This window comes from Capra hircus, assembly GCF_001704415.2.
Source record: "Capra hircus breed San Clemente chromosome X unlocalized genomic scaffold, ASM170441v1, whole genome shotgun sequence".
Lineage (NCBI taxonomy): Eukaryota > Metazoa > Chordata > Mammalia > Artiodactyla > Bovidae > Capra > Capra hircus.
This window is the reverse complement of record NW_017189516.1, coordinates 25,027,662-25,099,750: the sequence shown is the minus strand read 5'-3', so window position 1 is coordinate 25,099,750 and position 72,089 is coordinate 25,027,662. Positions and strand designations below refer to the sequence as shown.

Genomic DNA, 72,089 nt, shown 5'->3' with positions numbered 1-72,089 from the left:
GCCAAATTTGCCTGTTACTCCAGGTGTTTCTTTACATCCTACTTTTGCATTCCAGTCCTCTATAATGAAAAGGACATCTTTCTTGGGTGTTAGTTCTAAAAGGTCTTGTAGGTCTTCATAGAACCATTCATCTTCAGCTTCTTCAGTGTTACTGGTTGGAGCATAGACTTAGATTACTGTGATACTGAATAGTTTTCCTGGACAATGAACAGAGTTCATTCTGTCGTTTTTGAGTTGCATCAAAGTACTGCATTTTGGACTGTTTTGTTGACCATGATGGCTACTCCATTTCTTCTAAAGGATTCCTGCCCACAGTAGTAGATATGGTGGTCATCTGAGTTAAATTCACCCATTCTAATCCATTTTAGTTTGCTGGTTCCTAGAATGTTGACGTTCACTCTTGCCATCTCCTCTTTGACCCCTTCTAATTTGCCTTGATTCATGGACCTAACAGTCCACATTGGCAAACATAGATTAGTAGGAGAAGGAAGCTCCTGGTAAATTCCTAGATAGACTGAAAGAAGCCCTTCACAGATTCACTGAGATTGATCCCGGAAGTAAAGCAGGAAAAGTGATCTTAAAAGATAGATTTCTCACTCAGTCGGCTCCAGATATCCACCATAAGCTATTAAAATGGGCGTATGGACCAAATCAGTCTTTAGATAATCTGTTACAACTGGCTCAGACAGTCTATTATGGTAGGGAATATGAGGAAAAGAAAGAAAGGCAGAAAAAGACAAAGGAACAGGTGGAAGCCCTCTCAATTGCTATGAGAACCATTCTTAAAAAGCCTGAGAAAAATGCCCAGAAGGACCCAGGTCGAAAAGGATGGGCTTGCTATTACTCTGGACAGGAGGGGCACCTCAAGTGGGATTGCCCTCAGGCATCTAAGCTGCCCCCGGCTCCATGTCCTGTCTGCAAAGGACCACACTGGAAGAGAGACTTCCCCCAGAGGCGTAGGTTTCAGGGGTCGGACTCTCAAGACAACCAGGACTGAAAGTGCCCAGGGGTCCCCACACAAGCTCCCGTCCTAATTACACCTGAGGAACCCTGGGTATTAATAACTGTTGGAGGCCAATCCGTTGATTTCCTTTTAGACATTGGGGCAACTTACTCTGTGCTTACTGAAGCCCCTGGCCCACTTTCTTCCCAATCTGCTTCTGTAATGGGACTATCTGTATAAGCAAAAAAGGTATCACTTCAGTTCTTCTGTAAGTTGTGACTGGGACTCTGTGCTATTTTCATATGAGTTTCTGATTGTGCCAGAATCTCCATCAGCCCTTTTGGGGAGGGATATACTGAGCAAGGTACATGCCTCTGTTTTCATGAATATGGAGCCTTCCCTTTCTCTCCCTTTAATTGAACAAAATGTAAGTCCTAGAGTATGGGCTGATGGAAAATCTGTGGCTCGACCACAAAATGATATTCCTGTAGCTGTCAAGCTCAAAGACCCGCGCTTATTTCACATAAGCAGTATCCACTGAAATCCGAGGTTAAGAAAGGGTTAAACCCCGTCATTGAGAATTTAAAGCAGCAGGGGCTATTAATTCCCTGTAACAGTTCATGCAACACTTCTATTTTCGGTATAAAGAAATCAAATGGTAAATGGAACTAGTTCAAGATTTACGAATAATAAATAAGGCTGTAGTCCCTTTACAAGAGAAGGCAATGGCAATCCACTCCAGTACTCTTGCCTGGAAAATCCCATGGGTAGAGGAGCCTGTAGGCTGCAGTCCATGTGGTCGCTAAGAGTCTGACACGACTGAGCGACTTCACTTTCACTTTCATGCATTGGAGAAGGAAATGGCAACTCACTCCAGTGTTCTTGCCTGGAGAATCCCAGGGATGGGGGCTTCTGGTGGGCTGCCGTCTATGGCGTTGGATAGAGTCGGACACGACTGAAGTGACCTAGCAGCAGTAGCAGCAGTTCCTTTACACCTCATGGTGCCTAATCCTTATACTCTATTGTCTGAAATTCCGGAAAGAGCCAAATATTTCTCAGTAATTGATTTGAAAGATGTCTTCTATTCAGTGCCTTTGGCGGAGGAAAGTCAATTTCTATTTGCCTCTGAGGACCCTACACAGCCAACTTCTCAGTTAACCTGGATAGTTTTGCCCCAGGGATTTTGTGACAGTCCTCACTTATTTGGACAAAGTTTGTCACAGGATCTACAAAACTTTAATAGCTCTGAAGTGGTGGTGTTACAATATGTAGATGATATTTCGCTCTGTGCTGAGACAGTTCAGTTCAGTTCAGTCGCTCAGTCGTGTCTGACTCTTTGCGGCCCCATGAATTGCAGCATGCCAGGCCTCCCTGTCCATCACCATCTCCCGGAGTTCACTCAGACTCACGTCCATCGAGTCAGTGATGCCATCCAGCCATCTCATCCTCTGTCGTGCCCTTCTCCTCCTGCACCCAATCCCTCCCAGCATCAAAGTCTTTTCCAAAGAGTCAACTCTTTGCATGAGGTGGCCAAAGTACTGGAGTTTCAGCTTTAGCATCATTCCCTCCAAAGAACACCCAGGGCTGATCTTCAGAATGGACTGGTTGGATCTCCTTGCAGTCCAAGGGACTCTCAAGAGTCTTCTCCAACACCACAGTTCAAAACCATCAATTCTTTGGCGCTCAGCCTTCTTCACAGTCCAACTCTCACATCCATACATGACCACAGGAAAAACCATAGCCTTGACTAGACGGACTTTAGTCGGCAAAGTAGTGTCTCTGCTTTTGAATATACTATCTAGGTTGGTCATAACTTTTCGTCCAAGGAGTAAGCATCTTTTAATTTCATGACTGCAGTCACCATCTGCAGTGATTTTGGAGCCTAAAAAAAATAAAGTCTGACACTGTTTCCACTGTTTCCCCATCTATTTCCCATGAAGTGATGGGACCAGATGCCATGATCTTCGTTTTCTGAATATTGAGTTTTAAGCCAACTTTTTCACTCTCCACTTTCACTTTCATCAAGAGGCTTTTTAGCTCCTCTTCACTTTCTGCCATAAGGGTGGTGTCATCTGCATATCTGAGGTTATTGATATTTTTCCCAGCAATCTTGATCCCAGCTTGTGTTTCTTCCAGTCCAGCGTTTCTCATGATGTACTAGGCATAGAAGTTAAATAAGCAGGGTGACAATATACAGCCTTGATGTACTCCTTTTCCTATTTGGAACCAGTCTGTTGTTCCATTTTCCAGTTCTAACTGTTGCTTCCTGACCTGCATACAGATTTCTCAAGAGGCAGGCTAGATGGTCTGGTATTCCCATCTCTTTCAGAATTTTCCACAGTTTATTGTGATCCACACAATCAAAGGCTTTGGCATAGTCAATAAAGCAGAAATAGATGTTTTCTGGAACTCTCTTGCTTTTTGCATGATCCAGCGGATGTTGGCAATTTGATCTCTGAGGAAGCTTTTTCACAAGCCTCAGATTTCTTAAACTTTCTGGCAGGCTGCGGTTACAAGGCATCAAGAGAAAAGGCTCAGCTTTGTCAACAATCTGTTAGATATCTGCACCTAATCATATCAGAAGGAACTAGGGCTATAGGCCCTGAGAGAATTAAACTTATACTAAATCATCTCCTACCTATGAGTTTAAGGCAATTGAGAGGAATTTGGGGAATCACGGGCTACTGTCACATTTGGATTCCAGGTTATGGGGAACTTGCCTGGCCTTTATATAAACTTACAGCTGATGGCAACCCACTCCAGTATTCTTGCCTGGAGAATCCCATGGACGGAGGAGCCTGGTGGGCTACAGTCCATGGGGTTGCAAAGAGTCAGACAAGACTCAGCGGCTTCACTTTCACTTTCAGTTTCATAGCTGAAACTCAGCAGGCCCAAACCGATAAACTGGTTTGGTCTTCAGATACTCAAAAGGCTTTTAAGGTTCTTCAGACTGCTCTCCTGCAAGCTTTGAGCTTGCCCACCGGGTGAGAATTTAATTTGTCACTGAAAGAAAGGGTATGGCCTTAGAAGTTTTGACACAACCCCGAGGGCCTCACCAGCAACCTATTCCTTATCTAAGCAGAGAATTAGATGTAAATTCATGCGCGTGGCCCCACTATCTAAGAGTAATTGGGGCAATGGCTTTATTAACACCTGAAGCTTTAAAAATAATTAATGGATGATACCTCACTGTACTGACCTCTCATGATGTGAGTGGAATCTTAAATTCTAAGGTTAATATTTAGATGACAGACAGTAGGCTTCTTAAATATCAGTCATTGTTGTTAGAAGGACCAGTAACTAAGCTTAAAGTTTGTGGAAATTTGAATCCTGCCACTTTCCTTCCTGAGAAGGAAAATGAAACACCTGATCATGATTGTTCCCGATTTCTAACTTTAAACTATGCAGTTTGGGAAGATCTAATGGATGCCCCATTAGACAACCCTGACATGGAAATATTTACAGATAGCAGTTCTTTTGTTTGGGATGGAAAGTGTAAAGCAGGTTAAACCATGGTGACTGCTGAACAGGTTTTAGAAGCAAAATCTCTCCCCGAGGGAACCAGGGCTCAGTTAGCGGAGCTTATGGCTCTGACCTGAGCTCTAGAGTTAAGCAAAGGGCAGCAAGTAAATATCTACACTGATTTTAAGTATGCTTATTTGACTTTACATGCTCATGCTGCAATATGGAAAGAAAGACAGTTTAAAACAGCAACAGGAGAACCTAATAAACATTTCAGAGAGATCAAGAGTCTTTTAACTGCTATATATTGTCCCAAAGAAGTAGCTGTTATGCATTGCAAAGGGCAGAACAGGAATGGGAGTAAAGTAGCCGAAGGTAATCAGCTGGGTGACTGTCAAGCCAGAAAAGCTGCATCTACAAAACCCCTTCACTACAGATGGCTTTAGTCTAGACAGGTCCTGTGGAACAGGAGAAACCACAATATACTGAGGAAAAATTAGAAAGATATGAGAAAAGAAGAGCAAAAATTACTGGTAAAAATGGTTACAGTTGGAAGATGGACGATTAATAATTTCTGAAAATGCTCAATGGAAAATTCTTAAGGGTTTACACCAGAGTTTTCATTTGGGTGCAGAGAGTACTTACCAGATGGCTTCTCCTTTGTTTGATGGTAAAAATGTAATGAAAACTTTAAAGAATATTATTAAAAGGTGTGAGGTTTGTCAGAAAAATAACCCAAAGACTGGAAAGCTAGCAAAATCTGGGTTACAACGAAGAGGAAAATATCCTGGAGAGGACTGGGAAATTGATTTGACTCATATGCCAAAAGCTAATGGATATTCTTGCTTACAAGTTTGCGTGGATACTTTTATTGTATGGATTGAGGCCTTTCCCTGTCGTAGTGAACAGGCTAAGGAGGTTATAAAGATTTTAATCCATGAAATTATCCATAGGTTTGGGCTGCCACGGAGCCTTCAGAGTGACAATGGCTCCACCTTTAAAGCTGCTGTAACTCACGGGGTATCTAAAGCTCTAGGAATAGAATATCACTTACACTGTTCCTGGAGACCCCAATCCTCAGGAAAGGTTGAAAAGGCTAATGACATTATCAAAAGACACCTGCACAGATTAACTCAAGAGACGCAGGACAACTGGATTAAAGTTCTACACATAGCTTTAATGAGGGCTCAAACTGCCCCCTAAAAGGAGGGACTGTCCCCCTTTGAATGTATTTATGGAAGGCCTTTCTTATGCTTAGACATTGTTATAGACCCTGGAGCCTTGGAATTAACTAGTTATGTAACTCAGCTCTCAGCTTTTCAATAGGCATTAAAAGAAATCTGGGAGATGACTCCTGACACAGCCTCTGAGTCAAGCAAGCCTCTATTTGAGCCAGGAACTGAGGTCCTGATGAAAACATTGGGATCTGGGGGCCAACCCCTCCAGCCCCTCTGGGAGGGCCCTTACCAGGTTATTCTTTCTTCTCCCACAGCTGTCAAAGTGCCAGGAATTGATTTGTGTGCACATCACACTCGAGTTAAAAACTGACCAGAACTAAGTGGTGTCATTTTATGTCTGTACTTTCTATGCTCTGACTTGGTATTTTTCAGATGGGCCTGATAATCTATGTGTGCCTACTACTGCTGAATCCAAAAATCCTGAGTCTGCCGTTTGATCCTCAAGACAATGCCTTCCTGTCCTGGGCTCACTCCTATGCTGCATTCCACAATTGGTCTAACTGCTGGGTCTGCAGAGTGCTCCCCTCTTCATCAGTGGAAGGCTTCCCATGGTGGACATCTCCACTTCAAGGAAAAGACTTTCTCCAAGTCTGCAAATACCTTCAACAACAATTGCAGAGATGCCTCTTCTTAAACTGATGACATCTAACAACCCTATGATGGACTGGTGCAACACTTTGTAAATTAATTATGGACATAATGTGACTTTTAGTTTTGGTTATACATTGTCTCAGTTTAATGACTATTTCACTACACATAAGGTAAATGGGTCTAGATTTAATGGTTTTTTATCTGACGTTTATCAAATATGGGATGGGGTTATATGGTTAACTCCTGAAAAAGGACGTCTAATATCTACTGCCTCTATATGCTGGGAATAGATAGAGCCATCCCCAGAAGTTAGTCAACAACTCAATTATAATATTTGGTAACACTTGGGATTTCTACCTCAGGAAATATACAATCATTCCCATGTTTTCCCACCCCGATGCAGGTCCTCCCTTTGTCTGGCCTGGCACTGATTGGGACTGGATATCTGTCATACTGGTTTGCTCCAGATGGGACCTACTGGATACATGGCTCTTACCTACGGGCATGGCTTCCCCTGGTTGGATAGGGAGATGCACCCTAGGTCTAGCTTTTACTCACGGCTTTATATTTTCAGAGCTTTGGAAAAAAGCCTGCTAATTTACCACACCTTAAAACTCAGTGGGTAAGGTCTGTATTATTTGGCTCCAGTATTTGTTTCCTCTCTGGGAACTACAGATGTTATGCTACAAGTGGATGGTTTGACTAATTTTACTCAACAGGCATTACAAGATTCTCAAAACCTATTGCAGCTCTTAATGCCGAACAAGCACAAATTAGAAAGGTGGTCTTACAAAACAGATTGGCTTTAGATATTCTGATAGCTGCACAAGGAGGAACTTGTGCCATTATTCATACCCAATGCTGTACATATATACCTGATATGAGCACTGAAAGTGAAAGTGAAGTCGCTCAGTCATGTCCGACTCTCTGTGACCCCGTGGACTGCAGCCTGCCAGGCTCCTCTGTCCATGGGATTTTCCAGGCAAGAATACTGGAGTGGGCTGCCAATTCCTTCTCCAGAGGATCTTCCAAACCCACTAATGCTACTCATTTTACTAAACATATGAACAAGATGATTGAGGCTATGGATATTCCTGAAGCCTCAATTGCCTCACTTTGGGAGACGTCAACTAGTTCCCCATGGTGGAAAACTATCTTAATTACAATAATTCTGATTGTTCTGTTTTTGCTGTTTGCTCCCAGCATCCATAACTTTGTGATTGGATTTGTTTCTAGTCTCATGAAGACTTTTAAGTTACAAGTGGTTGTCCAAGCTCCTCCATGAGTGCCACAGCCTCCTCCAACTATTACTTGGGTCCCCTGGATCAGAGACCCTCAGTATGAGGGTTAGGAGAATATGTTGCCTCAACAATTTAGGGACCATGCCCCTCAACAGCAGGAAGTAGTTATGGAATGAAAATGACGTCCCTTTCCCCTGGCAACATAATTCTCCTGAAAGAAAAGGGGGAATAAGAGAGTCATTTCCTAGGCAGATTGATAAGAAGTCCAGGTGTCCCCAAGGAGAGAGGGGTCTGGAATTCTCAAGGAGGAAGAAAGGACAAACTTTTTTTTCCCCTCTACATTCCTTAGGATTATATAACAATAATGTATCCTGCTTGAGGACAGTCTCTGGAAAAAACCTTCTGGCTACTCCTGTTATCTTAAAATGTAAATGATGGGAGTAGGTCTAGTGAGGTCTTTACAACCTCCAGACATTATTTTGATTCATTGTAATAACTAATTGGAGAGTGTATAACTCCATTGCTAACACTAGCAAGGGGGTACTCTTTCTGCCACCTTCTGATGTCTATGTCAGAAGCTTTCTGAATCCCTTTTGTACTTTAATATAACTCTATTGCACAAAAGCTCTGAGCGATCAAGCCTGGTCTCTGGCCCCAGATGGAATTCTTCTCCTCCAGAGGCCAAGAATCCCACAGTCTTTTCATGTTTCAGCAACAAACTTTCAGAAGGAAATAGCCACCCAAGTTCAAGAAGTCAAGAGAGTCCCATTTTTTATAAACCCAAGGAGGAAATACCCAAGACACATATTAATCAAACTAAACACACACACACACACACACACACACACACACACACACACAACAAATATTAAAACCAGCAAGGGAAAAGCAACAAATAACATACAAGTTGATCACCATAGGGATAAGAAAAAGCTGGTCTTTCAACAGAAACTTTTCAGGCCAGAAAGGAATGTCAGGATATATTTAAAGTGATGAAAGGGAAAAACCTACAACCAAGATTACTTTACCCAAAAAGGATCTCATTCAGATTTGAAGGAAAAATCGAAAGATTTACAGACAAGCAAAAGCTGATAGAATTCAGCACCACCAAACCAGTTCTTCAATAAATGCTAAAGAATTTTCTTTAGACAGGAAACAGAAAACGTTTATAAAAACCAACCCCAAACAATAAGTAAATGGTAATGGAATTACAGTTATCAATAATTACCCTAAATATAAATGGGTTAAATGATTCAACCAAAAGACAAAGAGTGGACAGTTCAGTTCAGTCGGTCAGTCATGTCTGACTCTGGGCAACCCCATGGACTGCAGCATGCCAGGCCTCCCTGTCCATCACCAACTCAACTCAAATCATGAGTTTACATAAACCCATGTCATTGAGTAGGTGATGCCATCCAACCATCTCATCCTCTGTTGTCCCCTTCTCCTCCCGCCTTCAGTCTTTCTCAGCATCAGGTTATTTTCCAATGAGTCAGTTTTTCACATCAAGCGGCCAAAGTATTGGACTTTCAGCTTCAGCATCAGTTCTTCCAATGAACGTTCAGGGCTGATTTCCTTTAGGATGGACTAGTTGGATCTTCTTCCAGTCCAAGGGACTCTCAAGAGTCTTCTCCAACACCACAGTTCAAAAGTATCAATTCTTTGGCACTCAGCTTTCTTAACAGTCCCACTCTCACATTCATACATGACTACTGGAAAAACCATAGCCTCGACTAGACGGACCTTTGTTGGCAAAGTAATGTCTCTACTTTTTAACATGCTGTCTAGGTTGGTCATAACGTTCCTTCCAAGGAGTAAGCGTCTTTTAATTTCATGGCTGCAGTCACCATCTGCAGTGATTGTAGAGACCCAAAAGATAAAATCTGACACTGTTTCCACTGTTTACCCATCTATTTGTCATGAAGTGATGGGACCAGATGCCATGTTTTTAGTTTTCTGAATGTTGAGCTTTAAGCCAAATTTTCACTGTCCTCTTTCATTTTAATCAAGAGCCTCTTTAGTTCTTCTTTGCTTTCTGCCATAAGGGTGGTATCATCTGCATATCTGAGGTTATTGACATTTCTCCCAGCAATCTTGAGTCTAGCTTGTGCTTCATCCAGCCCAACGATTCTCATGATGTACTCTGCATATAAGTTAAATAAGTAGGGTGACAATATACAAACGATGTATTCCTTTCCCTATTCGGAACCAGTCTGTCATTCCATGTCCAGTTCTAACTGTTGCTTCCTGACTTGCCTACAGATTTCTCAAGAGGCAGGTCAGATGGTCTGGTAGTCCCATCTCTTTAAAGATTTCCCACACTTTGTGGTGATCCACACAGTCAAAGGATTTGGCATAGTCAATAAAGCAGAAATAGATGTGTTTCTGGGACTCTCTTGCTTTTTTGATAATCCAACGGATGTTGGCAATTTGATCTTTGGTTCCTCTGCCTTTTCTAAAACCAGCTTGAACATCTGGAAGTTCATGGTTCACGTACTGTTGAAGTCTGACTTCGAGAACTTTGAGCATTACTTTACTAGTGTGTCAGAAAGAATGGACAAATTGATTAAAAAAAAAAAAAACAAACAAGACCCTTATAAATGTTGTGTACAAGAGATCTACCTTGAACCTAGGGCCACATACAGACTGAAAGTGAGAGTCTGGAAAAAGATATTTCATGCAAATAGAGACCAAAAGAAAGTGGGAGTAGCAATAATCATATCAGATAAAACAGGCTTTCAGATAAAGACCATTAAAAGAGACAAAGAAAGATCTACCTAATGATCAAGGGATCAATCCTAGAAGAAGACATAACAGTTATAAATGTATATGCACCTAACATAGGAGCACCTCAATACATAAGGCAAATGCTAACAACTATTTTAAAACTGTATTTATTTTTAATTGAAGGATAATTTCTTTACAGTATTGTGTTGGTTTCTAACAAACATCAGCATAAATCATTCATAGGTTTATCCATGTCCCCTCCCACTTGAATATCTCTTCCATCTCTCTCCCATCCCATCCCTCTTGGTGGTTACTGAGCCCTAGTTTTGGTTTCCAGATTCATAAAGCAAAATTCGACTGAGTATTTTACATATTGTAATGTATGCTTTCATGTTACTCACTCAATAACTCCAACCCTTTCCTTTCTCTCCCCAGTCGTGTCCATAAGCCCATTCTTGATGTCTATGTCTCTACTGCTGCTCTGATGTAGATAGGTTCATCAGTATCATCTTTCTTCATATATATGTGTTAGTATATGATATTTGTTTTTCTCTTTCTGACTTACTTCACTCTGTATAATAGGCTCTAGGTTCATCCACCTCATTAGGTCTGACCCAAATGTGCTTCTTTTCATGGCTGAGAAATATTCCATTGTATCTTTGTAACACAGCTTCTATATCTATTCATCTATTGATGAACATCGAGGTTGGTTCCATGTTCTAGCTACTGTAAATAGAGCTGCAATGACATTGGGATACATTTGTCACTTTCAGTTTTGGTTTCCTCAGGGTATATGCCTAGTACAGGAAATGTTGCAACATAAAGTGGTTTTATTCCTATTTTTTAAAGGAATCTCCATACTGTTCTGCAAAGTGGCTGTATCAATTTACAATTCCACCAACAGTGTAAGAAGGTTCCCTTTTCTCCATACCCTCTCCAGCATTTATTGTTTGTAAATTTTTTTATAGATGGTCATTCTGAGCAGCATGAGGTGATATCTCATTGTAGTTTTGATTCACATTTTTTTTTCTAATAAACTGATGTTGAGCATCTTTTCATGTGTTTATTAACCATCTATATGTCTTTGGAGAAATGTCTGCTTAGGTCTATTGCCCACTTATTGATTGGGTTCTCTGTTTTTTTTTGTTTTTTTTTTTTTTTTGGTATTGATTTGTATGAGCTGCTTTAATATTTTGAAATTAAATCTTTGTCAGTTGTTTCATTTGCTATTACTTTCTCCCATCCTGAGGGTTGTTTTTTCACCTTGTTTAGAGAAGAGCTAATCCATATCCTCCTATAACTCTTCCAAAAACTTGCAGATGAAGGAACACTTCCAAATTCATTCTATGAGGCCAATGTCACCCTAATACCAAAACCAGAACAAAACATAAAAAAGAAGATTACAGGCCAATACCACTGATGGACATAGATGCAAAAATCTTAAACAAAATTCTAACAAACAGATTTCAACAACACTTTAAAAAGATTGTATGCCATGATTAAGTCAGGTTTATAACAGGGATGCAAGAAATCTTCAATATACACAAATAAGTCAATGTGATACACCATATTAACAAGTGATAGATAAAATGCATATGATAATCTCAATTGAAGAAGAAAAAGATTTTTCCAACATTCAACACCCATTTATGATAACAACTCTTCAAAAATGGACACAGAAAGAAACTACCTAAACATAATAAAGGCCATATATGATAAACCCACAGCAAATGTTATTCTCAATTGTGAAAAACTGAAAGCATTCCATCTAAGATCAGGAATAAGACAAGAGTACTCACTCTCACTAATATTATTCAACATAATTTTGGAAGTCTAGCCATGGCAATCAGAGAAGAAAAAGACATAAAGGGAATCCAGATCGGGAAAAAAGAATTAAAAGTCTCACTGCTTGTAGACAACATGATACTATACTTAGAAAACCCTAAAGGTACTCTTAGAAAATTACTAGAGTTAATCAGTGAATTTAGCAAAGTAGCAGTATAAAAAATCAATACACAGAAATAACTTGCATTACTATAGACTAACAATGAAATGCCAGAAAGAGAAATTAAGAAATCAATCCCGTTTTGCAACAAAAAGAACAAAATACCTAGGAATAAACCTACCTAAGGAGACAAAAGAGCTATATACAGACAACTGTAAGACACTGATAAAAGAAATCAAATACAATATAAACAGACAAAGAGATATTCCATGTTCTTGTGTTGGAAAAATCAATATTATGAATATGACTACACTACCAAATGAAATCAACAGATTCAATGCAACCTGTATTGAATTGCTAATGGTATTTTTCACAGAACTAGAACAAGAAATCTCACAATTCATATAGAAACACAAAACACCCCAAATAGCCAAAGCAATATTGAGAAAGAAGAATGGAGCTGGAGGAAACAACCTTCCTGACTTCAGGCTATATAAGAAAGTTACAGTCCTCAAAACAGTATGGTATTGGAACAAAAACAGAAATATAGACCAATGGAACAACGTAGTAAGTCCAGAGACAAACCCACGCACAGGTATATAACTTATTTATGATAAAGGAGGCAAAAATATACAACAGTACAAAGATAGTCTCTTCAATTAGTTCTGCTGGGGAAACTGGACAGGTAACAACTATTAGGGGAAACGTGACAGTAACACAATAATAGTGGGGGACGTTAATACTTTATCACATTAATGGACAGATCATCCAAACAGAAAACCACCAAGGAAAAACAAGCTTCAAATGATACATTAGACCGGTTGGACATAGTTGATATCTACAGGGCATTGCACTCCAAAACAATGGATTTCACCATTTTCTCAAGTGCACATGGAACATTCTCCAGGATATATCACATTCTGGACCACAAATGAAGCCTAGGTAAATTGAAAAAAAAATATTGATATCATTTCAAGTATCTGTTCTGATCACAATGCTATAAGATTAGATATCAACTACAGGAAAGAAATTATTAAAAAAAACCACAAACACATGCAGGCTAAACAACAGGCTTCTGAATAACCAACAGATCACTGAAGAAATCAAAACAGAAATCAAAATATGCCTAGAAACAAATGATAATGAAAACATGACAACCCAAAACCTCTGGGATTCATTAAAATCAGTGCTAAGATGAAAGTTCATAGCAATATAAGCCTACCTGAAGAAATAAGAGAAACATCAAATAAACAAACTAATCTTACACTTGAAGCAACTAGAAAAAGAACCCCCCAAAAACCTCCAAAGTTCATAGAAGGAAAGAAATCATTTAAAAAAATAGCAGAAATAAATGAAAAAGAAATAGAGGAGACTATAGCAAAGATCAATAAAACTAAAAGTAGGTTTTTTGAGAAGATAAATAGACAAATCATTAGACAGACTCATCAAGAAAAAAAGAAGACTCAAATTAATAAAGTTAGAAATGGAAATGGAGAAATTACAACAAACAACATAGAAATACAAATGATCATTAGAGACTACTATGATCAACTATATGCCAATAAAATGGCCAACTTGGAAGAAAAGGACACATTCAGAGAAAGGTATAACCTTCCATAAATGGACCAGGAAGAAATAGAAAATACGAAGAGACCAATCACAAGCATGGAAATCAAAACTATAAAAAAGATCTAACAAACAAAAGCCCAGGCCCAGATGGCTTCACTGGTGAATTCTACCAAAAATTTGAAGAACTAACATGTTTCCTGCTGAAACTTGTTTTCCTTCCAGAAAATTGCAAAGGAAGGAAAACTTCTGAACTATGAGGCCACCATCACTCTGATACCAAAACCAGACAACGATATTACAAAAAAGACAGTTACAAGCCAATATCACTGATGTACATAGATGCACAAATCCTCAACAAAATTCTAGCAAACAGAATCCAACAACATATTAAAAAGAGGATACATCATGATCCAAGTGGGCTTTATTCCAGGCATTCAAGGATTCTTCAGTAAACACAAATCAATGTGATATACCGTATAACAAATTGAAAGATAAAAAGCATATGATTATTCCAATAGACACAGAGGAAGTCTTTGACCAAATTAAACACCCATTTATGATGAAAACTCTCCAGAAAGTAGGCACAGAAGGAACACATCTCAACAGATTAAAAGTCATATTTGACAACCCCCCCCAAAACAAGCAACAACAACAACAACAAAAAATGTTATTTTCAATGGCAAAAGCTTGAAAGCATTTCCTCTAAAATCAGGAACAAGACAAGGGTGCCCACTCTCACCACTATTATTCAACATAGCTTTGGAAGTCCTAGCCAGAACAAACAGAGATGAAAAAGAAATAAAAGGAAACCAGATTGGAAACAAAGAAGTAAGACACTCACCATTTGTAGATGACATGATCCTCTACATAGAAGAAAGAGGCCACCAGAAAATTTCTAGAGCTAATCAATGAATATAGTAAAGTCACAGAATATAAAATTAATACACAGAAACCCCTTGCATTTCTATTTACTAACAATGGAAAATCAGAAAGAGATTATTATGGAAAATATTTCATTCACCATGGCAATGAAAAGAATAAAATACTTATGAATAAATTTACCTAAGGAAACAAAACACCTATAGATAGAAAACCATAAAACATTGATGAAAGAAATAAAAGATGACAGAAGTATATGGGGAAATATACTATGTTTGTGGATTGGAAGAATAAATACAGTGAAAATGAGTGTGCTACATAAAGTAATCTATAGATTCAATGCAATCCCTATCAAACTACCAATGGTATTTTTCACAGAACTGGAACAAATAATTTCACAATTTGTATGGAAATACAGAAGACCTTGCATAGCCAAAACAATCTTCTGAAAAAAGAATGGAAGTGGAGAAATCAACCTTCCTGACTTCAGAATATACTACAAAGCTACAGTCATCAGGAGAGTATGGTACTAGCACAAAGACAAAAATATAGAATAAATGGAATAAAATAGAACGTCTAGTGATAAATCCACGAACCTATGCATATGTTACCTTTTTTTTTGGATATCTTATCTTTGACAAAGGAGGCAAAAATATACAATGGAGAAAATACCATCATCAAGTGGTGCTGGGAAAATTGGTCAAATACGTGTAAAAGAATGAAATTAGAACACTTTCTGATACCATACAGAAAAATAAACTCAAAATGGATTAAATATCTAAATGTAAGACCAGAAACTATAAATATCTTAGAGGAAAATATAGGCAGAACACTCTCTGACATAAATCACAGCAAGATCCTCTATGACCCAACTCCCAGAGAAATGGAAATTTTTAAAAATAGTAAAAAATGGGACCTAATCAAACTTAAAAGCTTTTGCACAATGAAGGAAACTATATGCATGGTGAAAAGACTACCCTCAGAATGGGAGAAAATAATAGCAAATGAAACAACTGACAAAAAAATAATCTCTAAAATATAAAAGCAGCTCATGCAGCTCAATACCAGAAAAACAAACAATTCAATCAAAAAATGGGGAAAAGACCTAAACAGACCTTTATCCAAAGGAGACATACAGATGGCTAATAAACACATGAAAAGATACTCAACATCACTCATTATTAGAGAAATGCAAATCAAAACCACAATGAGTATTATTTGATGCCAGTCAGAAGGGCCATCATCAAAAAAATTAAGTTAAAAAGAGTCTATGAAAAATAAATGCTGAAGAGGGTGTGGGGAAAAGAGAACCCACTTACGCTGTTGGTGGGAATGCAAACTGGTACAACCACTATGGAGAACAGTGTGGAGATTCCTTAAAAAAACTGAGACTAGAACTGCCGTATGAACCAGCAATCCCACTGAGGAAACCAGAATTGAAAGAGACACATGTGCCCCAATGTTCATTACAGCACTATTTACAATTGCTAAGACATGGAAGCAACTTAGATATCCATAGGCAGATGAATGGATAAGGAATCTGGTACATATACACAATTGAATGTTAATATAAAAAGTAATGCATTTGAGTCAGTTCTAATGAGGTGGATGAAGCTGAAGCTTATTAAATTTAGAAAGACAGTTTTATATATATATATATATATATATATATATATATATATATATATATATATAATTTAGAAAGACAATACAAATGATCCTACATGCAGGACAGGAAAGGAGACACAGATGAAAAGTACAGGTTTTTGGATTCAGTGGGAGAAGTTGAGGGTGGGATGATTTGAGACAATAAATAGCATTGAAACATTTATATTACTTTATGTAAAACAGATGGCTAGTACAAGTTCAATGCATGAAGCAGGGCACCTAAAGCTAGTGTTCTAGGGCAACCCAGAGGGACAGGGTGGGGAGGGAGGTGGGAAGAAAGTTTAGGATAGGGGGGACATATGCATAACTATGGCCAATTCATGTTGATGTATGGCAAAACCCATCAAAATATTATAAAATAATTTTCCTCCAATTACATAATTTAAAAAAAAAGAATGTACAATGGGTTAAAGATAGTCTCTTCAATAGGTGGTGCTGGGAAAACTGGACAGTTACATGGAAAAGAATGAAATTAGAATACTTCCTAACACCATATACAAAGATAAACTCAAAATGGATTAAAGACCTAAATGTAAGACCAGAAACTGTAAATCTCTTGGAGGAAAACATAGGCAGAACATTGTATTTCATAAATCACAAGAAGATCCTCTATGACCCACCTCCTAGAGTAATGGAAATAAAAACAAAAATAAACACGTGTGACTTAATTAAACTTAAAAGCTTTTTCACAGTAAAGGAAACTATAAACAAAGTGAAAAGGCAGCCCTCAGAATGGGAGAAAATAATAGCAAATGAGCAGTTCATACTATTAAATACCAGAAAAACAAACTGCTTAGTCAAATAGTGGGTAAAAGACCTAAATGGACATTCCTCCAAAGAAGATATACAGATAGCTAATAAACACATGAAAAGATGCTCAACATCACTCATTATTAGAGAAATGCAAATCAAAACTACAATGAGATATCACCTCACACCAGTCAGAATGGTTATCATCAAAAAAATCTACAAACAATAAATGTTGGAGGCAGATGGATTAAAGGACAACCTCTCACACTGTTGGTGAGAATAAAACTGATACAGCTACTGTGGAGAACAATATTGAGATTCCTTTATAAACTAGGAATAAAACTACCATATAACCCTAAAAACACACTACTGGGCTTATATCCTGAGAAAACCATAACTGAAAAAGAGATATGTACCCCAGTGCTCATTGCAGCACTATTTACAATAACCAGGACATGTACAAAACCTAGATGTCCATTGACAGATGAATAGATGAAGAAGCTGTGGTACATATATATATGATGGAATGTTACTCAGCCATAAAAAGAATACATTTGAGTCAGTGCTAATGAGGTTGATGAACCTCAAGCCTATTACACAGAGTGAAGCAAGTCAGAAAAACAAATATCATATATTAATACATATATATTGAATCTGGAAACATGATACTGATAAACCTATTTGCAGGGTAGCAGTGGAGATGCAGACCTAGAGAACAGACTTATGGACACAGGGAGGGGTACAAAGGAGAGGGTGGGATGAATAGAGAGAGTAGCATGGAAACATATATACTACCATATATGAAATAGATAGCCAGTGGGAATTTGCTTTATGACCTAGGGAACTCAAACCAGGGCTCTGTGCCAACCTAGAGGACCAGGATGGGGTGGGAGACGTAAAGGAGTCTCAAGAGGGAGGGAACATATATATACCTATGGCTGATCCATGCTGATATATGGCAGAAACCAACACAATATTGTAATTATCCTTCAATTAAAAATAAATAATTTAAGAAAACCTGGGACTTAACTGTATATTTAATGGAAATTGTTGTATCTATATTTCTTGCTTTGTATGACTATAAGCTTGGAGGAGATGAAGGGCTGCACTGAATACTAGAGATCTGGATAAATAAGAGCCTTATGGCTCTCTGCTGAGAATATCTACCAGAGACGAGTAGATATCTGGAACTCCTTGCAATGAAGTCCAGTCTCTGGAGGGCAATAAATAAGGCATTTCTTCAGCTGCCTCTTCCAAAGAACTTGTGGAATATCAGCAACAGAAAAAAAATATATATATACCCAGGTTGCCTACCGAGGTTGGGTTCCAGAGGGCTTTTCCTACTTACTAAATATGTTATTTTGGCAAACTTTCTATTCTTATAAATATCCAGTAATCCAAAACAGAAATCTGAGAGTCATTAGCGTCCCCTCACTCATCAACGTACTTCCTTGTCTCCATATTTACTCCTAACATTCTAGTCAGGCTCTCATTTTGCCTGCATCACTACAGTAGCCTTCCTTAAGTGGTCTTTCCCTTTCTACTCTTGTCCTTCCCCGCTAACTACTACCCCCAATATGCCTAGCTATGCTGGATATCTGTCAGTTATTAGAACAAGGCAAGCTTATTTCTATCTCAGAGTTTTTGTTTTCTAATCAAGAAGACTCTTTACTTAAGCGTAGCTGGCTCCTCATATTGATTATGCTAGTCAACATATGAGCCTTGTTTAGATCAAAATCGGAACAAACTTAAAAAAAAATACTTATTAGACAATTGTGGAAATTTGATATTAAGGAAATTTTCTGTGTGCTAGTAATGTCGTGCTTATTTTTAAACATCTTTGCCTTTTAAAGATATATTCTGAAGTATTTATGATTCAGATAATATGATGTCTGAAATTTTAGAGTGGGAAGTAGGTAGGGGTGAAAAAAACAAATTTGGCTATATACTAGAACAATTGTTGATGTTAGGAGTCCAGTAAACTATTAACATCTACTTTTACATGTTGAAAATTCAAATACTTACACATAATATACATATTCAATAGAATCAGCCTTCATCTGAGGTAGAGGAGAAGCAAATAAAACATCAACAAATAAGAGTGTTATAGAAATATTGGGACAATTAGTCACCTATTAATAGCCTTAGGGCACATCAACTAAGGCTAGGCTCTCCTATACAAACTGTAATACAGTATATGTTTACAAGAAAAGAGGGTCCCTTTCTTGTCCAGAGTGTCCAAGTCTCACTTCTGAGCTTGAGATGATTAGGGATGAGGAGTTTTCAAGAAGAGGATACAAACTGATGACTGAAAAGCTACTTCTGGCCCACAGGCAGGTTTCTTTGAATGTATGGTATTATAAAATTCATTTAATTAGAAGACAAAATTGAAATCTAGGATGTTACACATAAAAAATCTTAAATTTTTAATTTGGGAGATTTGGTAATACTTATTTAGAGTTGAGTGATAGTTCTTCAAATGGGACCATTTGCTCACTCCCTTAGCCTCAACTCTCAGCCCCCAAGGTCTGTTTTACTTATTCTGCACCTTTTTTCCAATGAGAACAAAGGTATGTTATAGGTTGGTGGATGGTACTGAGCTCAAAAAGCCTGCTTTAATTTCACTGTGCTTTTCACTACTCAGTAAAACTTGTGGGGATGGTCACAAGGGAGGGAATCTTATCTGCCTTTATCTTTGCATAAACGTTAAGACTTCCCGATAGAAAGACCTACAAGGGCTCAATGCGGATCTTAACTATTCAGAAGACATCAGGTTTATGTTTTCTTAGGCTGGTTTCATGACAGCTACTGTAGAGTAGAAACAAGACATAGGGGTAAAAGCCATGAATGGAACCTGCGCCCATAAATATAAATAGATCAAACTTTGCTTCAGGACTTTCTTCTCTTCCTTTCTCTCAGAGATTTGGTGTGCATGTGGCAGGGGGTAGTTAGGGTAGAGGTGGGCAGACCTGTATGGATTCTGCGGTGGGCTTTCAGGTGAGAGCTTTTGGTGTACACTTTGCTGCATCCTGCAAAGTCACATTGGTGAATCCGTCTTCTCTTCAAGTCAAGGGACTCTTCTTGCATTTGTGTCATTGCTGCTGGTCTGAGCAAAGAAAGAGAGATAGGGCCAAATAATGATTTTAAAGTGGAGGCTAATAAATGAACTTAGTATAATGGGATCCCCTCTTACATGCATTTAATTTATGCAAATTTAATATCAGTCCTGCCTCCCAGAAGGAATAATTGAAATAGTTCAAGCAATTCCCTCAACTAGGCCATTATGCTGAGTAAATATAGGTCCCAGGAGGTGGTGATATTTCTTTGGGTGGTTTCTGTTCCCAAGCTGTGAGCATTTCATTCTAATAAGCCTCATTCCTAGGTTTAAAGAAATGTATTTTTCATCCGACATGGTTGCTAAAATGCAAGCCAATGATAAGGTTCCTTTAAACTTACAGAAAGAAACAGAATGCAATTGTACTTCATAGGAAATTTGTAGATTTTTCAAGGGTAAAAATCAATGATCTACAATTAGAACATTACTGTGACATAACATCCATGTCCATGCACATGTGTGCATACAAGCTCATACCTTCACTGACAAGGCAATTTATCTATATTTTGTTGTCCTCAAATTCTTACTACTGTGTCTAAGAATTTGTTCCACTTCTATCACAGACACACACATATATACAGAGAACCTGAACTAGAGATAAAAGTACTTACTCTTGCTGTAGTCCTTGAATACCCTGTAAGGATCCACTCTCAATTGCATTCTCTTCATTGTCACTTGGGATCTCCAGTGGAGATATAGGGGTGGGCTCAACTTTCACTAAAAGCAAATAAAAAGAGCACTGTGGGCTACAAATATATGAGTCTCTAATCATTTTCAGGACTCCCAGTTTGGCCAATATTAGAAGTAGCAGTAAGATAGAGAAATAAATAAAAGCAAAGATGAAAGAAGTATATTTGTATGAAAGGAAGAGAAAAACATTTAAAATTTTAGCATAGCAGGATACAGAAATTCCTTTGAGGGGAGTGTAGAAAGGAGCTTTCTGGAGCATTTTCACTAGAATGAGCTTCTCTAAGACAGTGAGATGGTGAGTTTCTCTAGGATATGATCTGAGTATGATTCAACTCTATCTCCAGCTCCCAAGACAGGGTCTCCTGAAAAGTGAGGTTCAATGTGTGTTTGTTTAATCAAACTCTAAATAGTTCTCTAGCTGTCCTCAGATCAATGTCTAGGTTCATGTCAGAGGTGAGAACATCTCCTTTGGCTTTTGTGTTCCTAAATGAAAATGAGTCATTGAGATGAGACACATAATGGGTGTTGAGTAGGTGCTTGATACATATTACCACCCTTCCCTTTCACCTATGTTGGCAGAAGCCCTCAAGTATTTATTGTCAAACACTGGTGTTTCTGATCCCTACCAAAACTCAATCAGGTGATCAGCCATCTTTCAGATCTAGTGAAATGTTCAAAATTTCTATACAGAAGAAACTTAAGGATGGCAACATAGTTGAGGGTGGGGAGTACCTGGTTAGCACAGTCATCTCCATACATTGTATATAATTCACTAAAACATTTTAAGCGTGCACCTGTGTCTGTGTCTCTGCATGTGTATGTGTGTTTATGATCTAAATGTACCTACATCCTAAACTTTTGTGTAGATTGTAGAAAATAAATAAAATAACATGTAAAGGATAAGAAAATACAAATAAAAATTTTGATGCTTTCTTCTTATGCTCCAAATATTTTATGCAACACCCCTTTATGCCTCAATCAAAGTGTAAGCATAGCATTTTGGAGACCACAGTGCTAATGGTCTTAGTTTGAAACTGCAACACTTTTAAAATTCATTCTTTTTAAAATGGTTCTGATGGTTATTATGGGGCAATTCCAAACTCATGAAAACCATCCAAACTGGCTTGATATCATCATATTCTCACACAAAAAATTTTATTTTACCATTTTTATTTGGCTCTCTGTCTACATGAGAATTGATAATCATATTTTCCCCCATTAATTAATGCCCTTAAGAGATATCAGAAACAAGATTGTTATGAACACTTATCATTACCACAATTAACCACTAGTCAATGCTGCTGCTGTTGCTGCTAAGTTGCTTCAGTCGTGTCTGACTCTGTGCGACCCCAGAGACAGCAGCCCACCAGGCTCCCCCGTCCCTGGGATTCTCCAGGCAAGAACACTGGAGTGGGTTGCCATTTCCTCCTCCAATACATGAAAGTGAAAAGTGAAAGTGAAGTCGCTCAGTCGTGTCCGACTCTGCGACCCCATGGACTGCAGCCCACCAGGCTCCTCCGTCCATGGGATTTTCCAGGCAAGAGTACTGGAGCGGGGTGCCATCACCTTCTCTGAACCACTAGTCGATAATAGCATTTTTATTCAAAAGAACATGAAAAAGTCCCAGAAATTTGATGCTTGGTATGTTCTTCATTACATACATTTAGTGATGGAGTGATAATAGGGTATTGAATCTCAAAGGTAGAAAACTCTGAGAAAGTTTTTTTTTCTTTTTTTTTTACATTGAGCTGAAATCTGGTTCCTAGTCATTTCTACCCAAATATCTCTCCTTTGGTCTTATTAATTCATGCTAAACATTTATCAGCTCCTCTGACATGAGTTTGAGGCCTCTCACCATCTTAATCTTTCTCCTCGGACTATAATCCAATTTCTCAAAATCATTCTTAAAGCTGAACATCCAAAACTGATTGTAATTCTATAGATGTGGTGAAGCTAAATATCTTGAATCACTTCAAAAGGCTATATAATTTTCTTCCATTGTGTCCCATTACAAATTTGATATTCCTCTAGGAAGGGAACTGGGTGGCTGGCGGATAGTGGTGAAAGGGAGATAAACATATCTTTCTGAATTCTAAACTTATTTTAAAAATTAGGTAAAAGGTAACATTATAGCATATGAACTCTCTCCTGGACAAAATTTCAAGTTTGTTCATTAGATGATTTGTTATAACTTCTATCTACCACTGTGCTTTCTGGAGATGCACAAAGTCACATAAGATAGTCTTGCCCTCCAGCAATTTACAATTTAGTCGGGAAGAATGCCCATATACTTGTGATACAGGCATGTAAAAAATAATAGGAAAGATAATAGATGCAAAATGAGGTGGAACACAGGAGAGATGGCAAAATTTCAAAGAAGACTATTTTACCTGGAAGGAGGAGAAAAGCTAAAGTGTTGGGAGAGGCAAGGAGGTAAGGCTGGCTATGTATGTAAGGCAAGAAACTTGCTCAACTTTTCTACCAAAACATTCCCAATGGCGTAAGAGACTAAACATATCCTCTGCCTAAGGGTGGCCGTCTTAGTAAGCTTAAAAGTGTTTTTGAAGTTCCTGTCTTATCTTAAAATATTATTCAAATATTATATTTTTCTTTTTAATAAAATATTTTAAATTACTATCAAATAATATAGAGGTTCTAGTAAGATATATAGTATTTCACTCAAAGATATGCATACCACAGTTTGAGAAACATGGGCTAAAAGAGTCATTGTACATTTTTAAGCATCAAAGAAACATGATGAGAACAGTATTTATGAAAAATTGCTCTTAAAGCTGTATACAAGAATAATTGGAAAATAAATAGGAGCTACAATATTCAAAAAGGGAATAGATGGAGGTAGGTAAGTCTCAGCAAAGGGGCACATTGATGCTCACCTGAGCCAACATTTTTGCCATCTCCTCCAATGAGTGGGACTGTAATGGCTGCAGGGTTCCCATCTGCAGGCAAAGTAGTATACACCATGGGCAGCGACTGCACCACCACTGGGATGGCCTTCAGGCTACCCATCTTATTTGACAGATTGACTGAGGGGATGGTGTGAATCACATGTAAGATCTGATGGCCACCAGTGCCCTGAGATGAGGCCAGGATAGAGCTTGGAGTCAGAACAGTACGGATGCTTGCTGAACTGCCTGTGTCTGATGTTGAAGTGGACACTACAAGAGTCTGGGAAGCAGGCTGTGGCTTGGGAGAACGTATTGGAGATTGCAGCATACTGGCAGGCTGGAGAGGAGCCTTTGGCTTGTGAAAGGAGAGGTCAACTGGTTCCACCTGGGGCAGGTTGAAATCATTAGCCAGAAGTTCTTCTGGGGGCTCAATCTTGATGTCATTTAACAATGCCGGGTTCTTCATGGAGTTGGCATCCAGGAGTGGTGGAGATGTCATATTACCTCTGTCTGCTCTCTTAAGGGAATCTCTAATTTGAACAGGGCCAGTGACCTAAAATAAATACATAAACAAATGAGAGGTACAAAGTCTTAGTACCCTGAAGAAGAGACATGTAAGCAATGAAAGAAAGAAATCTCTATTATTTTGTTATGGGCAGAATATACAGGGAATTGAGAAAAATGAAGCAAAAGAAAAAAGAGGAAAAAGTAAAAGAAGAGGAAAGAGGAGGGAAACTTTATTGAGTACCAGCACCAGGCACCGTTTAAGGCAGTTATATTATTTCGTTTAATCTTTACAGTAATTCTGCAAGATTAATTAGAATCAACACATCTGAGTATCTACTATAATAAGTACTGTTTTAAGCCCAGTGAGGGGACAAATGAATATGGAATAGCCATGAAGTACATACTAACATACCAACTATGATAGAATAATATGAATAACTTAAAAGTCATACCATAATAAGTGATGCAGCCCACATTTAAGCAAGGCATTTTAGAAAAAGAAAAGGGAATGATTCATTCTGTCTAGAAGATTAGGGAAGGTTTCAAAGAAGAAGTGATATTTTAGATGGGTCTTAGCAAATTAATAGAAGTTCTGTTGGCAGAGAAATGGTAAGAGAGATTTACGTCTACAGAGATATAACAACAGATGATATGCTTAGGGAATAATGATGCAGTATGGTCAATTGTATCATATACAGAATCTTACTGTGCAACTATTAAATTTGAAAATAATTAAGGGACTTCCCTGGCAATCCAGTGGTTACGACTTCATGCTTCCAATGTAGGGTGCATGGGTTCAATCCCTGGTCAGGGAACTGAGATCCTGCATGCCATGTGGCATGGCTTAAAAAAAATACTAATTAAATGATCACTTTATGCGTGGCTGTGTGCTAACTCACTTTAGTTGCGTCAAAATCTTTCAGACCCTATGGACTGTAGCCCACTTGCTCCTCTGTCCATGGGGATTCTCCAGGCAAGAATTTGGAATGGGTTGCCATGCCCTCCTCCAAGGGATCTTCCTGACTCAGTGATCGAATCCACGACTTTTATGTCTCCTGCATTTGCAGGTGGGTTCTTTACCACTAGTGCCATGTGGGAAGCTCCACTGCTTTATAAGTAATAAAATAAAATAAATAAAATAACGTTAAACCTCTAATTACAATTTTTCTAAGAGTTCCATGAATTTAAAGGTCAAAGATATGCTCAATTTAAAAATATGTAGAAGACTTGAAGAGACATTTTTCAAAGAAGACATACAGATGGCCAATAGTCACATGAAAAGATGTTCAACATTTTTAATTATTAGAGAAATGCAAATATAAACAAGTTATCACATCACATCTGTCAGGATGGATAACATAAAAAAGTCTACAAAGAAAAAATGTTGGAGAGGATGTGAATAAAAGGGAAAACTTCTACACTGTTGATGGGAACATAAATTGGTACAGCTACTATGGAAAACAGTATGGAGATTCCTCAAAAAATTAACAATAGAGCTATCATATGATCTAGCAATTCCACTCCTGGGTATATATCTAGAAAAAGCAATAAAAAGAAAACACTGACTTGAAGAGATATTTGCACCCCAATGTTCACAGCAGCACTATTTATAGTAGCAAAAATATGGAAGTAACCCAAGTGTCCACCAATAGACAGATAAAGAAGATGTAGTATACACACACACACACACACACAATGGAAGAGTATTCAGTCATAAAAAATGAAATTCTGTCATTTGCAGCAACTTGGAGGGTCCTAGAGTGAAACAAGTGCAAAAGGATACTATATGAGGGAGACTTTCAAGATGGTGGAGAAATAAGATGGGAAGATTGCCTTCACCTCCCCCAAATACCTCAAAAATTCATCTGCATGTGGAACAACTCCTACAGAACACCTGCTGAAAGCTGGCAGAAGAACGCAGACTTAAAAGGCAAGCCAATCTCCAAGGAATGAAATAGGGCAAAAGGTAAAAAAAAGAGACAAAGGATTTCGGGATGGGGATCTGTGCCTTTGGGAGGGAGTCATGAAGGAGCAAAAGTTTCTGCACACCTGGAAACAACTTTATGGGTAGGATCAGGGGGAACTTTACAACCTCAGAGAGGAACATAGCAACAGGTGCTCAGAAGGCAAAATGGAAAAAAATTCACCACGGAGATCATTGCTGAACAGCATTTCCCAGCCAAGAAGCTGCTCACACACCCACACCTGCAGAGAGTGAGGGCTAGGTGCTGAGGCTCAGGCTTCTGGGATTGGACCGCAGGGAGAGGATGGGGGTAGACTGCCATGAAGATACTCAGAGGCGGCTAGTGTGACACAGCTGAGGGAGTCCAGGGAAAAGCCTGGGCCTCACAGAGAGGCAAGAGGTCATTGCTGCAAGAATATTCTAACTCCTACATTTGTGACAGGACCCTACATTTGTGAATTCATTAGGGGGATGAGCTGGCTGAGGTCTGAGAATCCAAAGGTAGAAGAGCTGGCACAAGTGCCAAAGGTGGAAGACAGAGGCCACTACGGTCTTGACTCCAGCTATGAGCAGGCATGGGTCGCTGCCCACATCTTCCTAGGGCCTGAGCTGCTTGGCTCTGCTGAGGGACCCACAATGCAAGGCAAACTCCTCTGGGGAAGTACATGATCTGCCTCAGACTGTGGTGACGTCCTGCGGGTCTTGGCCACAGCAGGCACTGCCCACACTTTGTCTGCTGTACCCCATCCTCTCCCCAGCCCAACTGAGGAAGTAAGCCCTAATAAGCTTCCACTTTCACCCCTTCTGTCTGGGCAGAGAACAGACACCAGAGGGCAGCCTACAAGCAGAGGTTGGCCTAAAACAAAGGCAAAGTACCAGGGGCCACTCGGGCAAAGGAGAGAAGGGGAAATTGCTCTGGCAGCCACAGGTACAGCAGATTAAATCTCCCAATTAGCCTGATACTGTGGCCTTTAGGGGCTTCTCCCATGCTCAGCAGTAAAGAATCTGTCTGCAACGCAGGAGCCACAGATTTAATCCCTGGGTTGGAAGATCCCCTGAAGGAGGGCATGGTAACCCACTCCAGTATTCTTACCTGGAGAATCCCATAGACACAGGAGCCTGGAGGGCTACAGTCCACAGGGTCACAAAGAGTTGGATACGACTAAAGCAACTTAGCACACATGCTTGTAGGCTTTGGGGGCAACTGTGGATTTTGGGAACAAGTGAAAGCTTGAATAGGGCAAGATCTGAGTCTGAGTTGACCCTACACTGACCACCACAGGTGCAGAGACATTTCTAGAAATATCGGGAGGATTTTCTCAGTAGGCAAATTGACTGGAGTACACTGTGTAGAGAAGAAAACAGAGGAATCATAAGGATATTTTTCTTACTACCATTCTCTATATGTTTTTCTCTTTTTTCTCTCTTTCTAATTGTTCTAATGTTTTTTCTTTATTATTAATTTGATTTTTATTTTTACAATCTAATATTTTCTTTTTCAAAGCATCTAATTTTTTAAATAAATTCACATTATTTTTTTTCTGTTTTTACAGTACTCAAGTTATTTTGCACTTTTTCCATGCTTTTTATTTTGTATATTTGCTAGTCTAGTTTTAGTATTCATTTTCATTTAGATGTTTGTTTATTGGTTTGATTGATCTCTTCTTTTTTGATCATTTTTATCCTTTTTTTCCCTCTTTTTCCTCATTCACTTCTCTTTGTATGTATTTGAGTTTCTTTGGGTGTTTTTGGATGTTGAGTGTTGCTTTGCACATCAGACTTGGGGTTTTGTCTTCTATACTGTGTGGCCTGTAATGTCTTGGTGCTAAAGTAAGCAGTCAGCCCTGAACCAGTGAGATGGGATAACCAAGTCCAGAACTTTAGACCACCAGGAAATCTTGATCCCATGAAACATTAATGGGTGAGAGTTCTCCCCAAAGCCTGTCTCAATGCTAAGATCAAGTCCCACTCAAAAGCCAGCAGGTTCCAGTACCAGATGCCTCACATCAAATTTTAGCAAAACAGAAACACAAACCTGCTTATTAGCAGAAAAGCTACCCAAAGTCATACCAAGCCAATAGACACAGCAAAACACACTGCTGGACATAACACTGCCCTTCAGAGAGGCAAGATCCAGCTACATCCACCAGAATACAGTACAAGTCCCTCCAACCAGGGAACTTTCACAAGGCACTAGTCCAATCCAACTCAAAGGGGGCAGACCCCATTAAGAGGAAGTAAGACTTTCTACCCTGCAGAAAGGAGACTCCCAACACAGTAAACTGGAAAACATGAAAGACAGAGAAACATGCAGCAGATGAATAAACATGGTAAAAAGCCACATTACCAAACAAATGAAGAGGAAATAGGCAGTTTACCTGGAAAATAATTCAGAGTAATGACAGTAAAGATGATGTGAAATGTTAGAAATAAAATGGAGGCACAGATAAACATACTGGAGGCATAGATTGACAAGATAAAAAGAAATGTTTAACAAGGACCTAGAAGAATTAAAGAATAGAGAATCAGCAATGAACAACACAACCCATGCTTGCATACTAGGTCACTTCAGTCATGTCTGAAATTTTTGTGACCCTATTGACTGTAGCCTGCCAGGCCCCATCTGTTCATGGGATTCTCCAGGCAAAAGTATTGCAGTTGGTTGTCATGCCCTCCTCCAGGGGATCTTCCTGACTCAGGGATCAAACCCATGTATCTTACCTCTCTTGCATTGGCAAGCGGGTTCTTTACCATTAGTGCCACCCAGGAAGCCCGAATAACACAGTAACTGAGATTAAAAATACACTAGAGGGAGCCAATAGCAGAAAAACTGAGGCAGAAGAACAGATAAGTGAGCTGGAAGGTACAAGGGTGGAAATAACTGAAACAGAGCATAATAAAGAAAACATAATAAAAAGAAATAGATACAGTCTCAGAGACTGTTGGGACAACATTAAGTGCACCAACCTTTGGATTATAGGGGTCTCAGAAGACATAGACAAAAAGAAAGGGTGTGAGAAAATATTTGAGGAGATTATAGTCAAAAGCATCCCTAACATGGTAGAGGAAATAGCCACCCAAGTCCAGTAACCCAAGAGAGTCCCATACAGGATAAACCCAGGAGAAATACACCAAGACACATATTAACCAAACTAACAAAAATTAAGCACAAAGAACAAATATTAAAAGCAGCAAGGGAAAACCAACAAATAGCACACAAAGGGATCCCTATAAGGCTAACAGCTGATCTTTCAACACAAACTCTGCAGGCGAGAAGGGAGTGGCAGGATATACTTAAAGTGATGAAAATTTTAAAAAATCCACAACCAAAATTACTCTATGAATCAAGGATATCATCCAGATTTGAAGGAGAAATCAAAAGCATTACAGACATGTAAAAGTTAAGAGAATTCAGCACCACCAAATCAGCATTGCAACAAATGCTAAACAAATGTCTCTAGATAGGAAACAAAAGAGAAAGTAAAGGCCCATGAAAACAAACCCAAAACAATAAAGTAAATGGTAATGAGATCATATTGGCTTCCCCGATAGCTCACTTTGTAAAGAATCCTCCTGCAATGCAGGAGACCCTGATTTGATTCTTGGGCCAGGAAGCTATGCTGGAGAAGGAATAAGCTACCCACTCCAGTATTCTTGGGCTTCCCTTGTGGTTCAGCTAGTAAAGAATCCACATGCAGTGCGGGAGAACTGAGTTTGATCCCTGGGTTGGGAAGATCCCCTAGAGAAGGGAAAGGCTACCCACTCCAGCACTCTGGTCTGGAGAATTCCATGGACTGTATAGCACATGGGGTCGCAAAGAGTTGGACATGACTGAGTGACTTTTACTTCACTTTCAATGAGATCATATATATCAATAATTACCTTAAATGTAAATGAACTAAATGCTCTAACCAAAAGACCCAGATTGACTGAATGGATACAGAAACAAGACCTCTATATATACTGTCTACAAGAGACTGACCTCAGAACTAGGGACACATACAGACTGAAAGTGAGCAACAGGAAAATGTTATTCCCTGCAAATAGAAATTTAAAAAGAAAAATGCGAGTAGCAATAATCAGATAAAATATATTTTAAAATAAAGGCTGCTACAAGAGACAATGAACGACATCACATAATGATCAATCAAAGAAGAAGATAAAACAATAATATAATAATTATGAATATATATGCACCCAAGATAGGAACACCTCAATACATAAGGCAAATGATAACAACTATTAAAGGGGAAATCGACAGTAACACAATGATAGTGGTGGACTTTAGTACCCCACACACCAATGGACAGATCATCCAGACAGATAATTAATAAGGAATACAATCTTTAATGATACATTAGACCAGTTGGACCTAACTGATATCTACAGAGCATTTCATCCAAAACCATTCGATTTCACCTTTTCTTCAAGTGCACATGGAACATTCTCTAGGATAGATCATATACTGGGTCACAAATTAAGCCTTAGTGATTTTTTTTTTTAAATTGAAATCACTTTAAGTGTCCTTTCTGATCACAATGCTGCAAGATTAGATATTAACTATAGGAAAAAAAAATAAAAAACACAAACACATGGAAACTAAACAACATGCGTCTGAATAACCAACACATCACTGAAGATATCAAAAATAAAATAAAAGCATACTTTCATGTGTTTATTCGCCATCTGAATTGTTTTAATAGCAACTACCTCAAAGTATGTCATCACATATTTCCTTCTATACATATCCCTTTCAAGTGTACCTGTTATGCTTAAGTGACTCCAACCCATAGCAATGATTCTCTGGCTTGTGACTGCTGTATTCTTCATTATACTTCCTTAAGAAAATAGACTATGCTTGAAAGCAGCTCTCAAGGTTTACCTTACTGTTTCTTGCTTTACAACCTGAAAACTTTATAGGATAAGCATTCCATATCTACATATTACAATAGCAGATGCTTTTTGTGTACACTGAGAATTCTTTTAACATAGTCAAAATAATTTTAATAAGAATTTCAATATGCAGTCTGAATTCTTTCATATTTTGAATACAGTTATCATATGGTTTTAAAAAAAAACACAACTATCTGCCATATCTTCTCCTTATGCACATCATACTATACTTAAAGGTTCTGAGAAAGATTTAACATAAGAAGTGAATTTGTTTCCAGTCTCAGATTTTCAGAGCTTTTTAAGACTTATCAGTAAGATGACTCCCCATTCTACTTTTCACTGAATACAATGACCACAGCTTTGAAAGCTCATCTGAGAATTGATCTAAAGCTGTGTTTTCAGATTTTTCCCTTTAAATCACCTTTTTTAATCTTCAATATTATGTGATGACCAGCTTTTAAATATTTTGTAGTCAGTATCATATGAGGGAAGTGGGCTTCTCTCATAGCTCAGTCAGTAAAGAATCTGCCTGCAATGCAGGAGACCTGGGTTCGATTCCTGGGTTGAGAACATCCCCTGGAGAAGGAAATGACAATCCTTTCCAGTATTCTTGCCTGGAAAACCCCATGGATGGAGGAGCCTGGTGGGCTATAGTCCATGGGGTCTCAAGAGTTGGACATGACTTAGTGACTAAACCACCACCACCAGTCAATATCACTTTTCAAAGAGAGAAAATACTTTACCCATTTACTACTTTAACACTTCAGGCTGCTGCTTTCTAATATTTCTGAATACATGAAAAAGGTTGTGTGTGTGTATACTGAGTCATTTCAGTCATGTCTGACTCTGCGACCTCATGGACTGTAGCCCGCCAGGCTCTGCTATCCATGGGATTATCCCAACAAGAATATTGGAGTGGATTGCCATTTCCTACTCCAGGGGATCTTCCTGACCCAAGAATCAAACCTGCATCTCCTGCATTGGCAGGCAGATTCTTTACCATTTGAGCCACTTGGGAAGCCCAATGAAGAAAGTAAGGTATGAAAAAAAGTACAGACACTTGGGGATAATTTTCAGAGCAGTTTTAATTTTCAGTCATTTCCCTCAAATGTTTAGAATTGTAATCAGACTTTAAGCCAATTTAAGTCAATAAAAAATAGTTATTTATTGATGTATCACCAAAGAGGATGGATAAAGACACCTAGCACCTTCAATTCTAGAAAGAAACCCAAAAAACGGTGGTCAATTTCACAAATATTTAAGCTCTTGAGCATTTGATGAGGATAGACAGGCCTTGGGAAGTGGAGGGTCAGATAAATCAATTGCTTAAAACAGCTCTGAGTTACAGTTTCTAAGAGGGAAGGCATGGCTAGAAAGAGATTGAAAGAACAAAATACTCCAGGCAACACAGCAGGTAGAAAGGAGAGAAAAGAGTATTGTCACAGTAATGAAATAAAACTCAGGCTGCTCCCAAACAGAAAGAAGAAAGCTGCTTTTGTACACAAGTCCCTTCTAGCTTTGTTCTGGTTTTAGACTAACCATTTTCATGCCAAGGTACACATGTATGCACATATACACATACATGTGCACATTCACTGCTTAAATAAAAAGTCATTTTAACCCTCTGAATCTCCAAACATTTTCCAATAAGGACATCAGGTATTTGGGTATTAGAGAAAGGAGAGGTGGATGGAGTTGGATATTATTAGACAGTTAGACCTAATCTAAACTTAGAGGGATCTCAAATTTTAATTCCCACCATCATAATAGCACCAGAAAATGAAGCACTATAAGAAAAGGAATTCATCAATTTGTGCAAACTAATAAAATAGGTAATCATAAGGGACTGAGAGAAAGTACCAAGCATAGTAGCAGCTACATCCAGGCAAAATGAGGTCAGAAATGTATACATGTAGGTATGTACATATGTATACATGCATGTGTATGTATATGTGTATTAGGTATTTGATAATAAAATGAAACATTTTTTCTTTCTCAAAGCATCAGATATTGTTTTCAGATAGAAAATTATTTTATTTAAATAACTATGTATTTATTACATATTAGAAAAATAAATACATAATGCATTCCAGTGGGCTGAATGATGTTTCCCTCAAAAGATATGTTCATGTCCTAATACTCAGGTTAGGAGATTCTCCTAGATTATTTGGGTAGGCCTTAAATTCAATAACAAATATTTTTATAAAAGGCACACAGAGAAGACACACACAGAAACACACAGAAGAAATCAATATGAAGAAGCATACGGACATTGGAGTGCTGAGGCCACAAGTCAAAGAACACCTGCATCCGCCAGAAGGTGGAAAAGACAAGGAACAGATTCTATCTGTTCAAGGACTTACAACACCTTGATTTTGAAACTATGGCCTCTAGAACTATAAATTTCTGTTGTTTTAAGCTACCCAATTTGCAGTAATTTGTTGTGGAAACCCTACGAAATTAACACCCCACATCAAACCCAAAATTATCCATATTGTTTAGGACAAAACTAATATAAGTATTTATTTTTAACTGATCTAATTTTTAATGTATGTAAGTAATATTATTGATAAGGATATGGCAGAAATTGTGAAGGTGGCACATAAATAATTGAAGTTTGGGAGACAATATCACTGTCTAAATAAGAGATACTTACATGAAGCACCTTACAATTGGAAAACAAGTGATAGAGCCACATGAGTGATTGATACAGATAAATTGGTACTCCAGGAGCTCAGGACAGTAGAGATTAGTGAGAGTTGGGGTTATCAGTGAAAGTTTCATGGAAGAGATGAAAATGGAATTTGGGCCCTACAGAAAGTGTGAGATTTGGTAAATTAAACAAGCCAATTGAAGCACATTTCAAGGCAGAAATAAAAGGCATCACTGAGAACGACTGAAAAATATATTATGCAATTGGATAATATTATATAAATATTGTTAATTCTCTCAAATGTATTACTGTGGGTGTAATCATATAGGAGAATGTCATTATTTGTAAATGATGCATGCTGAATTATTTAGGCTTGAAGTTTCTTGATGTTACTTTCAAAGAAAGAAATGAGAAAAAGAGAGAGAGGGAGAGAAACACATAGAGGCTGAGAAAGAGAGAGAATATATGCAACTATGTGAGAATATTAACTATATTAAGAGAGAATGTTATGTGAGAATGTTAACTATATTAAGTTGGAAGGGGAAGATATGTATGATACCATATGAACCTGTTCATATTGTCTAAGAAATCCTACTTCTGGGGAATAATCAGAAACTTTCAACAAAGGGCACGTGACAAGCAAGTGTTCATTCATTATATGGCACAGTGATGTATGAATTCAATTGAAAGCAAGTTGTGTGTACTAAGAGAGACATCCACCAGCCAATCCTACCTCATTACATAAACAAATCATGATTAAGCAAACTAGGAGGCTTCTGCTGACTAGGATGCTGCCAGAATTGCAGTTATAGAACACATGCTCTGGGCCTGGGACGTGGTTAGTATTCTGTGGTCAAGTACCACAAATACTCTAACTTCACTAAAAGCAAGATATCTTGGAAATGGCAAGAAAGAAACAAACAAAAAAATGCTTAGATTACCTACTATTCAGAATTTTCTATAAAAGCTGAATTGCATCAGCTTCAAAGTGACCTCAAATTCTGGAACCTTAGTATACTTAATGCATGGAAAAATATTTTTGGAATTGTGCTTAGGTGTACTGAGATTTCAAAATGAGGGAGCTATGTTTGCTTGACAATATTTCATTGAGTATAATATTTTTATTATGAGTTTAATAATTTTTATCTAACACTTATACTCAGCTTCCTGTTAGTAATTACTATGACAAAGCACCAGCAGCCAGCAGATGTTTTGTAACAATTAGCAACTTTTGATTTGCTAATAGTTTCTAAATGGCAACAGCTACAAGTAAGGTAAATAGGACACTATATTGGGCTTGTGTGTGTGTGCTCAGTTGTGTATGGCTCTTTGCAACCCAGGAACTGTAGCCCACCAGGCTCCTCTGTCCATAGAATTTTCCAGCCAACCATTTCCTACTCCTGGGAATCTTCTGGACCCAGGATCAAACCCTTGCATCTCTTGCTTTGGCAGGCAGATTCTTTACCACTAGCTCCACCTGGGAACTCAGGAACATTGAGTTTAATGTCATTAAAATAGTACAAGGAAGTCTCATCCATATGCACCATATAACAAACAAATTCAATTGTACACCAAAAACAAAGCATTTAATGTAAAAAGCAATTTTTTTTCTAAAATATGACTTCTAAATGTCAGCCAGATAATTTATCTTGTGACTTAATTAAAGAAACAGATCAGTTCTGGTTACACAAAACTGTATACTCAATTTTATAGGCAATTTAAGGGATTTTCAAGGATAATTGGACTGTATTTGGTTTTCACATATGCAATGACTTTAGAACTCAACCCTGAGCAAAATGGAACTTCCACATCTAACACAGAATGTTTATCTGTAAGAACCAGATAATCTATTTTGAATCATTGTTCTGGGAGTGCCCAAGGTCACAAGTTTCTTATTTGTAAAATAGGAACATTAAGAATACCTATCTGTGATGGTTCATTTTATGTGTCAACTTGGCTGGGCCAGGTGTCCAGATATTTGGTCAAACATTATTCTGAATGCTTCCATGAAGGTTTTTTTTTTTTTTTTTTTTCGGGGGAGTGTGAGATTAAGGCAGGAAAAGAAGGGGACAACAGAGGATGAGATGGTTGGATGGCATCACTGATTCAATGGACATGAGTTTGAGCAAGCTCTGGGAACTGGTAAAGGACAGGAAGGCCTGGCATGCTGCAGACCTTGGGGTCGCAGAGTTGGACACGACTGAGGGACTGTACTGAACTGAGATTAGTATTAAAATCATTGAACTTTGAACAAAAGAGATTACCCTCCATAGTGTTGTTTGGCCTCATCCAATCACTTGAAGGCTTTAATAAACAATGATCTCCTCCAAGGGAGAACAAATTTTTTCAGCAGTCTGCCTTTGGATTAGAACTATAATATAACACTTCTATGGCTCTCCAGCTTGCCAGTCTACCCCATCAAATTTTGGATTCACTAGAATTCCATAATCATGTTAGCCAGTTCCTTAAAGTTTTTCTCTCTCTGGGGTATGGATGAAAGGAAACCCTTCTAAACTGATTTTAGAAGTGTAAATTGATGCAGTTGCTATAGAAAACAGTATGGAGGTTCTTAAAAAAACTAAAATTACAGTTACCATCAATCAGTTCAGTCGCTCAGTCATGGCCGACTCTTTGCGACCCCATGAATGGCAGCATGCCAGGCCTCTCTGTCCATCACCAACTCCCGGAGTTCACTCAGACTCACGTCCATCGAGTCAGTGATGCCATCCAGCCATCTCATCCTCTGTCGTCCCCTTCTCCTCCTGCCCTCAATCTTTCCGAGAACCAGGGTCTTTTCAAATGAGTCAGCTCTTCTCATCGGGTGGCCATAGTATTGGAGTTTCAGCTTCAATATCAATCCTTAAAATGGACACACAGGACTAATCTCCTTAAGGGTGGACTGGCTGGATCTCCTTGCTGTCCAAGGGACTCTCAAGAGTCTTCTCCAACACCACAGTTCAAAAGCATCAATTGTTCTGCAGTCAGCTTTCTTTATAGTCCAACTCTCACATCCATACATGACTACTCGAAAAACCTTTGTTGACAATGTCTCTGCTTTTGAATATGCTGTCTAAGTTGCTCATATCGTTCCTTCCAAGGAGTAAGCGTCTTTTAATTTCATGGCTGCAGTCACCATCTGCAGTGATTTTGGAGCCCAAAAAATAAAGTCAGACACTGTTTCCATTGTTTCCCCATCTATTTGCCATGAAGTCATGGGACTAGATGCCATGATCTTAGTTTTCTGAATGTTGAGCTTTAAGCCAATTTTTTCTCTCTCCCCTTTCTCTTTCATCAAGAAGCTCTTTAGTTCTTCTTCACTTTCTGCCATAAGGGTGGTGTCATCTGTATATCTGAGGTTATTGATATTTCTCCTGGCAATCTTGATTCCAGCTTGTGCTTCTTCCAGCCCAGGGTTTCTCATGATGTACTCTGCGTATAAGTTAAATAAGCAGGATGACAATATACAGCCTTGAAATACTCCTTTTCCTATTTGGAACCAGTTTGTTGTTCCATGTCCAGTTCTAACTGTTGCTTCCTGACCTGCACACAGGTTTCTCAAGAGGCAGGTTAGGTGGTTTGGTATTCCCATCTCTTTCAGAGTTTTCCACAGTTTATTATGATCCACACAGTACAAGGCTTTGGCATAATCAATAAAGCAGAAATAGATGTTTTTATTGAACTCTCATGCTTTTATAATGATCCAGCAGATGTTGGCAATATGATCTCTGGTTCCTCTGCCTTTTCTAAAACCAGCTTGAACATCTGGAAGTTCATGGTTCATGTATTGCTGAAGCCTGGCTTGGAGAATTTTGAGGATTACTTCACTAGTGTGTGAGATGAGTGCAATTGTGTGGTAGTTTGAGCATTCCTTGGCATTGCCTTTCTTTGGGATTGGAATGAAAACTGACCTTTTCTGGTCCTGTGGCCACTGCTGAGTTTTCCAAATTTGCTGGCATATTTTATACAGCACTTTCACAGAATTACCTTTGAGGATTTGAAATAGCTCAACTAGAATTTCACCACCTACACTACCTTTTATCTTAATGATGCTTCCTAAGGCCCACTTGACTTCACATTCCAGGATGTCTGGAACTAGGGAAGTGTGATCACACCATCATAATTATCTGGGTTGTGAAGATCTTTTTTGTATAGTTCTTCTGTGTGTTCTTGCCACCTCTTCTTAATATCTTCTGTTTCTGTTAGGTCCATACCATTTCTGTCCGTTATTGAGCCCATCTTTCTATGAAATATTCCCTTGGTATTGAGAAAGTCAATTCCTAGGTAGGTTGATAAGAAGTCCGGGGGTCCCCAATGAGAGAGGGGTCTGGAATTCTCAAGGAGGAGGAAAGAACAGACTTTCTTCCCACTACATTCCTTAGTCTTAATCATATAAAACTTTTTTTTTCCATTTCTGTGTCAATGGACATTTGGATTACATATTTTTGTTTTAATATAAATTTATTTATTTTAATTGAAGGCTAATTACTTTACAATATTGTATTGGTTTTGCCATACATCAACATGAATACACCACAGGTGTACACGTGTTACCCATCCTGAACCCCTCCCCACCTCCCTCCCCATCCCATCCCTCTGGGTCATCCCAGTGCACCAGCTCCGAGCATCTTGTATAATGCATCGAAATGGGAATGATGATTCATTTCACATATGATATTATACATATTTCAATGCCATTCTCCCACATAATCCCACCCTCTCCCTCTCCCACAGAGTCCAAAAGACTGGTCTATACATCTGTGTCTCTTTTGCTGTCTCGCATACAGGGTTATTATTGCCATCTCTCTAAATTCCATATATATGCATTCAGTTCAGTTCATTTCAGTTCAGTTCAGTCGCTCAGTTGTGTCCAACTCTTTGGGACCCCATGAATCGCAGCACGACAGGCTTTCCTGCTCATCACCATCTCCCAGAGTACACTCAGACTCACGTCCATCAAGTCCGTGATGTCATTCAGCCTTCTCATCCTGGGCCATCGCCTTCTCCTCCTGCCCCCAATCCCTCGCAGCATCAGAGTCTTCTCCGATGAGTCAACTCTTCTCATGAGATGGCCAAAGTACTGGAGTTTCAGCTTTAGCATCATTCCTTCCAAAGAAATCCCAGGGTTGATCTCCTTCAGAATGGACTGGTTGGATCTCCTTGCAGTCCAAGGGACTCTCAAGACTCTTCTCCAAAACCACAGTTCAAAAGGATCAATTCTTCAGTGCTCAGCCTTCTTCACAGTCCAACTCTCACCTCCATACATGACCACAGGAAAAAACATAGCCTTGACTAGACGGACCTTAGTTGGCAAGTAGTGTCTCTGCTTTGGAATATACTATCTAGGTTGGTCATAACTTTTCTTCCAAGGAGTAAGCGTCTTTTAATTTCATGGCTGCAGTCACCATCTGCAGTGAATTTGCGCCCCAAAAAATAAAGTCTGACACTGTTTCCACTGTTTCCCCATCTATTTCCCATGAAGTGATGGGACCGGATGCCATGATCTTCGTTTTCTGAATGTTGAGGTTTGAGCAAACTTTTCCGCTCTCCTCTTTCACTTTCACCAAGAGGCTGTTTAGCTCCTCTTCACTTTCTGCCATAAGGTTGGTGTCATCTGCATATCTGAGGTTATTGATATTTCTCCCGACAATCTTGATTCCAGCTTGTGTTTCTTCCAGTCTAGCGTTTCTTGTGATGTACTCTGCATATAAGTTAAATAAGCAGGGTGACAATATACAGCCTTGATGTACTCCTTTTCCTATTTAGAACCAGTTTGTTGTTCCATGTCCAGTTCTAACTGTTGCTTCCTGACCTGCACACAGATTTCTCAAGAGGCAGGTCAAGTGGTCTGGTATTCCCATCTCTCTCAGAATTTTCCACAGTTTATGGTGATCCACACAGTCAAAGGCTTTGGCATAGTCAATAAAGCAGAAATAGATGTTTTTCTGGAATTCTCTTGCTTTTTCCATGATCCAGCAGATGTTGGCAATTTGATCTCTGGTTCCTCTGCCTTTTCTAAAACCAGCTTGAACATCAGGAAGGTCACAGTTCACGTATTGCTGAAGCCTGGCTTGGAGAATTTTGAGCATTAGTTTACTAGCATGTGAGATGAGTGCAATTGTGCTGTAGTTTGAGCATTCTTTGGCATTTACTTTCTTTGGAACTGGAATGAAAACTGACCTTTTCTAGTCCTGTGGCCACTGCTGAGTTTTCCAAATTTGCTGGCATATTGAGTGCAGCACTTTCACAGCATCATCTTTTAGGATTTGAAACAGCTCAACTGGAATTTCATCACCTCCACTAGCTTCGTAGTGATGCTTTCTAAGGCCCGCTTGACTTCACATTCCAGGATGTCTGGCTCTAGAATAGTGAGCACATCATCATGATTATGTGGGTCATGAAGATCTTTTTGTACAGTTCTTCCGTGTATTCTTGCCACCTCTTCTTAATATCTTCTGCTTCTGTTAGGTCCATCCCTTTTCTGTCCTTTATCAAGCCCAACTTTGCATGAAATGTTCCCTTGGTATCTCTAATTTTCTTGAAGAGATCTCTAGTCTTTCCCATTTTGTTGTTTTTCTCTATTTCTTTGCATTGATTGCTGAAGAAGGCTTTCTTATCTCTTTTTGTTATTCTTTGGAACTCTGCATTCAGATGCTTATATCTTTCCTTTTCTCTTTTGCTTTTCGCCTCTCTTCTCTTCACAGCTATTTGTAAGGCCTCCCCAGACAGCCATTTTGCTTTTTTGCATTTCTTTTCCATGGGGATGGTCTTGATCCCTGTCTCCTGCACAATGTCACGAACCTCATTCCATAGTTCATCAGGCACTCTATCAGATCTAGGCACTTAAATCTATTTCTCACTTCCACTGTATAATCATAAAGGATTTGATTGAAGTCAGACCTGAATGGTCTAGCGGTTTTCCCTGTTTTCTTCTATTTAAGTCTGAATTTGGCAATAAGGAGTTCATGATCTGAGCCACAGTCAGCTCCTGGTCTTGTTTTTGTTGACTGTATAGAGCTTCTCCATCTTTGGCTGCAAAGAATATAATGAATCTGATTTCGGTGTTGACCATCTGGTGATGTCGATGTGTAGATTCTTCTCTTGAGTTGTTGGAAGAGGGTGTTTGCTATGACCAGTGCATTTTCTTGGCAAAACTCTATTAGTCTTTGCCCTGCTTCATTATGCATTCCAAGGCCAAATTTGCCTGTTACTGCTGTATTGGTGTTTTTCTTTCTGGCTTACTTCACTCTGTATATAGGCTCCAGTTTCATCCACCCCATTAGAACTGATTCAAATGTATTCTTTTTAATGGCTGAGTAATACTCCATTGTGTATATGTAACACAGCTTTCTTATTCATTCATCTGCTGATGGACATCTAGGTTGGTTCCATGTCTTGGCTATTATAAACAGTGCTGCGATGAACATTGGGGTACACGTGTCTCTTTCAGTTATGGTTTCCTCAGTGTTTATGCCCAGAAGTGGGATTGCTGGGTTGTATGACAATTCTATTTCCAGTTTTTAAAGGAATTCTGACTGGCCTGAGATGGTACCTCACTGTGGTTTTGATTCGCATTTCTCTGATAATGAGTGATGTTGAGCATCTTTTCATGTGTTTGTTAGTCATCTGTATGTCTTCTTTGGATAAATGTCTGTTTAGTTCTGTGGCCCATTTTTTGATTGGGTCATTTATTTTTCTGGAATTGAGCTGCAGGAGTTGCTTGTATATTTTTTAGATTAATTTTTTGTCAGTTGCTTCATTTGCTATTATTTTCTCTCATTCCGAAGGCTGTCTTTTCAGCTTGCTTAGAGTTTCCTTTGTAGTGCAGAAGCTTTTAATTTTAATTAGGTCCTAATGTTTATTTTTGCTTATATTTCCAGTCTTCTGGGAGGTCGGTCATAGAGGATCTTGCTGTGATTTCTGTCGGATAGTGTTTTGCCTACGTTCTCCTCTAGGAGTTCTATAGTTTCTGGTCTTATGTTTAGATCTTTAATTCATTTTGAGTTTATTTTTGAGTATGGTGTTAGAAACTGTTCTGGCTTCATTCTTTTACAAGTGGTTGTCCAGTTTTCACAGCACCACTTGTTAAAAAGATTGTCTTTTCTCCATTGTATATTCTTGCCTCCTTTGTCAAAGATAAGGGGTCCATAGGTGTGTGGATTTATCTCTGGGCTTTCTATTTCATTCCATTGATCTATATTTCTGTCTTTGTGCCAGTACCATACTGTCTTGATGACTGTGGCTTTGTAGTAGAGCCTGAAGTCAGGCAGGTCGATTCCTCCAGTTCCATTCTTCTTTCTCAAGATTGCTTTGGCTATTCGAGGTTTGTTGTATTTCCGTACAAATTGTGAAATTATTTGTTCTAGCTCTGTGAAAAATACCATTGGTAGCTTGATAGGGATTGTGTTGAATCTGTAGATTGCTTTGGGTAGTATACTCATTTTCACTATATTGATTCTTCCAATCCATGCACATGGTATATTTCTCCATCTATCAGTAACCTCTTTGATTTCTTTCACCAGTGTTTTATAGTTTTCTCTATATAGGTCTTTTGTTTCCTTCCGTTCAATTCAGTTTAGTAGCTCAGTCGTGTCCAACTCTTTGCGACCCCATGAATTGCAGCACGCCAGGCCTCCCTGTCTATCACCAACTCCCGGAATTCACTCAAATTCACGTCCATCGAGTTGGTGATGCCATCCAGCCATCTCATCCTTTCTTGTCACCTTCTCCTCCTGCCCCCAATCCCTGCCAGCATCAAAGTCTTTTCCAATGAGTCAACTCTTCCCATGAGGTGGCCAAAGTACTGGAGTTTCACCTTCAGCATCATTCCCTCCAAAGAAATCCCAGGGCTGATCTCCCTCAGAATGGACTGGTTGGATCTCCTTGCAGTCCAAGGGACTCTCAAGAGTCTTCTCCAACACCACAGTTCAAAAGTATCAATTCTTCGGTGCTCAGCCTTCTTCACAGTCCAACTCTCGCATCCATATATGACCACTGGAAAGACCATAGCCTTGACTAGATGGACCTTTGTTGGCAAAGTAATGTCTCTGCTTTTGAATATACTATCTAGGTTGGTCATAACTTTCCTTCCAAGGAGTAAGCATCTTTTAATTTCATGGCTGTAATCACCATCTGCAGTGATTTTGGAGCCTCCAAAAATAAAGTCTGACACTGTTTCCACTGTTTCCCCATCTATTTCCCATGAAGTGATGGGACCAGATGCCATGATCTTCCTTTTCTGAATGTTGAGCTTTAAGCGAACTTTTTCACTCTCCTCTTTCACTTTCATCAAGAGGCTCTTTAGTTCCTCTTCACTTTCTGCCATAAGGGTGGTATCATCTGCATATCTGAGGTTATTGATATTTCTCCTGGCAATCTTGATTCCACCTTGTGCTTCTTGCAGCCCAGCATTTCTCATGATGTACTCTGCATAGAAGTTAAATAAGCAGGGTGACAATATACAGCCTTGAGACACTCCTTTTCCTATTTGGAACCAGTCTGTCGTTTCATGTCCAATTCTAACTGTTGCTTCCTGACCTGCATATAGGTTTCTCAAGAAGCAGGTCATATTCCTAAGTATTTTATTCTGTTCGTTGCAATGTTGAATGGAATTGTTTCCTTTAGTAGTATATCTATATTAAGAAAACGTTTTTGTCTTTAAGTCTGAAGCTGATGATTACACAACAAAGGGCTCGGTTTGTACTCTGTACTAAGGATGATACAGGGATATACCCAGCTTGAGGACAGTTTCTCCTCCATGAAAACTTTCTGGCTATTCCTGTTATCTTGAAATGTGGATAGTGGGAATGGGTCTAGTAAGATCTTTGCAACCTGTGGACATTCTTTTGATTTATTTTAGTAACTAATTGGAGAGTATATAACTCCATTGCTAAAAGACTAGCAGGGGGCACTCTCCATCTGCCTTCTGATGTCTGTCTCAGAAGCTTTCTCTATCTCTTTTATACTTTAATAAAACTTTATTACACAAAAGCGCTGAGGAATCAAGCCTCGTTTCTGGCCCCAGATTGAATTCTTCTCCTCCAGAGGCCAAGAATCCCAGCATCTTTCATGGTTCAGCAACAACATTTCAGTATGTCTAATTTTCTTGAAGAGATCTCTAGTCATTTCTAATTCTATTGGTTCCCTCTATTTCTTTGCATTGATCACTGAGGAAGGCTGCCTTATCTCTCCTTTCTATTATTTGGAACTCTTGATTCAAATGGGTATATCTTTACTTTTCTCCTTTGCTTTTTGTTTCTCTTCTTTTCACAGCTATTTGTAAGGCCTCCTCAGGCAGCCTTTTTTTTTTCCCCCTACATTTCTTTTTGGGGGGATAGTTTTGATCCCTGTCTCCTGTACAATGTTACAAACCTCTGTCCATAGTTCATCAGGCACTCTGTCTATCAGACCTAGCCTCTTAAATTTATTTCTCACTTCCACTGTATAATCATAAGAGATTTGATTTAGGTCATACCTGAATGGTCTAGTGATTTTCCCCACTTTCTTCAATTTAAGTCTGAATTTGACAATAAGGAGTTCATGATCTGAGCCACAGTCAGCTCCTGGTCTTGTTTTTGCTGACTGTATAGAGCTTCTCTGTCTTTGGCTGCCTAGAATATAAGCCATATGGTCTTGTAATCCCACTCCTAGGCATACATCTGAGACATAGAGAACTGACTTGTGGTTGCTAATGGAGGTAGGGTGGGGGAGGGGGTCGGGGAGGGATGGATTAGGAGTTTGGGATTAGCAGATGCAAAATATTATATATATAATGGATAAACAGCAAAGTCTTATTGTATAGCACAGGAAATGCTATTCAATATCCGTGATAAACTATAATGGAAAAGAATATGAAAAAGTATATATATATACACATATGTATAACTGAATCACTTTGCTGTACAGTAGAAATTAACACAACATTGTAAATCAACTATACTTCAATAAAACAAAGTTTTATAAACTCTTTCTCTATAGATTCCTTAAAAAGCTAGGGACAAATCTACAATATGACCCAGCAATCCCACTACTGTGGAATATACCCCAAGACAAGCACAATTCTAAGACACGTGTACTCCAGTGTTCATTGCAGCACTATTTACAATAGCTAGAACATGAAAGCAACCTAGATGTCTATTGACAGATGAATGGATAAAGAAGATATGGTACATATATACAATGGACTATTAGCCACAAAAAGAACGAATTTAAGTCAGTTCCAGTGAGGTGGATGAACCTAGAGTCTTTTACACAAAATGAAGTAAGTCAGAAAGAGGAAAACAAATATTGTATATTAATATATATATATGGAGTCTATAAAAATTGTATTGATGAACCTATTTGGAGGGAAGGAATGGAGACATAGATGTAGAGAATGGACTTGACACAGTAAGGGAAGGAGCGAATGGGATGAATGGAGAAAGCAGCATCAACATACATGTACTAGCATATGTAAAATAGATAGCAGTGAGAAGTTGCTATATAACACAGGAAGCCCAGTCTGGTGCTCTGTGGTGACCTAGAGTGGTAGGATGAGGATAGGGGAGGGAGGTTCAAGAGGGAGGGGATATGTGAATAATTACAACTGATTTGCCTTACGGTATGGCAGAAATCAACACAACACTATAAAGCAATTTTCCTCCAATTGAAAAATAAGTAAGTACACACAAAAATTATTTCTCTATAGATAGGTAGTTAGATAAAGATATGTATATTTGGATATGTATATTTGGATAGCTATATATAGATAGAGATGTAATTTTATATATACATATATATATAGCTATATATAGATAGAGATGTAATTTTATTTTAGGTGTAAAGATATACCTTTATATATATATATAAATATATATATATATATATATATATAAATATATATATATATATATATATATATATATATATATATATAACTTGTGTCTACAGACGTGGAGTAGATAGATATAGATAGATACAAATTTTATGTATATTTTTAGATATAAGGATAGAGAGAGATTGAAAAATATACATTCTGGTATTTCTGTCTATCTGTAGAATACTGACTAACACGCTATCCAAAAGTTATTGTGAAGATCAAATAAGACATTGAATTTAGTCTTCAGAGTGCTTGAAATATGGAACAGTGCAAGATAAGTGATTTTTGTTTTTTACCAAGTGTCTAATCTCGTCCATATAGCCTTGATCCCAAAGGATATACTTCTTTTATGCCAGATTTACTCCCTATTTGAACCAGAAACCCAGGCATCCAAGTATTTTCTGGAAACCTCCCTTCTTTCACTCCTCTCAGTCCCCAACATGTTGTTAGAAAGAAAAATGAGCTTCAGCTCTATGATACCATGTATACTGAACACTATTATGGCTCAATATGAATATTCATTTTCTTGATAACCGACCTGTTTGAACATATGCATTGAGCCACCTTCTGAATTAAGTTGGACCTCCCAGTTGTTTATGAGTTCATCCATATCTGGAAAAGAATCAAGGGAAAGACAATTTAAAAATAAAATCTAACTCACTGTATGGATACAGTATGCCACTAACCCTTGGTTACACCTGTTTGTATTCTAGAAATATTATTTTTCAGGACTTACTAGATACTAAGAAGTCAGAATTTGGACAACATTCTAATTTGCATATTCTGCTTACCAAGATAGCCCTGACTGGTCCCCAGCAGTATTAGCTGCCTCTTTCCCTCATGTCTTCTATGCACACGAATTTGTTTCTTCCAACCTGTCCAACTAGCACTACCTTCAAAAGAATATCATTATAGCTATATAGTTTCTTGAATCCTCCCCTTTCTGGTCTAATTCTCATTCCATACAGGAGAGTTCCACCCTCCTGTACGGATATTTACTCTAATAAACTTGCTTACACATCAATGCCAAATCTCTCTAAAGAAGCATTTTATCTTTCTACTTCTCTTAAACATACAAGCCAAGAGTGGTTAATATAAGCATTTTTCTATTTCTCTTTTAGATAATTTTTCCTCTTTTTTAAAAAATCAAAGTATATTTGATCTACAATGTCATATTAGTTGCAGGTGTACAGCACAGTGATTCAGATATATATTCAATTAAAAAAATTCACAACCTAAAAGTTGAGTTATGTACTATTTGGCAGGACTTTTTAGGACTTTAAGCCTGGCAGGCAGCATCTCGAGTAAACTCTGAGAGAACTGCTTTGAGGAAGTAAGGGGTGGGGGAGATAGGATATATAGGAGTTTTGCAACACAGGGCAGGTAATCAGAATATCAAAATATTACCGTTAAAGAAATGACTGTGATGATGTAGAGTAGCTGAATGAAGCCACCAAGTGTTTCTTTTTTCCTCTTAATGAAAGTAAACACTAGGTGGCTTCATTCAGCTGCCCTATACCATCATAATAATTTCCATCACTAGTACCTACCAGCACCTCATCAACCAGATTTCCTTTCATTTAGCTACATTCTAATGTCACTAGAGGTGAAAAAATAGGGCAAGAAAGATGAAGTCACAGCTTGCTTTTGACTTAACTGATCAGATTTCAGATCACACTAAGTTTCACCAAGTCAATTACAATTAGTTTCATTTATGACCTGGTTGCATTTCAAAAGATAGTCTATAAAACAGTTAATTGTTTTGGATGTCAACTACATTTACCCACAGAAATGTTCATTTTATGGGTCACAATAGCTGTTTAAGACCTAATGTAGTTAAATAAACAATCAGCAAGAATACAAATTATAATACAGAAACACAAAAGAGTAAAAGATAAACTTATAAATAATTCCTTTGTTTATTGACTGTTAGGAATTGAAGAAAATAGTCTTAATTAGATAATTAGATAGGCAATAATACACAAAGAATCTTCTACTGAGATTATGAGGAAAATTTCTGGGTCATTTTCAAAGAGTTTGGAGAATTCTGACACTCTAAAATATCTCCAGTTTTATCTCAAAACACATTTTATTTTCTTTGATCCATATATGAGTAGAGCTGTTCATGTATATATTCAACATTTACAAAATATTTATGCATAACTACTATGTGTCAGAGGTTACTCTGGGCTTCTCTGATGGCACAGATAGTAAAAAATCTGCCTGCAATGCAGGAGACCCAGGTTCAATCCCTGGGTCAGGAAGATCCCCTGAAGAAGGGAATGGCTACTCATGCCAGTATTCTTGTCTGGAGAATTCCATGGATAGAGAAGTCTGGCAGGCCGCAAAGAGTGGGATACAACTGAGGGACTAATACTTTCACTTTCAGAGTTTATACTAGGCACCTTGTTATCAGTTTTAGATCTGGGTCAACCAGACATGGAGAGTCAGCAAGTATAGCAGAGAGCACTGAACTGGGAGTTAGATGCCCAGGAATTACATCCTATAATCTTTGTCAAGGCATTTTTCTGTCTAATCCTCAACTTCCCCATGTAAAATTAAAAGATTTTAAATTGTTCTCTGCTGAGTCCCAAGGCTTCTATGAAGCCTCTTTAGGAGTAGGAGTTAGGGTTAATGGAGGAAGAAATCTAGTAATGAATAAGTACTTCAGAAGTCAGATGCAGAAAACTCAACTCTAATTTCCATTAAATTGTAAAATTTTGAAAGCAGAGATTTTCTTCACCTTTGATGTTTTCTTCAGTAACGTATTTAAAAGGCTTAGAGTAGTGTCTGGCACACGGTAGTCTTCAATACATTTATAAAAGTTTTTGATGAGTGACAGAAAAAGATAATGAAGTGTGTCTTCTCATTGTAGGAACTGGACAAAAGTAGAGAAGAATAAAAGAAAGTTAAAGAGGTTAAAGTATAAGAGATGTTTGAGGTGTAATTAACTGTGAAGTATAAAAGGCCAGAGAGGGCAGCCATTTCTGATTTTAAGAAGGACGGGGAAAAAGAGGTGCGATTGTAGAAAAAGAATGTCTGGTCAGATAATTTTCATACTGCACAGGCAGGCCATAATGAAAGCCAAGAGAGCTTGCTTGGTTGCTGTCAGAAAAATGTGTAGGAGAGAGGGGAGAGAATTTGGTGCTTCCTCTCCATTTATCCAGGACTTCCCTGGTGGCTCAGACGGTAAAGCGTCTGACTACAATGCAGGAGACCCGGGTTCAATGCCTCGTTGGGAAGATCTCCTGGAGAAGGAAATGGCAACCCACTCCAGTATTTTTGCCTGGAAAATCCCATGGACGGAGAAGCCTAGTAGGCTACAGTGCATGGCATCGCAAAGAGTTGGACACAACTGAGCAACTTCACTTTCACTTTCTTCATTCATCCACCCCTCGACTAAGCTTTGTTAATTCTAGCCAAGAGAATTTCAAGAGCCCTCTCTTATCTGGTCTTCCTCAATTCCTATGGATCATGAAACAACAGAGTTGAGGAAGCAGAGTGACTTTGATAAGCTATTTAACACCTGTGAACCTCACTTCCTTTACCTGACAAGAGGTAGGGGGAAATGACATATCTATAGGGTTAATGTGAGGATTCAATGGATTAGTACAGGTAAACACACTTAAAATAGCTCTTAGCATATAAAAAATTCTCAACATAATTAGCTATTGTTATCATCACTACCATTATTATTATTAAGAATAAGAATCTTTCTCTCTGGACCAGAAGAATATCCCCTAGGCATCAGACAAGTTGTTTATACTCAGTGTGCTTGCAAACTTTCTCCACCTCCTATATTTACAATCTAAATTGTTTAGCATTACTATTAATCCATTCTCAGTCTCAGTGATTGAAGGTCAGTCACCTTTGACTCTTCTCTCTCCATCTCCAGCCAACTGTTTATCAGATGCAATAAACTGTACTGCAGAAATATGTCTTAAACTTAATTTATCATCTCCCAGTCACTTCCCCTTCTTGTCCATACATCATATTGCCTAGGTTAATATCCTGGTTCTGCAACTTTATAACATTAAGACTTCAGGCAATTTTTTCCATCACCGTTTGTCTATTTCCTCAACTATAAAATAAGGATAATAATAGTACCAGTCCATAGGATTTATCAATTTAATACGTGTTTAAAAGTTTAAAATAGTATCTTGCACAAAGGCATTGTCTGTTTCCCTTACCATAAAGCGAGCCCCACAATAGCTACTTGATCTTGTTCTTCTCTGTATCCCTTTCTTTTAGCAGAGTACTTCCTCTATACAGTGTGCTAACGTCCAGTGAATGGTCATGGGAATAAGAAAGGTTAATGGCAATAATACTATAATGCAAAGATGGGCTCAATAAAGGACAGAAATGGTATGGACCTAACAGAAGCAGAAGATATTAAGAAGAGGTGGCAAGAATACACAGAAGAACTGTACAAAAAAGGTGTTCACGACCCAGATAATCACGATGGTGTGATCACTCACCTAAAGCCAGACATCCTGGAATGTGAATTCAAGTGGGCCTTAGGAAGCAACACTACAAACAAAGCTAGTGGAGGTGATGAAATTCCAGTTGAGCTCTTTCAAATCCTGGAAGATGATACTGTGAAGGTGCTACACTCAATATGCCAGCAAATTTGGAAATCTCAGCAGTGGCCACAGGACTAGAAAAGGTCAGTTTTCATTTCAATCCCAAAGAAAGGCAATGCCAAAGAATGCTCAAACTACCACACAATTGCACTCATCTCACACGCTGGTGAAGTAATGCTTAAAATTCTCTAATCCAGGCTTCAGCAATACGTGAACTGTGAAATTCCAGATGTTCAAGCTGGTTTTAGAAAAGGCAGAGGAACCAGAGATTAAATTGCCAACATCTGCTGGATCATAAAAAAAAAGCAAGAGAGTTCCAGAAAAATATCTATTTCTGCTTTATTGACTATGCCAAAGCCTTTGACTGTGTGGATCACCATAAACTGTGGAAAATTCTGAAAGAGATGGGGATACCAGACCACCTGACCTGCCTCTTGAAAAACCTATATGCAGGTCAGGAAGCAACAGTTAGAACTGGACATGGAACAACAGACTGGCTCCAAATAGGAAAAGGAGTACGTCAAGGCTGTATATTGTCACCCTGCTTATTTAACTTCTATGCAGAGTACATCATGAGAAACGCTGGACTGGAAGAAGCACAAGCTGGAGTCAAGATTGATGGGAGAAATATCAGTAACCTCTGATATGCAGATGACACCACCCTTACAGCAGAAAGTGAATAAGAACTAAAGAGCCTCTTGATGAAAGTGAAAGAGGAGAGTGAAAAAGTTAGCTTAAAGCTCAACATTCAGAAAACTAAGATCATGGCATCTGGTCCCATCACTTCATCACAAATAGATGGGAAAACAGTGGAAAGAGTGTCTGACTTTATTTGGGGGGGCCTCCAAAATCACTGCAGATGGTGATTTCCATCATGAAATTAAAAGACGCTTACTCCTTGGAAGGAAAGTTATGACCAACCTAGATAGCATATTCAAAAGCAGAGACATTACTTTGCCAAGAAAGGTCCGTCTAGTTAAGGCTATGATTTTTCCAGTGGTCATGTATGGATGTGAGAGTTGGACTGTGAAGAAGGCTGAGCGCCAAAGAATTGATGCTTTTGAACTGTGGTGTTGGAGAAGACTCTTGAGAGTCCCTTTGGACTGCAAGGAGATCCAACCAGTCCACCCTAAAGGAAATCAGTCCTGGGTGGTCATTGGTAGAACTGATGTTGAAGTAGAAACTCCAATACTTTGGCCACCTGATGCGAAGAGTTGACTCATCTGAAAAGACCCTGATGCTGGGAAAGATTGAGGTTAGGAGGAGAAGGGGACAACAGAGGATGATATGGTTGGATGGCATCACAGACTCGATGGACATGGGTTTGGGTGGACTCCGGTAGTTGGTGATGGACAGGGAGTCCTGGCGTCCTGCAGTTCATGGGGTCGTGAACAGTCGGACATGACTGAGTGACTGAACTGACCTGAAATAAATGGCAATAATCAAGGAGTCTGAAAAAAAAAAACAAAACAAAACTTTTTGTCTCATCTATATCACAACTATTTAGTCAAATGGCAATATTTAGTCAAATATTTTAGCTATACTCTTTAGTCAAAAGTGTATAGCTGACAGGAATGTCTCAGCCATTTCTGGTTAGTGTCCTCTCACTTAAAGAACAGCCAATTGGAATAGCCACTAGAAAACCCTGGACAACATTCTAAATGTTGTTAATAATGAGTAAACGGAAAGCTATTAGAAAGGTATATATGCTTCTCTAAAAAAAAAAAAAAAAAAAGTTTTAATATATAGCAGACCAAATCTAAAACAAGGAAATTAGGATTTACAGAACAATCTTAAAGAAAATTCAGGGTTTTTTCAAAGGCTTTATAAACTTTGCTTTTCTCTAGAGTTGGCACCACCCTTCAAAGTGTCTGTGACTAAGAGGCTGCTCAGAAATTGTTTAAGAATTGGTCAGGAAATAACCAAAGAGGGGTTGGTTAAGTCCTGGGTTATTGAGATGTGAACCATATGAGCAGGAGGGCTTCAGAAATGCAAATTACCTACTTACGATAATAACCATTATTCTGCTTGAATTGGCTCTACAAGCCTTTGTATCTAGAAGCTGTACTTTCTTGGATTTCCCTGGCAGCCCTGTGGTTAAGACTCAGTGCTTCCATTACATGGGTGTTGGAGGGTGGAGGGAGAGTGGGGATACCTGTTCCATCCCTGATTCCCTTAAGGGGGAACTAAGATCCTGAATGCTAAGCGCCATGGCCAAAAAAAAAAAAAGAAAGAAAGAAAGAAACATTCTAGAAGCTGGACTTTCTGGTTCTTCTCTTTTTTTTTTTTTTGTTTTTCCTTTTTAAAAATTTTATTTATTTATATTTATTTATTAATTGGAGGCTAATTACAATATTGTATTGGTTTTGCCATAGATTGACATGAATCTGCCACAGGTGTACATGTGTTCCCCATCCTGAACCCCCCTCCTACCTCCCTCCCCATCCCAACCCCTCTGGGTTCTTTTCTTAAGGAAGGGAGTACTGGAGGAAAAAAAGGAGAGAGAGAGGAAGATTGAGTCCCATCCATAGCAAGTCAATGTCTCATATATACAAAACATCACAAACCATGCATCTGGGACTATGACCATAGAAATTTCATAAGATTATTAGTATAATCTTTTGTCATGTTCCAAGTTTATTTTGTTACCCACTGTATTCCACAGTGATCTGCTTGCTTTATGAATGTGAACAGTGCCTTCAAAGGACAGGAGCAGGTACTGTTGTTCGTTGTTCAGTAACTAAGTTGTGTCCGACTCTTTGCAACCCAAACAGACTGCAGCATATCAGGCTTCCTTTTCCTTTGCTATCTCCTGCAGTTTGCTCAAATTCATGTCCATTGAGTCAGGGATGCTATCTAACCATCTCATCCTCTGCCACTCTCTTCTTTTGCCTTCAATTTTTCTTAGCATCAGGAGCAGGTAACTGACAAGTAAAAACACACCTCACTGTTTGTCCAGAATTGAGGAGGAAAAAGTGTCTAGGGGTGAAATGAGAAGTTAAATCTTTAAGGAGGAAAGCAAAGAAGAGTCACTAGAGTCTACAACTACAAAAGAAAGCAAAGAATTGGGGATCCTGACACTGACCTATGAAGTTCCTTTGTATCTTAACAAGATAGACCATTTGCAATACAAATAATAATCCCTCATGTGCATCTATATAATTTTACAGTAGGGAAATAGAGAGATTTCATGTATCATTTCCATTTCACAGGAAAGTAATTTGGAGGCCCAAGGTCATATAGTTTAAAAGTGATGGAGTCAGAACCAGAACTCTTATTCTCTAACTCAAATTACAGTACTTATAGTACCCCCTCACTACTTGCTAATATCCCAAATCTGGTGAGTATCTTCTTTCTAAAAAAGTTTCTGCTACAAGAAAAAACAACTTTAAGGACAACAAATCAGTCATTTCAGAAGATCTTGACCAGGTACCACTCACTTTCTGCCTCTGACATGTAAGAAATTCTGAAACTGCTTGAAAAATGAAAAATCAATGTTTTAGGGTTTTGAAATTATAGGTATTTTTAAGAAGCATTTCTTATGTCTCTTATGTTAGAAAAAGATAACTATAGACCAACTAGATACACATATATTTTCAGACAGTTTAATTGTATATCTTCCAGGGGAATAGAAAGTACCATTTGGGGGAATGGCACTGAAACATGTATAATATCATATAAGAAACGAATCGCCAGTCCAGGTTTGATACAGGATGCTTGGGGCTGGTGCACTGGGATGACTCGGAGGGATGGTACAGGGGGTGGGAGGGGGGTTCAGGATAGGGAACACACGTACGCCTGTGGCAGATTCATGTTGATGTGTGGCAGAAACAATACAATATTGTAAAGTAAAAAAAGAAAAGAAAAGAAAAGAAAAAACAGAAAAAGCATAACATAATAGATTTTAACCACCATGGCTTTGAAGAAACTGTATAAATAATTTTATTTAATTTTTCCTTGGTAAAACAATGGGCAAGAAACTGCTGCCTATGTTACTCCCAAACATCCTGTTAGGCACAGTATGCAATAAACTACAATAATAATAAAAGCCAAAAAAATTTCTTATAAGATGTAAATGTGAAATTTCCATATAAGATTTTAGGAATACCTTTGTCAGAAAATCCAAAACTAAATTACACAAAAGTATGTTTCTCTGGTGGCTCAGATGGTAAAGAGTCTTCCTGCAGTGAGGGAGACTGGGTTCAATCCTTGGGTTGGGATGAATCCCTGGGAAGGAAATAACAACCCACTCCAGTATTCTTGCCTGGAAAAGCCCATGGATAGAGGAGCCTGGCAGGCTAGTCCATGGGGTTGCAAAGAGTCAGACATAACTGAGCAACTTCACTTATGTACAATATGTACAGTCACACTTTAAAGATCCAAGCCACTCACAATAACAATAACAATACCTAATTTTACGATTTTTGTATTCCCACGTGAGTTTATGTTCCAACAAAATCACCTGAAATGTGTTCAGTGTTTTAGGCCACTTTCATTCCCCCCAGAGGCTGATGTAAAACTCCATTTTCTTTTTCACAGAAAACCCAAATATGCATGAAAGAAAAATCACCCTAGAATGTGCTAGAGATTAAGATTCTTGATTCTGGAAAGTTAAAGGGAATTATTACAAATGTTTAAAACTAGCAATGAAAGTGGATTTCAGGTTCAATGACCTCCAGAGCCAAGTTTTAGTTCTAGTTCAATTACCAAATTGTTGAATAAATTTGGACATGTCCTATCACTTAACATAGAAAGTGGAAATAACTCTTGCTAACAAGATCATTGTGAACTTCATAGGATCATTGCCAGGATCAACTGAAACAGTAGATTTAAAAGGATTGTATAAATTAACCTCAGATTTCTCAAATTAGTCCCCTTGTTCTCTATCAAATAGGTAAATTTATTTAAAAAAATCTTACATGCAAGAAATTGATGGAACTTATGTTAAAAAGTGCTATAGTTAAAGAAGTCAGCATGAACAATGGGAAAATCTTTTACTTAGGAGCTGAAGACCTATGTTGTATTCTATTGTTATCTAGGAGTGTCATTTTGAGTAAACTACTTAGCCCTTTTCAGCTCTCCTCCAGTTATAACACTATGATATATGGTAGAGGACATAGATGAAAGTTTGACCTATGGTTTTCCAAGTTTCCGCTTAATCTGTTAAATTGATATCAAGGAAAATAGTTTCTCTATAAACCATTAGACAAACTTGAATTCACTCTTACAGCATTTAAAAAACCACACAATTTTTTTTATTTTGAATAATTGCAAATGCATACAAAAGTAAAGATGAATTCCATGTGCCTCAGTTTAGTTCAGTCGCTCAGTCATGTCCAACTCTTTGTGACCCCATGAATCACAGCAAGCCAGGCCTCCCTGTCCATCACCAACTCCCGGAGTTCACTCAGACTCACGTTCATCAAGTCAGTGATGCCATCCAGCCATCTCATCCTGGGCCGTCCCCTTCTCCTCCTGCCCCCAATCCCTCCCAGCATCAGAGTCTTTTCCAATGCGTCAACTCTTTGCATGAGGTGGCCAAAGTACTGGAGCTTCAGCTTTAGCATCATTCCTTCCAAAGAAATCCCAGGGTTGATCTCCTTCAGAATGGACTGGTTGGATCTCCTTGCAGTCCAAGGGACTCTCAAGAGTCTTCTCCAAGACCACAGTTCAAAAGCATCAATTCTTCGGCACTCAGTCTATTCCCACCTATTCTCAGCTTCACTGATTTTCAGCCATGGAAAATCTTGTTCCATCTGTATCTCCAACTAACTTCCCCACCTCAGTGGTTACTTTTAGGAAAATACCAGATATATCAATTCATTTCTACGGTATATCCAAAGGGACACATTTAATCTTCACAATCTCTGTGAGGTAAGTACTGCTGATTCTATTATGTACATGAAGAAATACAGACTTAGAGAAATTAATAATCCCAAGTTTACCGAGCTGGTAAATGACTTGGATTTGAATCTAAGGATGATGTCTGATACCAATGCTCTTTTCTTCCCTTAAAGTAATTGCGACTGTCCTACAGTTTGAAATAGTTTGATGATGTTGGAAATAATAATGGAGATGTTTTTATATGTTAGCAGTATGCTCTACTATTGAACGTTTGAAACGAGTATTAAAGGATTCTTAGTGACTGTGATGTTAATCATCTGACAAAACCTTAAGGAATACAGTGCTCCAGCTTGGCATTGAAGAATTGGTTTAGAAAAAGGGCTCTGCAAAATCATGTAAAATCTCATGCAATCCACTTTATTACTTTATACTATTGTTTCATGCAACAGTCTCCTCCAACAAATGAAACATGGTGCCACTGAAGCAACCAAAATGAATATAAAATAACACAGTGGTCTTTGCCCATGCTTGTTACAAGTGCTTAAGGGCAGCCACTTTTATCTTTTGAATGGCCTCTTCATTCACTGTCTGAGCTACCTGACTCATGAGCACCAAGGCAAGTAATCCTATAAGAGTCCTGAAGAAATAAACTGAAATTGCACAGTTATGTCTGACTCCTTGCGACCCTATGGACTGCAGCCTACTAGGCTCCTTCATCCATGAGATTTTCCAGGCAAGAGTACTGGAGTGGGTTGCCATTTCCTTCTCCAGGGGATCTTCCTGACCCAGGAATTGAACCCGGGTCTCCTGCATTGTAGGTAGATGCTTTACCATCTGAGCCGCCAAGGAAGTCATAAGAGTCCTGGGACATCTCAATTTGCAGTACCTATGGAGGTCATGTAAATAAAGGTATCAATAACATTAATAATTTATTGTTATTTTCAAGGCTACATATTGATTCTAGGATCTAGCTACAAACAAACAAAAAGCTGGAGGAGCTACATTGTACATATTTATCAGAACTAGTCTTTAAAATAAGAAAATGAATAAATTTTTGTTATACATTATTTTGATTGAAGATGAAGCAACTACATCATTGACAGCACTGAAAGAAAAAAAAGAGCTAGAATAAACAGCCCTAACTAATTAAAAATTAAATATCTGTTCAGCATTGTGAAGACCTTTCTGAGGATATTGTACCTTGTTTTTGAGTTTGCATTTCAAGGGAAGTGAAATGGAAGAGAAATGCAGAATAAATGAAACAAATTCTAGAGAAATAAATGGTCAATTTTTTAAAAAAGAAAAAAAAAGAGGAGCTCAGTTAATAAATCTGCATCAGTACATTTGGCAAAAAAGAAGGGCAAGGAAGGCAGTCCTGATAACTGCATTCAAAGGCACATGTTAGGTATTAGGAGAAAGCAGAACTGCTATGTTACTACTGGAGATTACAGCTGACTTGAGGATTTTACTAACTTTATAGACATAAATAATTAACACTGTAGTAGAAACTGTGTATATATATGTATTATATATACAATATAATAATTTATATATAATATAAATATACATATATATATATGTATGTATGTATATACATCGGAGAAGGCAATGGCACCCCACTCCAGTACTCTTGCCTGGAAAATCCCATGGATGGAGGAGCCTGGTGGACTGCAGTCCATGGGGTCACTAAGACTCGGACACAACTGAGCGACTTCACTTTCACTTTTCACTTTCATGCATTGGAGAAGGAAATGGCAACCCACTCCAGTGTTCTTGCCTGGAGAATCCCAGGGATGGGGGAGCCTGGTGGGCTGCCGTCTCTGGGGTCGCACAGAGTCGGACACGACTGAAGCAACTTAGCAGCAGCAGCAGCATGTATATACATACATACATACATATAGAGGGGGGGCGGAGCAGATAGTACCAAGCTTCCACCTGGTCTTTACTGAATCTCACCCTCAAGTGTTTTGCAATATACGTCAGATAGAGAAAATTGGCAGTCCATTGCAGATGCTTCCCTCATTCTTACAGCAATGTTAAAAATTAGAATCAAAATAGCTGATAATATTTCTTCCTCTCATCTCTTTACTTTTATTGAAATATAGTTGACTTACAACGTTTTGTTAGTTTGTGGTACAACAAAGTGATTTAGTTATACTTATTGGACTGCAAGGAGATCCAACCAGTCCATTCTGAAGGAGATCAGCCCTGGGATTTCTTTGGAGGGAATAATGCTGAAGCTGAAACTCCAGTAATTTGGCCACCTCATGTGAAGAGTTGACTCACTGGAAAAGACTCTGATGCTGGGAGGGATTGGGGGCAGGAGGAGAAGGGGACGCCAGAGGATGAGATGGCTGGATGGCATCACTGACTCAATGGACGTGAGTCTGAGTGAACTCTGGGAGTTGGTGATGGACAGGGAGGCCTGGCTTGCTGTGATTCATGGGGTCACAAAGAGTTGGACACAACTGAGCGACTGAACTGAACTGAACTTACTGATATATATATATATATATATGTATATTCTTTTTTTTTAACATTCTCTTTTAAAAGCAGATTTCTTTTTTTAAATAATTCTAGTTCCTTACAGATACTATTTCCTTACAGATGCAAACCCTAAAGATATTATCAGAAAATTAAACAGAGTTAATTCATGAATTTAGTAAAGTCACAGGATACAAAATCAATACACAAATATCACTTGCATTCCTATACAGTAACAATGAAAACTCAGAAAGAGAAATTAAGGAATCAGTTTCATTTACCATTTTAATTAAAAGAGTAAAATATATAAGGATAAACTTACCTAAGGAGACAAAAGAACTGTATATAGAAAACTATAAGACACTGATAAAAGAAAACAAAGATGACATTAACAGATGGAAATGATGCTCAATATCATTCATTATTAAAGAAATACAAATCAAAACTACAAAGAGGTGTCATCTCAAACCAGTCAGAATGGCCATCACATAAATAATCTACAAACAATAAATGCTGGAGAGGGTGTCAAGAAAAGGGAACCCTCTTGCACTGTTGGTGGGAATACAAATTGATACAGCCACTATAGAGAACAATATGGAGATTTCTTAAAAAAAAAAAAAACAACCTAGGAATAGAACTACCATATGCCCCCCAAAATCCTACTACTGGGCATATAACCTGAGAAAACCATAACTGAAAAATACACATCAATGTTCACTGCAGCATTATTTACAACAGCCAGGACATGGAGGCAACTTTGATGCCCATCAACAGATGAACAGATAAAGAAGCTGTGGTACATATGTATATACAATGGAATATTCCACAGCTATAAACACATTTGAGTGAGTTCTAGTGAAGTGGATAAACCTAGAGCCTATTACACATGGTGAAGTAAGTACAAAGAGAAAAACACATATCATATATGAACACATATGGAATTTAGAAAGATGGTGCTTTCTAGATCTAGAAAGATGAACCTATTTGCATTGCAACAACAGAGATGCATACATAGAGAACAGACTTGTAGACACAATGGAGGAAGGAGAGGGTCGGACAAATTGAGAGTAACATTGAAACATATACATTACCATTTGTAAAATAGATAGCCAGTGGAAATTTGCTGTATGAGATCAAAACCATTGCTCTGTGACAATTAGAGGGGTGGGATGGAGTGGGAGGTGGAGGCAGGTTGAAGGAGGTCGACATATGTATATTTATGGCTGATTCATGTTGATGTATGGCAGAAACCAACACGATATTGTAAAGCAATTATCTTCCAATTAAAAATAAATTTAAAAATTCCATTTCCTGCTTTTCCACAAAGGTTGAGAGATCTTACAACATGGAATCCACATTGGCACAAAAGAAAAATTAGCTGTAGGTTATAAATGGCTTCTCCCTTTATACGGACATGATTTCTCATCTTATAGGATCCTGTAGAGATCTGAGGTCTTAAGTCTACATAGTGAGATATAACTATGCATAAAACAATAACAACCAACCATTACAAGATAATAGATGCTGAAATGCTTAATTACAATTTGAGGATAGGAACATCAATTAGAAGAGGACATAACTGACAGTGAAATAGTCAGAAAAAATTCCAAAGTAATGGTCTGTGGTGAGGTCACCTTGAGGAAATAAGATCAGTCAATAAGTGATATAAAGGGAATTCAGATGAGAGGAAGAGTAGATTATATACTCTCTGAAGGCAAGTGTTCACTACGCTTAACTCCAGCTTCTAGCATAATGCCTGGAACTATGTAGGCCCCCAGTAAATGATCGTGGAGCAAAAGAGAGTGACATAATTTTTTTAAATGTGTTTTAGGGAAGATATTCTGACCATATTCTACAGAATAAAGGAGGTAAAAAGATTCAAGCTAGAACTAGAACCTATTGGGTTATTTTATGTGTATTGTAGTAAGACCTTACATAGGTGTCACAAACTCAACCTAGGAGCGTCCGATAGATTAAGATCACCTAGGCCAGATGGAGAATATGTCCTGTCTAAAAAGGAAAGGAGAAAGCAGTTTACCAACTCTAGGCAACTGTTGACATAAAGGAATACTGGTTCAGTATCTTCTGATTATTTAAGAGAAGGTGGAATTCTAGAGTTTTAAGTAAAATATGAAAATATTGGCAATCAACCATTTTTTAAGAGTGTGAGTCCAGGAAAACTGACATACTTCTACAGACTGAATTGTGTCCCTCCACAAATTCATATGTTGAACTCCCATCCCCCAGTGTGACTGTATCTAGGGATAAGGATTTTATGGAAGTAATTAAGGTTAAATGAAGTGATAAGGGTAGAGGCTTCATCCAATAAGATTAGTATCGTTATAAGAACAGACATCAGGGAGCTCACTCTCTTTCTCCAGGAGCACAAAGAGGTCATATGAGCAGGGAGAAGGCAGCCATCTGCAAACCATGAAGAGGGCCCTCAACAGAACTCAATCATGTTGGTATCCTGATTTTGGACTTCCAACCTTCAGAACTACAAGAAAATAAATTTCTGTTGTTTAAACCATAAAGTCTGTACACTGTTTTGTTATTGAAGCCCTAGAAGACTAATACATATACTTATAACCTTTTTTTATTGCTACAACAAACAACACTGCAAAAGTTTGGAACTATCTTAACTGTCATTCAATAGAAAACTGTTTAAATTGTGGCTCATCCATATAGTAAAACTCTGCAGTCATACAAGAGAATGAGTTATTTCTTTACATATATATGTGTGTGTGTATAAAGGTCCCCAAAATATATTTTTAAGGAGACAAGGCAAAGAACAAAACAATATGCAGAGTATGTTACTATAAAGGGAAGGGGGAGAAAATAATACTCATTTGTTTGATATGCATAAAATGTCTGTGGAAGAATTTAGAATAAACATAACTTTAGTTGCCTGAGGCAACTAGGGGACAAGACTGGGGGGAGACTCTTCATTGTATATCACTTTGTATATTTCACATTTTGAGCAATGTGGAATGCATTACTAATTTAAAATGCATTTTCAAAGCAAACTTTTATTAATTTAGAGGAAACACAACAAACGTATAGGCTATATTCAGTCTGTAGGCTAATTGGTTGTACCTATGGACTAAATTACCCACTCCAGTGTTCTTGCCTGGAGAATCCCAGGGACAGGGGAGCCTGGTGGGCTGCCATCTATGGGGTCACACAGAGTCAGATACGACTGAAGCGACTTAGCAGCAGCAGCATGGACTTAATTTAGGTGGTGGCAATTAGAATAAAAAGAAAGGAAGTGAGCCATATAAAAAGAGGAAAAGAATCCCATAGCCCTTGGCAACCAAGTAGACAAGGAAACTGAGGCAGAGGAAAGAGTGGAAGTGAGCATTTTGAACATGAAATATGGGAACCTCAACAAACTATGCTTCCCCATTGCTTACTACACTGTCATGCATTCTTCTAAACGCTTTACAAAATTAACACATTTATTCCTTACTGCAACCCTATGAGGTAGTTTCTACTATTATCCTCAATGAAAATATGAGAAAACTCAAGTGCAGAGTTTAAATAACTTCACCAAGATTATGATGATGGTAAATTGCAGGACCAGGTAAGTGAAAAGAAGTCTTCAATGAGCCATAGGGTAACAGTCTAGGGGTGATGATAGATTGTATTTTAGAAATGAGTTTGAGGTTACAATAAAATGTCAAACACCTGGATTTCCCTTTAGAGCTAGGTTATGTGCATACTTGTGTGTGCTAAGTCACCTTAGTTGTGTCTGACTCTTTGTGACCTTATGGACTGTAGCCTACCAGACTTTGTTCATGGGATTCTCCAGGCAAAAATACTGAAGTGGGTTGCTATGCCCTCCTCTAGGGTATCTTCCCAACCCAGGGATCAAACTCTCATCTCTTATGTCTCTTGCATTGGCAGGTGGGCTTTTTAGCACTAGCACCACCTGGGAAGCCCAAAGTTAAGTTACAGCTGTTTAAAATGTTTAATACTTCCAGAGTTTGGATTGCCCACATTACATTTACGTTGTCTAGGTACACAGATATCTAATTTTTTTATATACCTAGCCTGTTACAGACTTTGAAATCCAGCTTCCTGTCTCACTGTATTACCATCATTAAATTAAAATAAAAGAGGGGGACCTTCAAGATGGCAGAGGAATAGGACAGGGAGGCCATCTTCTATGCCCCAAATATACTAAAAAATTATTTGCATGTGGAACAATTCCAACAGAACATCTTCTGAGTGCTGGCAGAGGACCCCGGACTTCTAGAAAGCAAACTAATCTCCTTGGAATGAGGTAGGCCAAAAGATAAAGATGAAAAGGGAAACAAAGGAGTTTGGGACTGGGACTTGTGCCCCAGGAAGGGAGTCATGAAGGAAGAAAAGATTCTGCACACTAGTAAACTCCCTCACAGGCTGGGTCAGAGGGGATCTTTGGAACCTCAGAGGAGAGTGCAGTGAGACAGGTGTTCCAAAGGTAAAACAGATGATTCACCACAGAGATTGTTCTGAATGGCACTTGCCAGTGGAGAAGCGACTCACATTATAGTGTCTGCCTGCAGTGAATGGCAGCTGGGTGTGGAGGCTCAGGCCTTGGAGGTCAGTCTGCAGGGAGGGGACCAAGGTTGACTGCTGTGAAGATACTCCGAGGGGGCTAATGTGACACTGCAGAGGCAGAGCAAAGAAAATGCTGGGGCCGCCAGAGAAGGAAAAGATCATTCCAGTGGAAAGGCTCTAATGCCGTGCTCTAACTCCATGCATTCACAAAACAAAGGACCATGCCCTAGTGAAAACCAAAGAGGGGTGAGCCAGCTACAGTCTACAGCCCCAGGGCAAGAGAAGCAGGTGGAGGGCCAGAGGCAAAAGGCAAGGGGCCGCTATGGTAAAAACCCCAGAGATTGCAACTACCACCAAGCTATAAGCAGCCATAGGTCACTATGCACATCTTCCTGGGAGCCTGAATGGCTTTCCTCTGCCAAGGGTCCCACAGCCCAGGATCACCTCCCCTGGGGACATGCACAACCCACCTCAGAGTGTGGTGACCTTCCACAGGGACCAGCCATAGCAAGCACTCCCCACACACCCCAGTGTCATCTGCTGTACCTCTCCCTCTTCCCAGCACAACTGAGCCAGTCAGCCCTAATAAACCATTACTTTGCCTCCTGTGTCTGGGTGGAGAACAGACACTGGAGAGACTTATAAGCAGAGGCAGTCCCAAAACCAAAGTGGAATGCCAGGAGCTCTGTAAGCAAAGAAAAGAAGGGGAAATCTTCCCAGAAGTGGCAGGTGCAATGATTTAAATTCTTGCAATTAGCCTGTGCTTTAGTGGGAACTGTAGAGTTTGAGAATAAGTACAAGCTGGAGCAAGGGAAGATGTAAGTCTGAGCCGACCCCACACTACCCACAACTGGTCCAGAGGCTTTTCTAGATATATTGGAGTAATTTCTGAGAAAGCAGATCAACTGGAGCAAAATAACAGATGAATCACTTGGATATTCTTCTCACTACCATTCTATATATGTCCCCCTCTTTTTTTTTTCCCTTTTAAAAATCTCACATTGTCCAAATATGGCTTATTTTTACTCCTTTAATTTTTATTTTTATTCCTACTTTTTCTTAAAACAAAACAAAACAAAACACCCTAGTGCTCGCTTCAGCAGCACCTATAGTAAAATTGGAACAATACAGAGAAGATTACCATGGCCTTGTGCAAGGATGACATGCAAATTCACGAAGCATTCCATATTTTTTTTTCCTTCAAAGAAGACATACAGATAGCTAACAAACACATGAAAAGATGTTGAACATCCTCATTATTAGAGAAATGTAAATCAAAACTGCAATGAGTTATCACCTCACACCTGTCAGAATGACCATCATCAAAAATTCTACAAACAATAAGTGCTAGAGAGGGTGTGGAGAAAAGGGAATGCTCTTGCACTTTTGGTGAGAATGTAAATTGATACAACCACTATGGAAGACAGTATGGAGATCCCTTAAAAAACTAGGAATAAAACCATCATATGACCCAGCAGTCCCACTCCTAGGCATATACCCTGAGGAAACCAAAATTGAAAAAGACACATGTATCCAATTGTTCATTGCAGCACTATTTACAATAGGACATGGAAGAATAATAGAACATGGAAGCAACCTAGATGTCCATCGACAGATGAATGGATAAAGAAGTTGTGGTACATATACACAATGGAAAATTACTCAGCCATAAAAAGGAATGTATTTGAGTCAGTTCTAATGAGGTGGATGAAGTTAGAACCTACTATACAGAGTGAAGTAAGTCAGAAAGAGAAAGACAAATATCATATTCTAATGCATATATACGGAATCTAGAAAAATGGTACTGAAGAATTTATTTACAGGGCAGTAATGGAGAAACAAACATAGACAATAGACTTATGGATATAGGGAGAGGGGACAAGGGTGTGAGATGTATGGAAAGAGTAACATGGAAACTTACATTACCATATGTAAAGTAGAGAGCCAATGGGAATTTGCTGTATGTCTCAGGAAATTCAAACAGGGGTTCTGTATACACTTAGAGGGGTGGGATGAGGGAGATGGGAGGAATTTTCAAAAGGGAGGGAATATATGTACACTTATGACTGATTCATGTTGAGGTTTGACAGAAAACAAGAAAATTCTGTAATCCTTCAATTTAAAATTATTAGTTAAAAAAGCCTTATTTTTTAAAAAATATATTCCATGTTTTTAATTTTTGTTTTTCATGGTTTGTATCTGATTTTGTCTAATTCTTTCTTTGTTTTCTTATTTTTGTTCTTTGATGTTTTGATTTTTTTTAATTTTTTTTAAATTTTAAAACCTTTAATTCTTACATGCGTTCCCAAACATGAACCCCCCTCCCACCTCCCTCCCCATAACATCTCTCTGGGTCATCCCCATGCACCAGCTCCAAGCATGCTGTATCCTGCATCAGACATAGACTGGCGATTCAATTCTTACATGATAGTATACATGTTAGAATGTCATTCTCCCAAATCATCCCACCCTCTCCCTCTCCCTCTGAGTCCAAAAGTCCATTATACACATCTGTGTCTCTTTCCCTGTCTTGCATACAGGGTCGTCATTGCCATCTTCCTAAATTCCATATATATGTGTTAGTACACTGTATTGGTGTTTTTCTTTCTGGCTTACTTCACTCTGTATAATCGGCTCCAGTTTCATCCATCTCATCAGAACTGATTCAAATGAATTCTTTTTAATGGCTGAGTAATACTCCATTGTGTATATGTACCACAGCTTTCTTATCCATTCATCTGCTGATGGACATCTAGGTTGTTCCCATGTCCTGGCTATTATAAACAGTGCTGCGATGAACATTGGGGTACATGTGTCTCTTTCAATTCTGGTTTCCTCGGTGTGTATGCCCAGCAGTGGGATTGCTGGGTCATAAGGTAGTTCTATTTGCAATTTTTTAAGGAATCTCCACACTGTTCTCCATAGTGGCTGTACTAGTTTGCATTCCCACCAACAGTGTAGGAGGGTTCCCTTTTCTCCACATCCTCTCCAGCATTTATTGCTTGCAGATTTTTGGGATTGCAGCCATTCTGACTGGTGTGAAGTGGTACCTCATTGTGGTTTTGATTTGCATTTCTCTAATAATGAGTGATGTTGAGCATCTTTTCATGTGTTTGTTAGCCATCCGTATGTCTTCTTTGGAGAAATGTCTATTTAGTTCTTTGGCCCATTTTTTGATTGGGTCGTTTATTTTTCTGGAATTGAGCTGCAGAAGTTGCTTGTATATTTTTGAGATTAGTTGTTTGTCAGTTGCTTCATTTGCTATTATTTTCTCCCATTCAGAAGGCTGTCTTTTCACCTTGCTTATATTTTCCTTTGTTGTGCAGAAGCTTTTAATTTTAATTAGATCCCATTTGTTTATTTTTGCTTTTATTTCCAGAATTCTGGGAGGTGGATCATAGAGGATCCTGCTGTGATTTATGTCTGAGAGTGTTTTGCCTATGTTCTCCTCTAGGAGTTTTATAGTTTCTGGTCTTACATTTAGATCTTTAATCCATTTTGAGTTTATTTTTGTGTGCGGTGTTAGAAAGTGATCTAGTTTCATTCTTTTACAAGTGGTTGACCAGTTTTCCCAGCACCACTTGTTAAAGAGATTGTCTTTACTCCATTGTATATTCTTGCCTCCTTTGTCAAAGATAAGGTGTCCATATGTGTGTGGATTTATCTCTGGGCTTTCTATTTTGTTCCATTGATCTATATGTCTGTCTTTGTGCCAGTACCATACTGTCTTGATGACTGTGGCTTTGTAGTAGAGCCTGAAGTCAGGCAAGATGATTCCTCCAGTTCCATTCTTCTTTCTCAAGATTGCTTTGGCTATTCGAGGTTTTTTGTATTTCCATACAAATCTTGAAATTATTTGTTCTAGTTCTGTGAAAAATGTTGCTGGTAGCTTGATAGGGATTGCATTGAATTTGTAAATTGCTTTGGGTAGTATACTCATTTTCACTATATTGATTCTTCCGATCCATGAACATGGTATATTTCTCCATGTATTAGTGTCCTCTTTGATTTCTTTCATCAGTGTTTTATAGTTTTCTATATATAGGTCTTTAGTTTCTTTAGGTAGATATATTCCTAAGTATTTTATTCTTTTCGTTGGCAATGGTGAATGGAATTGTTTCCTTAATTTCTTTTTCTACTTTCTCATTATTCGTGTATAGGAATGCAAGGGATTTCTGTGTGTTGATTTTATATCCTGCAACTTTACTATATTCATTGATTAGCTCTAGTAATTTTCTGGTGGAGTCTTTAGGGTTTTCCATGTAGAGGATCATGTCATCTGCAAACAGTGAGAGTTTTACTTCTTCTTTTCCAATTTGGATTCCTTTTATTTCTTTTTTCTGCTCTAATTGCTGTGGCCAAAACTTCCAGAACCATGTTGAATAGTAGCGGTGAAAGTGGACACCCTTGTCTTGTTCCTGACTTTAGGGGAAATGCTCTCAATTTTTCACCATTGAGGATAATGTTTGCTGTGGGTTTTGTCATAGATAGCTTTTATTATGTTGAGGTATGTTCCTTCTATTCCTGCTTTCTGGAGAGTTTTTATCATAAATGGATGTTGAATTTTGTCAAAGGCCCTTCTCTGCATCTATTGAGATAATCATATGGTTTTTATTTTTCAGTTTGTTAATGTGGTGAATTACATTGATTGATTTGCGGATATTGAAGAATCCTTGCATCCCTGGGATAAAGCCCACTTGGTCATGGTGTATGATCTTTTTAATGTGTTGTTGGATTCTGATTGCTAGAATTTTGTTGAGGATTTTTGCATCTATGTTCATCAGTGATATTGGCCTGTAGTTTTCTTTTTTTTGTGACATCTTTGTCAGGTTTTGATTTTAGGGTGATGGTGGCCTCATAGAATGAGTTTGGAAGTTTTACCTTCCTCTGCAATTTTCTGGAAGAGTTTGAGGAGGATAGGTGTTAGCTCCTCTCGAAATTTTTGGTAGAATTCAGCTGTGGAAGCCATCTGAACCTGGGCTTTTGTTTGCTGGAAGATTTCTGATTACCGTTTCAATTTCCGTGCTATGGAAGCAACCTAGATGTCCATCGACAGATGAATGGATAAAGAAGTTGTGGTACATATACACAATGGAAAATTACTCAGCCATAAAAAGGAATGTATTTGAGTCAGTTCTAATGAGGTGGATGAGTTAGAACCTACTATACAGAGTGAAGTAAGTCAGAAAGAGAAGACAAATATCATATTCTAATGCATATATACGGAATCTAGAAAAATGGTACTGAAGAATTTATTTACAGGGCAGTAATGGAGAAACAAACATAGACAATAGACTTATGGATATAGGGAGAGGGGACAAGGGTGTGAGATGTATGGAAAGAGTAACATGGAAACTTACATTACCAATATGTAAAGTAGAGAGCCAATGGGAATTTGCTGTATGTCTCAGGAAATTCAAACAGGGGTTCTGTATACACTTAGAGGGTGGGATGAGGGAGATGGGAGAATTTTCAAAAGGGAGGGAATATATGTACACTTATGACTGATTCATGTTGAGGTTTGACAGAAAACAAGAAAATTCTGTAATCCTTCAATTTAAAATTATTAGTTAAAAAAGCCTTATTTTTTAAAAAATATATTCCATGTTTTTAATTTTTGTTTTTCATGGTTTGTATCTGATTTTGTCTAATTCTTTCTTTGTTTTCTTATTTTTGTTCTTTGATGTTTTGATTTTTTTTAATTTTTTTTAAATTTTAAAACCTTTAATTCTTACATGCGTTCCCAAACATGAACCCCCCTCCCACCTCCCTCCCCATAAACATCTCTCTGGGTCATCCCCATGCAACCAGCTCCAAGCATGCTGTATCCTGCATCAGACATAGACTGGCGATTCAATTCTTACATGATAGTATACATGTTAGAATGTCATTCTCCCAAATCATCCCACCCTCTCCCTCTCCCTCTGAGTCCAAAAGTCCATTATACACATCTGTGTCTCTTTCCCTGTCTTGCATACAGGGTCGTCATTGCCATCTTCCTAAATTCCATATATATGTGTTAGTACACTGTATTGGTGTTTTTCTTTCTGGCTTACTTCACTCTGTATAATCGGCTCTAGTTTCATCCATCTCATTAGAACAGATTCAAATGAATTCTTTTTAATGGCTGAGTAATACTCCATTGTGTATATGTACCACAGCTTTCTTATCCATTCATCTGCTGATGGACATCTAGGTTGTTCCCATGTCCTGGCTATTATAAACAGTGCTGCGATGAACATTGGGGTACATGTGTCTCTTTCAATTCTGGTTTCCTCGGTGTGTATGCCCAGCAGTGGGATTGCTGGGTCATAAGGTAGTTCTATTTGCAATTTTTTAAGGAATCTCCACACTGTTCTCCATAGTGGCTGTACTAGTTTGCATTCCCACCAACAGTGTAGGAGGGTTCCCTTTTCTCCACACCCTCTCCAGCATTAATTGCTTGCAGATTTTGGATTGCAGCCATTCTGACTGGTGTGAAGTGGTACCTCATTGTGGTTTTGATTTGCATTTCTCTAATAATGAGTGATGTTGAGCATCTTTTCATGTGTTTGTTAGCCATCCGTATGTCTTCTTTGGAGAAATGTCTATTTAGTTCTTTGGCCCATTTTTTGATTGGGTCGTTTATTTTTCTGGAATTGAGCTGCAGAAGTTGCTTGTATATTTTTGAGATTAGTTGTTTGTCAGTTGCTTCATTTGCTATTATTTTCTCCCATTCAGAAGGCTGTCTTTTCACCTTGCTTATATTTTCCTTTGTTGTGCAGAAGCTTTTAATTTTAATTAGATCCCATTTGTTTATTTTTGCTTTTATTTCCAGAATTCTGGGAGGTGGATCATAGAGGATCCTGCTGTGATTTATGTCTGGAGAGTGTTTTGCCTATGTTCTCCTCTAGGAGTTTTATAGTTTCTGGTCTTACATTTAGATCTTTAATCCATTTTGAGTTTATTTTTGTGTGCGGTGTTAGAAAGTGATCTAGTTTCATTCTTTTACAAGTGGTTGACCAGTTTTCCCAGCACCACTTGTTAAAGAGATTGTCTTTACTCCATTGTATATTCTTGCCTCCTTTGTCAAAGATAAGGTGTCCATATGTGTGTGGATTTATCTCTGGGCTTTCTATTTTGTTCCATTGATCTATATGTCTGTCTTTGTGCCAGTACCATACTGTCTTGATGACTGTGGCTTTGTAGTAGAGCCTGAAGTCAGGCAAGATGATTCCTCCAGTTCCATTCTTCTTTCTCAAGATTGCTTTGGCTATTCGAGGTTTTTTGTATTTCCATACAAATCTTGAAATTATTTGTTCTAGTTCTGTGAAAAATGTTGCTGGTAGCTTGATAGGGATTGCATTGAATTTGTAAATTGCTTTTGGGTAGTATACTCATTTTCACTATATTGATTCTTCCGATCCATGAACATGGTATATTTCTCCATGTATTAGTGTCCTCTTTGATTTCTTTCATCAGTGTTTTATAGTTTTCTATATATAGGTCTTTAGTTTCTTTAGGTAGATATATTCCTAAGTATTTTATTCTTTTCGTTGCAATGGTGAATGGAATTGTTTCCTTAATTTCTTTTTCTACTTTCTCATTATTCGTGTATAGGAATGCAAGGGATTTCTGTGTGTTGATTTTATATCCTGCAACTTTACTATATTCATTGATTAGCTCTAGTAATTTTCTGGTGGAGTCTTTAGGGTTTTCCATGTAGAGGATCATGTCATCTGCAAACAGTGAGAGTTTTACTTCTTCTTTTCCAATTTGGATTCCTTTTATTTCTTTTTCTGCTCTAATTGCTGTGGCCAAAACTTCCAGAACCATGTTGAATAGTAGCGGTGAAAGTGGACACCCTTGTCTTGTTCCTGACTTTAGGGGAAATGCTCTCAATTTTTCACCATTGAGGATAATGTTTGCTGTGGGTTTGTCATAGATAGCTTTTATTATGTTGAGGTATGTTCCTTCTATTCCTGCTTTCTGGAGAGTTTTTATCATAAATGGATGTTGAATTTTGTCAAAGGCCTTCTCTGCATCTATTGAGATAATCATATGGTTTTTATTTTTCAGTTTGTTAATGTGGTGAATTACATTGATTGATTTGCGGATATTGAAGAATCCTTGCATCCCTGGGATAAAGCCCACTTGGTCATGGTGTATGATCTTTTTAATGTGTTGTTGGATTCTGATTGCTAGAATTTTGTTGAGGATTTTTGCATCTATGTTCATCAGTGATATTGGCCTGTAGTTTTCTTTTTTGTGACATCTTTGTCAGGTTTTGATTTTAGGGTGATGGTGGCCTCATAGAATGAGTTTGGAAGTTTACCTTCCTCTGCAATTTTCTGGAAGAGTTTGAGGAGGATAGGTGTTAGCTCCTCTCGAAATTTTTGGTAGAATTCAGCTGTGAAGCCATCTGAACCTGGGCTTTTGTTTGCTGGAAGATTTCTGATTACCGTTTCAATTTCCGTGCTTGTGATGGGTCTGTTAAGATTTTCTATTTCTTCCTGGTTCAGTTTTGGAAAATTGTACTTTTCTAAGAATTTGTCCATTTCTTCCACGTTGTCCATTTTATTGGCATACAATTGCTGATAGTAGTCTCTTATGATCCTTTGTATTTCTGTGTTGTCTGTTGTGATCTCTCCATTTTCATTTCTAATTTTATTGATTTGATTTTTCTCTCTTTGCTTCTTGATGAGTCTGGCTAATGGTTTGTCAACTTTATTTATCCTTTCAAAGAACCAGCTTTTGGCTTTGTTGATTTTTGCTATGGTCTCTTTTGTTTCTTTTGCATTTATTTCTGCCCTAATTTTTAAGATTTCTTTCCTTCTACTAACTCTGGGGTTCTCCAACTCTTCCTTTTCTAGTTGCTTTAGTTGTAGAGTTAGGTTATTTATTTGACTTTTTTCTTGTTTCTTGAGGTATGCCTGTATTGCTATGAACTTTCCTCTTAGCACTGCTTTATAAAACACTATAAGTGTCCCACAGGTTTTGGGTTGTTGTGTTTTCATTTTCATTAGTTTCTATGCATATTTTGATTTCTTCTGTGATTTG

The 72,089-nt window shown here is 38.3% G+C and overlaps 1 protein-coding gene across 1 annotated transcript; it reads right to left on the bottom strand.

The window, feature by feature from the left end:
* Positions 1–19,866: 19,866 nt before the first annotated feature.
* On the bottom strand, positions 19,867–46,204 carry KLF8 (Kruppel like factor 8). Its single transcript, XM_018043637.1, has 4 exons — positions 46,133–46,204; positions 23,713–24,277; positions 20,740–20,845; positions 19,867–20,119 (listed from the first exon to the last, which is right to left on the bottom strand). The coding sequence occupies exons 1-4, from the start codon at positions 46,202–46,204 to the stop codon at positions 19,903–19,905; spliced, it is 960 nt and encodes a 319-aa protein (XP_017899126.1). The 3' UTR covers positions 19,867–19,902.
* Positions 46,205–72,089: the final 25,885 nt, after the last annotated feature.

Coding starts and splice junctions, on each gene's coding strand:
- KLF8 (XM_018043637.1), bottom strand. CDS start 46,204: ATGGATGAACTCATAAACAACTGGGAGGTCCAACTTAATTCAGAAGGT. Junction 24,278..46,132: donor CAATGCATATGTTCAAACAG/GTCGGTTATCAA, acceptor TATTTATTTTAG/GTCACTGGCCCTGTTCAAAT. Junction 20,120..20,739: donor ATTCAAGGACTACAGCAAGA/GTAAGTACTTTT, acceptor TTCTTTGCTCAG/ACCAGCAGCAATGACACAAA.